General features: G+C 39.7%; 1 protein-coding gene across 1 annotated transcript; it reads left to right on the top strand.

Moving 5' to 3' along the window:
* The first annotated feature begins 32,566 nt into the window (after positions 1–32,566).
* LYPD6 (LY6/PLAUR domain containing 6) lies at positions 32,567–56,954 on the top strand. Its single transcript, XM_047082639.1, has 4 exons — positions 32,567–32,684; positions 40,475–40,573; positions 54,726–54,856; positions 56,787–56,954. Exons 1-4 carry the CDS (start codon positions 32,567–32,569, stop codon positions 56,952–56,954), a joined length of 516 nt encoding a protein of 171 aa, XP_046938595.1.
* Positions 56,955–72,089: the final 15,135 nt, after the last annotated feature.

Raw genomic sequence — 72,089 nt, 5'->3', positions numbered from 1 at the left:
AGAGGATATTGCTTTATGTAGGACCCCCCTGGAAAAAATAAAATAATCCTTGCACATTGGCTCAAGTGTGTGATGAAAAGTGTATAGTCTTGTATTCTGTCGCTGTACCTGCCTCATTCAGGTACAGCCTTGCATAAGTCTTCTCCTACTTCTAAAGTTAGAATGATTCAGTGATGACAGTAGAGCCCTTTTTCATGGTAATTATAATCAGAGTTCTGAATACATTTATGCATCTATAGCTTTTCAGTGTTACACTTAAATGGATGCCATCAGAAGCATTTTGAAGGCTGATTTAGCTTGAAGAATTTCCATTTAAAACCCATTCTTGTGTTTCTAGCGTTTTCAGCAGCAAGGCGAGGGAGTTGGTCTGGTCCTAAATGACTATGGTTAGCGGATGAATTCAAGGCTCTTCACTGTGTGAAGATAGTATTATTTCTTCCTCACAACTCTAGAAGCATAAATTTTCAAAATAAATAGCCTCACACTTGCTCTTTTTAGGATATTAGATGGTACTAAATAACCAGCTTATCAAGAATAAGGCTCACTGAGTTAGCAGGCATGGAGGGTGGAGGGTGCGCTGTGGGCAGGGAAGCCTCACTGGGAAGGGGTCAGAGCCAACTGTGGTCCTGTTTGCCTTGTGTGGGCAGGCTGCAGACCCAGGCGTGCATTAGGGAGCTGTCTTTTTGGCCACAGCATTACTTACACACGAGAGGGTATGATGTACAAATCTGAGCAAGATTAAGGGATCTGGGTTCTACTGTACCGTGTGAGAAGATGAGATTAGCTTTCCCCAGCTACAAAGACTGGATACATTTTAAAAAGTATTTTAACTGCAGGGATTTCTAAGTTCTCCTGGAATCTATTACCATCTATTAGCTCCTGGGGCTTTGAAGCACTGACTGCTGAAGATATGACAGTAATAGGGTGATTTGCTTTCCTTTGTGGTGGGGTTTGAATACCAAGGTGCCAAACAAGACTGGATAGTCTCCTCCAGACCTGATGATGGAGGTAGGGAGGTTTTACACAAAGCCTGCTTACAAATCAGGTGGCTTGACGGTCTAGAATCAAAAGTGCAGTAATCAGCTTACACTGTCACGTTTCTATCAGGATGACAAGAGTACTTAAGACCTGCTGTTTGGAAAGTCAGAAGCAAATGTTTTTGCTTCAACTCTTAATTCACAATGATGTCATTTCTTCTCGCTGTACAGTTGTATTGAGGAAATCAGCCAATGTTCTTTGTTCTGCTGCATGAAAGGTGGTTTTAGGGCCATTAGTGATTCTATGAGCTTCCCTTCACTTGAGTCCCTGAGTTTATACTTTTGCTACAACTAGGCAGAGTTGTCAACAGGGGACCTCTAACCTCCTGGAAATAATGATAGTAGCCATCACTATTCTCTGTGTCAGGCATGTGCTATGGGCTCTCATTGTTTACCTTATTTAAGCTTCACAAAAAAGAATATGAAAATCCTTTGACTTGACATCCATTTAACATATATTTTAAAACTAAATTTATACCATAAATTCCTATTTCATAACTTGAATCTTTTTTTATAATGAAATTTATTTTTTTCCTGATTATATAAAGTAAAAATCATCTGAAACTCATGTCTCAGTGATAACCACAAATAACATTTTGGTGCCCAGCCTTTTATCTCTCTCTTTGTGTATCTTTCTCTACACAGACACGTTGGTGTGTGTACGTGTGTGTGTACAAATAGTTCTTCATAAATTAGATCCTATTAAACATTCTGTATTTATTGGATACCTTTTAAAAATTACGTTGTTTCTGCCTTCCCTTCACACCATGACCCCCCCCCCCATCAATCAGTGTCAAACAACCTAGTTTATATATCTAGATATCTCCATATTTCTCTCCATGTGTTATATACACACTTATATTTATGTTTATGTTTTGGTATGAAGAGGCATCCCCCAAAGCAGTGTTAGTCATGTGATCAGGCTCCATTATCCAGAATTCTAAATAGTGGACAATACATTCCAAAAATAGAGGGATTACTGTTAACATACTCCGAATCTTCTCTTACTGAGCAGTACCTCATAGTCTTTCATTGTTGAGATGGCATATGGCTAACTCATTCTCTCTAGTGACTTGGTAATAAAATGTGGGGTAGGAGCTCCATCTAATTCTTTTTGTTCCCATTTCCGTGACATCCCATTGGGCATGTGCCATTTATCAATGAGGTGTTTTCTCCACAATGGATCACAACGCTTACTTTGTCACGTGGAAGCTCCTAGTCTATGAATATTGCTTCTTAGTCTGTTCTGTTATTCATTCCCATGCCATGTTTTGATGTCAATGGATTTAAGTCTGTCTGGTATGGCCCTTCCTTCTTTATTCTTTTTCAAAAATTTCTTGCCAATTTTTGGACATTTAATCTTGCCTAAACAGATATTATATCCACTTTATTTTTTTTAAGATTTATTTAATTTTTTTAATGTTTATTTTTGAGAAGGATAGAGTGAGTGGGCGGGTGTGCAGAGAGAGGTGGGGACAGAGGATCGGAGGAGGGCTCTGTGCTGGCAGCAGTGAACCCCATGCAGAGCTTGAACTCAGGAACCTTGAGATCGTGACCTGAGCCAAAGTCAGGTGTTCAACTGACTGAACCACCCAGGCGCCCAAAATTTATTTAATTTTAGAGACTGCATGAGTGGGGGAAAGTGGGAGAGAGAGAATATCTTAAACAGGCTCCTGACACGGAGCCTGACTCAGGGCTTAATCTCACAACCCTGGGATCATGACCTGAGCCGACATCAAGAGTTGGACACTCAATTGACTGAGTCACCCAGGCACCCTGATATATCCACTTTAAAAAATTGGGATTCTAATTGACATTGTATTAAATGAATGTATGAATTTTGAATTTATATATTTATCTCTAATCTTTCTTTTCCTTTTTGATGCTATTGTAATGCTATTGTATTTTCATTGCAAATATGGGGAAAAGCTCTAAACCACTAGCCACCTGATCCAAGTCCTCCATTGATTCTAGTAGTTTTCATATTTAAACCAGAGTTGGAATTTCTAGGTATGTAAGCATATCATTAAGAGAAAGGGAAAACTTTCTCTCCTCATCACTCTATTTATATTAACTATTTTCTTTACCTCAGTTCACCGTTGCATTGTAATGATGATAATAGGTATCCCATCTTATTCCTGGCATTGTTTAGAATGATATTTGCAGTTGATTTTCGATAGATATTTTCACGTTCAAGATGTTTCTATTTACATTTTACTTGGGGTTTTATTAAAAATGGCTGTTGAATTTCACCAGGTGGTTTTTAGAAACTATCCATATAACCAACCACTTTTCCTCCATGCATTTGTTTCTGTTACGAATGATGTTAATGGATTTGCTACTGTAGAAACTGCCTTTTTGGCATAAACCCCACTTGATTACTGGCAGTATTCTTTCGTCTACTTTTGGATGTGCTTGCTAATATTTTACTTAGAATTTTTATAAGTGGGATAACAAATAAGCAAATATTTACAAGTGGGATTTCTCTGTAGTTTTCTTTTATTGTACTGCTTTTATCAATTTTGGTTTAAAGGCTAAGCCAGTTTTATAAAATGGATTTAGAGGCTTTCTCTATGTTTCCATAGTCTTGAATAATTTAAATAACATATTTTTATTCTTGGTAAGTTGTATGGAACTCACTGAAAAATCCTCTGTTTTGGCTCTCTTTCTTAATAGTAGGAATTTAACCACTTTTGACATCTGTACTACGATAATTTATCTATTCGATTTTCTACGTGAATTAGTTTTGTTAATTTATAACTTGCAGAAATTCATGCCAAGAACATCAGAATGCATTTGCTTCTTTCTCTTTTACCTGCCTCTAGCCTTGCTCCTTCCCAGCTCCTACATTTCCTTTCATTCTTGACTATTACTGTTACTCGTGCTGTCTCTGTTATTTCGGAAGACTTTCACCTTCACTGTACACTTGCCCAGTTATGATAGCCGTAGTATCTTAGATTCCACAATATATTTGCAAGATATACTTCTCGTCACTGTTTTTTCTCCTTTCCCTTTTCCTCTCTCTCGAGGTCTCTGCTCTGATGCATTTTTGTTGCATTAGGGTCCCTGTCGCTATTTTTTACATATGAAACATGAACTTTATTTAGTTATGAAACTTTGCATTTCTCCAAGGATTTTCTCTCTAGCTAGATAAGCTTGGGAAAGTTTAACTTAGCTGGGCCTTAGTCTCCTTATCTGTAAAATGGTAATACCAGTAATGGCTACCTCATAGGAACATTGTGAAGAGTTAGTGTAAGTATTCTCGTTACCTATTGCTATGTAATGAACTGCCCCCAAACGACAACTTACTATTATCTCTCATGATCCTGGGGGTTGGGCTTGGCTGGGCTATTCTTGTTTGGGGGCTCTCATGTGGTCAGAATCGAATAGCAGCAGGGGCTGGGATCTTCCAAAGGTTCAACTAGGTTTGATGTCCAAGATAACTTTTTCACTCACATGACTGTTTTTCTCATACAACCACTCTTTTCATCAGAGAAACCTGGGTTTCCTACATGGAAATTCCAAGAGGCAGTATTCATAACGTCTTGGCTTAGAACTGGTATGGGTACACTTCTACCAGATTCTATGAGGTGGGAGACTAGACCTCATCTTGGGCTGGCATGAATGGAGAGGGAGGGAAGGAACTAATGGGAGCCACCTTATAGACAAACTATCACGATAAGTGAAATGCTTAGAATTGAACCCGGCACCAAATGAGTGCTATTAAATGTTAACTCAATGATACTATTGTTGTGGTTATTAAATCAACTTCAATATTTCCTATTACTGTGGGAGGTGAACGATGTCTCCAATGGGCACAGAATTCTGGGAATGCAATTCTTTCCTCTCAGTAGCATGCAGATGAAGTCTGATGTTAGTCTAATTACCTTTATAGGTAACTTGTTATTTTTGTCTAGATGCTTCCAATATTTTTCATTAAACTCAGAAATAAGACAGGTGTTACCACTTTTGAACAGGCTTTTGGAGGCGTTAGAAAATATGAGACAAGAAAATAAAGGAGGAAATATTTAAAAAGAAAAAAAATTTCCTCTTTGAGTTGATGATTATATTTAGAAAACCCAGGAGGCTCTATTAAGAAAAAAAATGTATAGTAAGGTGAGTGATTATGAGATAAACACATAAAAACAAACTTTTCTTTATTCTAGCAAGTACTGGGGTTTGCATTGATAAGTGTCTTTTGTAATCATTATTTTTTGTTTTTGTTTTTGTTTTTGAGAGAGACACACACAGAGTGTGAGCAGGGAGGGGCAGAGAGAGGAGACACAGAATCTGAAGCAGGCTCCAGGCTCTGAGCTGTCAGCAGAGCCTGATGCGGGGCTTGAACTCACAAACTGTGAGATCATGACCTGAGCCAAATTTGGACGCTTACCCAACTGAGCCACCCAGGTGCTCCAGTGATGATTCTTAACTTGAAACTGGACCCGCTCTTTCAACCTTCCAACTGCAGCCTTTTTGCAAGATAAGGCCATTTTCCTGTGTTATTTCTTCAATTTTTGCCTTTCCTCCGTCTGCTCCTGTTTTTCTACACGTTCTTGTAATTTGTATAACTATAATATGCCAACTGCCTTTTCTTGGGACAATTTGCCCTTTTATTACAAGGTTCTAATTTTCTTGTTTTAGAAGATTGTCCTCTATTTTATGATAGGGTGGGGATGGCAGAAGGTGGCCGTGTGTGTGGGAGGGGGGCGGGGGGAGTTGTTATTTTCTCTTACAGCTGTCCTGGAAGTACTCCTGTGGGATTTCACAGAGAGGCTGCTTTCTTCTCATTAGAATACTCTCTTGCTACCTGGGGTGGGGTGGGAGGGGGGAGGAATGTGCAGGGAGGTTCTTCTGGGGACCTCAGCGGAGGACAGACAGCTGGAGTTGGCCTGCTGGACAAGCCTCAGGCTCATGAAGTTATAGCTGATCAAAGCATCCCACAGCTTGACCTGAACTTTGAGGGTGAATAAAGCAATGAGTAAGCCATGGAAACTAAGATAAAGGGACCCAGGCACCAGAGAATAATAAGCAGAAGGTAAGTGGTGTTGGTCAAATAGAATAGATGGAGGAGAAAGATGATTTAAAAAAAAAAAAAAAAAGATAGAAAGTAATTCCATTGCAAAATAAAGTTTTCCAGAATTTAAACAAAATGCTTCTTATTTATTTATTTATTTATTTATTTATTTATTTATTTTTTGATGTTTATTTATTTTTGAGAGACAGAACATGAGTGGAGGAGGGGCAGAGAGAGAGAGGGAGGCACAGAATCCGAAGCAGGCTCCAGGCTTTGAGCTGTCAGCACACAGCCCAACGTGGGGCTTGAACTCATGAACCGTGATATCATGTCCTGAACCAAAGTCAGATGCTTAACCGATTGAGCCACCCAGGTGCTCCAACAAAATGCTTTTTAAATGAAACATTCCACGCGGCGCCTGGGTGGCTCAGTCGGTTTAGCGTCCGACTTCAGCTCAGGTCACCATCTCGCGGTCTGTGAGTTCGAGCCCCGCGTCACGCTCTGGGCTGATGGCTCAGAGCCTGGAGCCTGCTTCCGATTCTGTGTCGCCCTCTCTCTCTGCCCCTTCCCCGTTCATGCTCTGTCTCTCTCTGTCTCAAAAATAAATAAACGTTAAAAAAAATTAAAAAAAAAAATTAAAAATAAATGAAACATTCCATAGATGTCAAGAATGCCCAAGAAATTGTCAACAGTGATTGCCTCTGGAAAGGAGGGGTGGGATGGTAAGGGGACCAGGGTTAGAAGATGAGTTCCTTTTCATTGATATTTGGCCCTACATCACATTGCCACATGACATATGAATGTAGTTATGCAGTTGGATGTGGAATGGAGTGGGCTATAAAAAACAAGTAGTGGTGTTAGGGTAGGGTGAAAAATTTCTGTTTCCAAATTATAGGAAAATATGGCATTTAATTTGGAAGGAAAAATGCATCTTTATTTTTATTATCTTCTAATGAAACCACAAAAGGACTTGTAGTACCTGTGACTTTGTCATCAGTACAAATCTAAAACATTTTCAGATAACATTAGAGTTGTTGCAGACATCTTGAAATATCATTTAAGCTCATCATTGCTTGAAATTATAATCATTATTAGCATCACCAGTAGAGCTTGATATTTAATGTTATAATAAAGAAGCATATATATTGCTGTATCACAAGTTTATGTATTTTAATATTTTTATGTTGATATTTAAATATAATTGGTTTGGTTTGTAATCCTATGTATTTCACTTTATGCATTTAAAAATACTGCTCTGGGAAAAGGTTCATTGGTTTCACTAGACTGATAAGGGATCTATGTGCCCAAAAAAGTCAAGAAGTTTTGGGATATAGGGACTGTTGGGGTAAACTGGTCTGGAAGATCAAGTGGAAAAACATTTCAAAATACAAGAGCAAATATATATAAATAAAAGGTCACAATCACTGGGATATTAAGAGACTTAGTGGACAGTCTGACCCTTCCAAAATGCGCAGGCCAGATAACAGGACAAGTCTTCCCCATGAAGCATGGTTGGGAACATTATGTCTGTGTTGTTGCTTTATTTGTATGGCCTTTTAAAGGAAAACACAACATTGGCAAAGTTTTGTTGGAGTAGTTTTTTTGTTTTCAAGTTAAATTTTTAAAAAATGTGTTAAAGTTTATTGATTTTGAGAGAGAGACACAGAGACAGAGACAGAGTGCAAGCAGGGAAGGGGCAGAGAGCAAGGGAGACACAGAATCCAAAGCAGGCTCCAGGCCCTGAGCTGTCAGCCCAACACAGGGCTCAAACTCATAAGCTGTGAGATCATTGACCTGAGTCAAAAGTCGGATGCCCAACCGACTGAACCACCCAGGTGCCCCTGTTTTCAAGTTAAATTTTACCGGTCCACAATCCCCCCCACCCTCGCTCCATCCCCGCCTAGGCTCAGAATCACTGATGCAGGTCAAATCCTTTAATGCACAGGTGGAGAAGCTGGTGTGATTGTCCATTGGGAAAAGCTACTTCGGGCAAAGCCAGGACTGGAGCATCCCTGCCCCAGACCTCCATGCCATTCCCCGCCCATCTTGGCTGAAGAGGGGGCTGGGAGGGCTGGTGGGAAAGTCCCAGGACAACCACCTGATGCTTTTAGACCTGAAAGAACTTGTGGTGATCTGTACCTGCCCCAGGCAGTGGTAGCACGTCCTCTGCCTGAGCACTTGTTGCTGTTTACTCCACACTCAGGCGGTACCTGTCCCTTAATATTTTTCCTGGAATAACAAAGAAACAGCCTTTTTAACTCTTGCATGGTGTCCTGCTGATTGTAGGTCTCGGTAGCCCTTTAAGTAGCAAAAGGAGAGCAACATCAGTGCTTGAGACTACTGATTGTGTCATTGTGTGTGAGGAAACAACAAAAGGTGGTGTGTGTGTGTGTGTGTGTGTGTGTGTGTGTGTGTGTGTAAGAGAGAGAGAGAGAGAGAGAGAGAGAGAGAGAGGAGGGAGGGAGGAAGAGAAAGTTCGTAGTTCTTTGTCTGGAGGATGAGAGAAGAAAAAATCTTGTCTAAACAAATTTTATTTAAGCCCTGGGATTATGTATTCATGGGATTTTTTTTTTTTCCAGAGGAAACTGTAAATGTTACTGGCCATTGTAATCTTGCTTTACTAGCTCTTGATTAGAGATCATATTTAAACTTTCCAGTAACACACTTGTTAATAGTGTTTGCTGCTTAATTATAACAATACTTTTTAAAAGTGCCAGGACATCCTTAAGTTCATGTTTTGATAAAAGTGGAGGATTCAAGAAGATTGCTTTTGGATGTTAGCGTTTGCTCTAAGATTTGGGGCCTTCCCCAGGATATGCAAACAAACAAATGCAAAGATAGTCTCACCTGCATGTATGAGATGGGTTTCTGTTGGCGTATATCTGGCTGCATCCACACTCCGGGGGCTCCACCTGACAGGGACTTCCTTTTCTCATTAATAAGAAGACTGGAAGTTGGCAGTCCAGGGCAGATGTGACAGCTCTGAGAGACCAGTTTTATTCCATCTTTCTACTCGTACTCCCCAAAATGATAGTCACACTCTTGGGCTTCTCATCTCTGTTGCAAGCCCCAAGAAGGGTGAAGGGCAAAGAAGGAAAAGCAAAAGCCAAAGGTGAGCCATCAGCTTTCTTAGAAGCACCACTGTGGTTTTCATTTACATCTCATTAGCCAGGAATGTGTCCCATGACCACCAGTGCTGGTGGGAATTCTGGGAAGTGTATTTTGAGTCAGGCTGGATGCCACTCTGAACAAAATAGAATTTCTATTTGTAACAAAGAAGGAGTGATCGGATTTGGGGTATGTAACCTTCAGCCTAGCACAATATCCTTCACCATACCCCTCTGTCTGCATTGCAGCTGTTCCCTGTTCATCTGTCTCTGGCTGTGTCTTCTCCCCCAGGAAGTCCCCTGGAACCCCCAGGAGGGGTTAAGTGACCATTCTCTGTGCGTTGTTTAGCTATACAGTTAACATCACACCTAGCCTATTCCTGTCATCTGGAACGATCAGTTTTATGACAGATCTTGTAATTACTGTCAAGAGTGGGGTTTGTGTCCAACTTTTAATCCCGGTTCCTAAAACAGTACTTGGTACACAGTAGATGCTTATTAAAAACAGAACTGTTGAAGGCCAGGTAAGCTTACTGAAATTCAGGGATCTCAGAGCACTTTTAGTTTTTTTCAAATTCTTTTTCATTTTTCTCTGTTTTGAGCTACAATGTATACATTTATAAGTGCCTCTGTTAGATATATTTTTAGATGTTTTTAATCTTGTAAAACATACTGGTTGTTGGTGCCAGCGTACATGTGAATGTGTGTGTGTGTGTGTGTGTGTGTGTGTGTGTGTGTGTGATCTTTATCTGAGTGCAGCTGTTAAATGGGCCAGTTATTTCCTATGGCACCAAGTGTTTTGAGAACCATGAAGCAAAGAGGGACTGGAGACAGTGGCCTTAGACCTAGAATTCCAGTGCTGTAATAAAAGTGCAGTTTACACACCCCACCCCAACCCACCCCACCCCCACCGCTGCCCATGTTGGAAGACAAATGAGGTTGTTTATCTGAAAGTGTTTTGAACTCTTACCTCTCCAGGAGAAAGGTCCTATGTTAATTCCTGGTACAGTTAATCCTCTATTTCCCATGGCAATAGGCAAAAAATAAAAATTTTTTAAAAAGAGTGCAGATTGTCTAAAGGTCATTGATTCTGGATTTTGGAATTGAACGATAATATATTTTGGATGTTGGCAGGAGACCAGCCTCCTGTGTGGGTAAAATGAGGCCATTGTTAATGTGAGTCATGAATCTGCATTATCAGTTCCTGTCTAAGCCTATCAGGGACAGGTGGTGTGGAATGAATTTGTATTAAGAAAGGGCCAAGGCATAGGCAATGCTTTTGTATCTGTGGCTGTCTCAAGTTCCATCTTTGTTTTCTGATTAGATCATAAGAAACTGGGTTACATTTGGATCTTTTCCTAAAACGCTTATGTGAAGAGTATCTCCAGATCCTAGGCAGAACTACTGGTGAAGTCATTAAGGGTTAATGAATGAAGGCTTGGTCAAAAATTCCCATGTCCCTAAGTATGGTCCTGGACTAGCAACATCAGCATCACCTAGGAAACCTGTTAGAAATGAAAGTCTCAGGCCCCACCCCACACCTACTCAATCAGAAACCCTGCCGGTAAAGCCCAGAAATCTGTTTCAACAAGTCCTCTTGGTGATTCTGATGCAGGGTCAAATTTGGGAGCCTAAGGACATAAAGTCAAGATATTTTCAAGGTGTCTTGGATCATGTCTCTTAGAATTCAGCACCAAGTAAAAAAATCTTTGACAAACAGGCATGAAATCTTTTTCCAGACAATAAGAATGACATCAACCATCATGTTTCCTTTTTTGCCTTTTTCTTTAGGAAATTTGGAGCCATGCTGACTGCTCAATCATAGTCAATACATTTTCCTGGGCTTTTTATCTCCCCTTCCTTTCCATGAATTTTATTTGCTTCTTTTATTTAATAGCCTTACTATGAGTCTTTTATTATAGGCCTTCTCAAATCCATTTTTCTAGTAAGTAGGTTGGCAGTGTGGGTGGGATATAATTTGAAATAAATTGACTCACTCACATAGTGATTGACAGAAGTATTTGACTAAGAAATGTACTAGAGAGTGAGGGAAGCTAGCATGGAATTAAACAGATCTTGCAGAAAACACCATGCATGCCCTTGAATATTTGTACGTGGTGAGAAAATGCAAACAGTGTAGAAACATACAAAATGAAAGTAAAAACTTCCCTCACTCCTCTAGTGAAGGCCCTCTCCCCAAACATAATTATTAATAACTTTTAGGTGTCTTTTTAGAAGATAAAGATAATGCATAGAGCCTATATGTGTGTGTGTGTGTGTGTGTGTGTGTATTATTTATTCACTTCCATTTTAGAAAGCACCATAGTGTACAATCTCATCTGTGTCTTCCTTTTCTTCATAATATATCTTGTAGATCTTCTTTCTTTTTAGAAGTGATACAATATTCTTTTGTATGGTATTACTTTAACTTATAAACCTCACCCTTATTATTAAATATTTGGGTTATCTTGAACATTTTCCCCTATATGATTTTGGCACATTTTTGACATATATCTGCTAGGTAAATTATTGGAAGTGGAAATTTTTGATTAAAGAGTACACACATTAAAAAAATTAGTTTCTGGGGTGCCTGGGTGGCCCAGTCGGTTAAGCGTCCGACTTCAGCTCAGGTCACGATCTCGCGGTCCGTGAGTTCGAGCCCCGCGTCGGGCTCTGGGCTGATGGCTCAGAGCCTGGAGCCTGCTTCCGATTCTGTGTCTCCCTCTCTCTCTGCCCCTCCCCTGTTCATGCTCTGTCTCTCTCTGTCTCAAGGATGAATAAACGTTAAAAAAAAAATTTAAAAAAAAATTAGTTTCCAAAAAAAAAAGATAAACTAATTTACTTCTCAGATGAGATTGTCTCTTTTCCCACATATTTATTAACATAGGGTATTATCAGATGGAAGTATTTTTGCCAATATTAGGTGAGGAAATTATATTGTTCTGAATCATTGTTTCAATTCACTTGTCTTTAAATCTGGTAAGATTAAACCTTTTAACAAGATTTATTAGCTAATTTTTTATTTCTTTTTTTGTGAACTGCTGTTGAGGGATGTTTATCCATGTTTTTATTGATCTAATCCCAAAGTTTCTATATCTGGAAATCTTTAAAATCACTACAGTTGTTTTTGCTTTTGTTGTTTTAATACAAAGTTTCTAATTCTACCTTAGACTTCCTGAGTCTGTTTCTTTACTAGTCTGTTTTTTCAGGTAATGTTGATGAACAGTCACAATGGGACTGTAGTCCGTGAACAGTATAAACATAGTGCAGTATCCAGGACAGATTGCTTAGACAAGCCATGTCTGTCCTCTTTACCTAGTAAACAGGAAATAAATATTCAATATGCATTGTGGGCACTATGTTAATTGGGAGCCAAAATACTGTCAACTGCTTCCATTTTTTAAGCTAAAAAAAAAATATATATATATATATAAAGGCATTTCATGTTAGGATCCAAACTGTCTTATGTGGTGGGAATGAAAATGGAAGATAGATAATAAATACTTGATTAAGTTTGCTTCTTCCATAATCGTGAACTCTTCATGCTCCCCATACTGCCACTTGAGCCTGGAAACCCCAGGACTGAATTTTAAGACCCAGCACAGTAACAATACTTTGCTCGGTTCTGGTACTTTTAATTTCCGCTGTATTTCTATTGTTTTTGACAATGTCACACTCATCTCAGAAAACCTCTTCTATGGCTTGCATTTTCCCTTCTCCATGACTGTATAAAAGGTTAACATACCTCTAAGCATCATCCAACTGTTGGCCTTATCCTCACACAAGGCAAATTGAGGATATGTAGGACTCTCCAGCAGGGTCCTCCAGGTATCCCCTGGTGATGAGTAATCCTGAACCCAACATTCTTGCCTGCAGCCTTACCTTGCTCGGGGGAGACCAGGGTCAGAGAAAGAGGGGGTCAAGTTTGTAAGTTACCGGATACATTTCTTCCCCTCTCATTTATCATATTATACAGGGGAATAGATGTAGAGAACAAACATGCCCAAATTGTATCAAGTGTAAAGAAAGATGAAATTTGATTTAAAAAAAAAAGGAATTGAGAAGAAAAAAGAATTTCATCTTTCTACTGTGTTATAGACTTACCAAACCAGTGTCTGTGGCCCAAATTCTTTCAGTTGTTCATGTCCCACTTACTTTATTCTCCTTGTCCACCTCATTTCTGAGATTTGCACTTTCCATTTGTTCTTGAAATCAGCTAACAGTTAATCTATTCCCTGGCATGAGCATTTCCCCTAGGAGTTTACCATTTGATTGGCTTTTTAATCCAATTGTTAAAATTCTCCCAATACTCACAGACACAGAATAGCTTCACCTTGTAAATTTTGAAGGGTTGGCCAGGATTATTAAGAAAGTGAAGTACATAGATCTGCTTTGAGGAACTAGGCCTGTACCAGGCAACTGATTTGCAATGTGACTGGGGACGTGTGAGGAAGAAGGAAAGAAATATTTGGAACAATTGCCAGGCTCACTCTGATTCTGGGCTCCATCCACACACCACACCTTACTGCACGAGAACACATGTCAGACTAGTTGAGTGCAGGTGTGCCTAAGTTAGGGACAGGGCCAAGGGGTAGCCGGTTGTATCTTCACAATGTATAGATGGGTCTTCAGGAATCCTGGAATCTATAGCCAAAAGTCTCTCTAGAACTAGCCGCTGTTGTATTCGTGTATTTTTACAAATTTACCTCACTAGAAACAGGGCTTAATAAACAATGGAACCTTGATAGGATAGATATTCAATTAATAAAATTTCTTCCCCCAAAGTAATTTATGTTTTATGCCACTATTCAGAAAAAGAAACTTCAGAGTGTAAGAGTGAGGAACAGTTTTGAAGTGATTCTATGAAAGCATTTACAACTAAATATGTACTAATATTTTTTTAAATGCTCACTATTTGTATTTTGTAAGTCCTCATTTAGTTTCTACAATTTTATAATGAAAAGATTTCTCACCCATTAAAATCTTTCAAATAGCCAGGTTACTGTTTAAGGTGTTTCTTGAATATATACATCTATAGATATAGATATAGATATAGATAGTTTCATTTTTGTTTGTTTAAAAGATATTAATGTTTCTTGAGAACTCAAGTTGTTTGCTTTAGTAGAGAATAAATGTATTTTTAAAATCTTCTCAAACAATATAATATTGTACCTTCTACTTTTCTGTTTCTTCTACTTAATTACAATTTTTTTGGTTATAAGGGCTCAATTATTCAAATCTGAACCTCCAGACATAGCACAGGGTTTGACCCATGTTAGGTCTTCAGTAAATATTTGTTGAACAAGACAATGAATTAGTTGCCTCTTTGGTGAGGTTAATACAGCCCTCAGTAGCATGGGGTTATGAAATACTTCATGAACAAAATGCTAAAATGTAATGGTTAAGTTTCTTAAAAGAGAGTAGTGCAGACTCTCGGAGACATCACCATGTGCTGAGCCTCCAGTGCTCAGATCTGCAGGGTGCATTCCGTATGTGTTATGGGCGAGGTCGTTGGTGCATTTTAGAATGGTGGACAAAAGCTGGCAGGTGTGGGCCATAGCAGTCAGTGGGTATTCTTTGTGTGACCTCCTGTTGGGTTTCGTTTTAATTTTGAATCAGTTTGTAACCTTTAAAGTGCAGAAATCTCACAATAAAAATCTGGTTTTCTGAGGTTTTTTTGAAAACTCAACAGATCTTGCCTCGCTATCCTTCATGGCAACATTCAGCTGGAGCTGAGTAGTGGCTGTTCTCCACAGACGGACACATTCTGGACTCTATCACTGTTGAGTGGGAGAGACACTTTGTTTCCCTGCCCTTATGTTGAGTGGGAGAGACACTTTGTAGGATGCATACTGGATAGGATAAACACATGGAACCTTACAACTTGGTATAGGATATGGAGCAATCTGCACTCTGTAATCAGGCAGATTCTCCTTGAACTGGTCATGCAAAAACAGAATAATGAAAACAGAGCCAAGCCAGAGTCTGGTGCACAATTATACTGGCTGCCAAACCTCAGACCCCAGAGAGAAGGCAAAGGGGAAAGGGCACTCTAGACAGAGGGAGTAGTATAGCTTTTCCTAGGCTTGGATGCAGAAAGTAGTATGCTCATTAGTGTGGTGTCTGTGGAGTGCAAGTGGGAGCAAGTAGGGGGTGAGCCTAGAGAGGTGGTAGAAGCAGGTCATGAAGGCTGTGAAGCAGATGCTGAGACAGGATTAGATGTATAGGAGACTTATTACACACCTCTGAGGGAAATGGGGATGGACTAGGGAGACTGGGAGAGTTGTCAGATGCTGTACAGGATGACCCTTGGAAGGGAGGGAGGGATCATAGCCTATAGTGCAATTCTAAGAAAGTTTGGTGAGGAAGATGGGGTACCCTCAAGCCAAAGTCATCTATCAGAGCAGTCTCCTGTATTCCCAGAAAATGAGCCTGCTTTGGTAGGTAGTATCCCTGCCTTCCTCAGTCATTGGCTGGGAGCAGCCTTTTGGAAGTGTGGCCTCAGTGTGAATGTGGTGATGGATTTTGGAGCACAGCTAGGACTGTAGGTTGATCGTGCCCCCCAAAGTCAAAAATCATGAGGCTTATTTTCATGGCTGCTACAGTCTGCCCTTTGTGCCACACGGACCTCCTTCTCTCTCCTTCACAAGTTCAAGGAGGAGCATCCCTGTGGTTCCTGTGGGCTGCTCTTCATGGGAGGGAACTCAGAAGATGAAGGTGGGTTGGACAATTGTGCCCCATCCTTGGCTGCATTTGATCTGTGGGCTGCAGTTGTACTTACCCTCTCCTTCCTACAATATCCATTCTGAGTTTCTCACATCCTTGGTCATCACCCTGATAGGTCTTGATGGTCCACCTAATTGTATGACCCAAATCTTCATTCCTAGGAGTCTGGAACCTTGGTAATCATGCATTTTCAGGCTGGGATTGCCACATGTGTCTTTTCACAACTACACAGGGGTAGTGGAGCACCAGGAGGCACCCCTGAGGATCACCTAGGTTTCATATGGATTCTTCCCTGCCTTTCTTGTGAAAAGGTAGCCCTGCCTCTTCCTCCTATGTAGGACCAATTATCCCTGCCATAATGGCATTTGGTTGGTCTTTGGACACAGTCTCAGGTAGCCTGGTGGGACATGAAACTTGTAGTTCGATTGGACCTTGCCATGTCCTTTGGTAATATTGTACCCCTTTGGAGATGAGGACCTCCAATATCACAGAGCTCAGAGTTGCATGGATCACTGGGGGTGATGGTAAGGGAGGCCACTCATGCTTCCACCTGTTAGTTTTTGGACTCATGTATTCTTCCTACTCAGGACACAGCATCGTACAGAAGACCGTGACCTGATGCATGTGCTGCATCCTGAAGGCTGGCACCCCATCCTTTCAGAGTATTGCCTCCAAGCTGGTCCTTCAGCTGTACCTTCAGAAGGCTATTCCAGCTAATTCTTGGTGGTGCAGTATATGATATAACAGTGGACCCCATGTTCTTGGGCTCAATGCTGCATCTCCTTTCTGTGAAGTGGGTCCTGGTCCTATGCTGTGTTATGCAGCATTCCATGCCTGTGCCTCAGGCATTTCCTTTTTTTTTTTTTTATTTATTTATTTTGAGAAAGAGAGAGAGTGCATGCATGTCAGTGGAAGAGGAGCAGAGAGAGAGAGAGAGAGAGAGAGAGAGAGAGAGAGAATCCCAAGCAGGCTCCACAGTCAGCACAGAGCCGGATGTAGGGCTCAAACTCATGAACCGTGAGACCGTGACCTGAGCCAAAATCAAGTCAGATGCTTAACCAACTGAGCCACCCAGGCACCCCACCAGGTGGGGTGGCACCACAGCCACCAGGCATTTCTTAAGCCCTCAGGTGATGATGCTGGCTGAGGTTCTGATAGGTATGACAGCCTTTATGAATGATTAAGTCTAATAGATCCCAGCTTATAATGGGAAGTTCTGAATGCATGATCCCTTGTTATCACGTGAGCAAGCATTCTGTCTTTAGCAGGGCTCAGCAATATGCCAGGGGCTGTTTTTCAAAAGGGGTATACTTCTCTGCTGCCAATGGCATGGCCTTAATCCAGAATCCTGAGGGCCTATCTACTCATTCTCCCACTCCTTGTATGTGCTGATAAAAAATTTCAACTATATCCTGCAAGCAGTGAGAACTATTCACAGTTTCTAAATGTAGAGCTATGTGATCAGATCTCTGTTTTTATAAACTGTAAGACAGAAATATTGGAAAGAAAAGAAACCAGAGTCAGGCAGACTAGTTTAAAAGCTATGGCCATAGTCCAAACAAAAATTAAGGACCTGAACTGAAGTTCCAGCCATAGACATGATGAAGAAGGTAGGACTGGTTTGTAAAGTATTTAGAAAGTAGGATCAAAAAACACAGGAGTTATTACACATCAAAAAAAAAAAAAATGCCCAGAACAATTTTGGGGTTTTGGGATCTGGTGAGTAACCAAAAAATTTTCATGCGTTGGATTTTTTTGTTTCCTTTTGGAGTAGAGAGTCCCCAAGCACTACACCACTAAAAGAAACTTGAATTGTGCTGAGCAAACAATGTTAATGAGCTACATTCAATCAGCTTGATCACGAACTGAACCTCAGTATTAATTTTTGTTGAATCCCTTTCTTCTTCCAAAACTACTGAGCTGTAATAAACCAGAAATATATTGAGCCAGAACATCAAATATTGTTTTCATCTGTTTTGTTTATTTTATAACCCAGAATGTAGAATAATACCCAATACATATTTGACACAGTGAATATTTATTAAATGAATGAATTCTCCCAAATAACCGGCGATTAATTTGGAGTTTATGATGCTTTTTTTGCCATATTTAGAGCATGCATTATTAATATTGCTTCTCGGCCTTTTGGCTAAGATCAAGTGTAGAGCATGCATTATTAGTGGAAAATGTTGAACTTGGAGTGTAAATTAGGATTGGAAAAGATACCTGTTCACAGGTCTCAGGATAAGAAGAGATGGGTTTTATTGTCATGGGAAACTCAGTCATTGCTTCATTTTACCTGGACTTGATATTTTTGGCTTAATCAATCCTGCAGGAGGAAAGGACCAAAAGAGATTCTTGTCTTTCCCTCTTGATTGCAAGCATAGGAAAACAAAGGATCTTGGAAAATACTTACCTCATAGTTTTATGACACAATTCCAGGGAAGAGAAACCCTCCAGCATTCTTCCTGGTCTACCCAGTGGAAGACAGGGTCCTTTCACTTTCTTTTTTCTCCTGTGTCTGAGTTTATTCTAAGAAAATAATGGGGGAATAGATCATGTGCTATAGTCGCAAGGATGCTACTCACAGCGTTATTTAGAATACAGAAATTTAGAACCCTCCGGAATGAATAATAATGGAGGATTGAAAGAGAGAGCCCATTACAAGTACCTACATTTTCATCTCTACGATATATTCATGTTTTTGTTTTTGTTTTTGTTCTGTAACCCCTATGAGAAAGACCTGGCAGGATCTAATGCAACTGCATAAATTATATGGTTTTGATATCAGATCTATGTTACTCTAACTTTACAGAGTGAAACCAGGATGAATGTTTTACTGCCTTCCCTGTTTATTCCCACTGATGTTACTTCTGTTCTTTTCTTTTGCTTTATTCTCAGCCTAACTTCCTTCTATGAATAACATCAGAACAAGTGACTTGGAAAGTCAGTGAGGATGAGAATTTGCCACCTCTAAAGGGCCAGGTAGGGGGGTGTCACTTAATGATCGAGGCTTGGCGTCACGATCATAGTCACGCATAATGGAAATGGCAGTGTGGGGTCCTGATGAATTGAAGGCATCCCAGTGTGTCAGTGCAGCCAAGGAGACTGAGCCACAGGGAGTTCGGTGCTTAAGTTCACATGGCTCTTTGTAGCAGAGCAAGAGTTCAAACTCAAGTCTGCGGTCTGCAAAAGCCATTCTCTTCCCAACACTCCATGCTGCCTCTGAAAATGTTGGCCTATTTGTTTCTTTTCTCAAAAACTCCTCTGTCTCTCCGGCTACCTTGGGAGTAATGGTTGTAAGCATATGTGTGTCTCAGGAGAGGCCTCCCGACATTTTCTCTTTTGTTGTCATAAAATTAAGTGTGCTGGGTCGGAAAGGTAGAGTGAACTTCACCTTGGAGTCTTTCAAGGGCAACATGGGACAGTCATTTCATCAAGAGGATGAAAACCACTTTTGGGAACTTATTACCAAAGTGGCCAAGAGAAGTCTGTCACATTGGAAGCTGTGGTCATTTTATAGGTCACAACCTGCTCGCTCCCTTTCCTCAGTACTTTAAGGATAGATAGGATAAAGAGGATTCCTAGAGGAATACATAACGCTGATTACTTTGGACTGCTTACTGGTTCCTTAAGTGAGTGCTAAGGGGAACTTTCCAGTCCCGTGTGCTGGTGCCCTGGATGGACAGAATACCTTTCGGAGCTGTTTCCTTCCACCGTCATTTGCAAAAGTGTGATAAAGCTTCCCAAACATTGCTGCAAATTAGAATCACCTGGAGAGATTTTTCAACCTCATACTGACGTCACACCCCACACCAGTGAAATTGTAATGCATGAGAGCCAGCATCAGCAGTTTGCTAGGATCAGCAAATTTGGAAACCTTGGTCCTCTTGTGACAACACCCTTCCCTCTTACTTACCCTCTCTCTTCTCATCTTTCCCCTGCACTTCCTCTCTCCAGGTTTTCATCTTAACTCTTACTCCAGTAGGGGGGCCAGTTCCTCTCCCTCTGGGATTACCAGCAAAGCCCTCTTTCTGCCCCACCCAGAACAAAAACCAAAGGACACCCAGACAATATGGTCTTTGGTGGGTGGCCCCTCCCCTCCAGCATCCCCATCTTGGTGTCCTTCTTGTGCTAAGTGACGGCCCCGAACTCTTTTCTGGGTCTGCCTCATCCTCCATCACCCTGTCACCAGATGCTGTATACCTCCTAGGTCTGGGCTTCCCCAAGTGGTGTCTGTGCACTTCTGGGCACCTGCCAGTTCTGTAGATTTAAAAATGTGTGTTGGGGCGCCTGGGTGGCGCAGTCGGTTGAGCGTCCGACTTCAGCCAGGTCACGATCTCGCGGTCCGTGAGTTCGAGCCCCGCGTCAGGCTCTGGGCTGATGGCTCAGAGCCTGGAGCCTGTTTCCGATTCTGTGTCTCCCTCTCTCTCTGCCCCTCGCCCGTTCATGCTCTGTCTCTCTCTGTCCCAAAAATAAATAAACGTTGAAAAAAAAATTTTAAAAAAAATTAAAAATGTGTGTCTTCATTTCTTGGTGCCCTAGTTTTCTCATTTGTAAAATGGGGTAATAATAGTGCCTACTTCACAGTGTTGTGGGGATTAAAGAAAGCACGTAAAGGGTGCCTTGCACATGTTGGGTTCAGCCCTATACTAAGTGCTCAATCAATGCTAGTCATTACTGTTATTTTCCATTTTCTTTCATTAGTGTTTAATTTGAATGTAATTATATTTATATTTGGTAATTTTGTGTAGCTTTAAAGCTGCTACATGGGCTTTAAGCAAAGGAGCTTAATCCTAGTTTCCTATCTGTGTGTATGTAAGTAGCATTTATAATTATTATAATTAGGATTAATTAGTTGACAGTAGGGGTAGATGAAATTCTGTTTGTGAGACTCTTCTCTTTATTATTTTAAATTTTTTTCTTTAATGCTTATTTTTGAGACAGAGAGAGAGAGAGAGACAGAGAGCAAGTGGGGGAGGCAGAGAGAGACAGAGACACAGAATCTGAAGCAGGCTCCAGGCTCTGAGCTGTCAGCACAGAGCCTAACAAGGGGCTTGAACTCACCAACCGTGAGATCATGACCTGAGCCGAAGTCGGATGCTTAACGTACTGAGCCACCCAGGTGCCCCTGACTTTTTTTTCTTTAAAGGAGATTTTATTTCACTAGTGTGTTTAATTTTAATGTAATTTTATTTATATTTGGTAATTTTGTTTAGCTTTTAAAGTACCGTGTGGGCTTTTAAACAAAGGAGCTTAATCCTAGTTTCCTGTGTGTGTGTAAGTAGCATATAATTATTATAATTAGGATTAATTAGTTGACAGTAAGGGTAGATGAAATTCTGTCTGTGAGACTTTTTCCTCTTTGAAGGAGAAAGCATTTCTGAAATTTGAGAAGTCCTGCCATAGACCTTCCCCGATCTGCCTCACTTAATTCACCTGCCCTGTGTTTTTATCCTCACCTGAGGATGTTGATCTTAGTTGGGATCAGCTAGAAAAATCTGGCAAGCTACCTGGGCTTTTGATTTCTCCTAATAGAACACGGCATTCCACAGAAGCCTTTTTGAAGACCTTTCATACCTCCTTCCCAGATGGGGGTGCAGAAGTTTCTGAGCCAGCATCTTGACCCACCCAAATGAGTAACCCAATGCTTTGTTAGGACACTTAGAGCTGATTTTGCGAATTGCATTAGCTAGCAGTCATGTACTATGTATGGTTCAAAGTGCTTTCTGTGTATTATCTCTGTTAGTCCTGATAAGGGCCCTCTGACCTAGGTGGTATGATTGCCCCTATTTGCAGATGAATAAACTGAGGCACAAGGGTTGAGAAGCCTGTCCAAAGTTACACAGCTGTCAGTTGCAGAGTCAGAATTATAGCCTGGACTGGCTCCAGACCCGGTGCTCCACAGTCTTTCCAGGCATTTATCTGTTCTCACAGTAATCCGAGGAGGTAGGTAAAAGGCCCTGGGGTTGCCTGGCTCCAGAGCTCCTATGTAATTCCCTTTCCACTCCATCGACTGGGGCCTGATCAGCACTGCCGGGACTGCTGGGTGTGATCTTGTTGCTCCCTTTAGACTGGCCTCCTTTCCAGTCCAGTGATGAGATGAAGTGGCTTCTCTGACCCTTCTTAAAATAGCTAAGAAACACATGTTATCTAAAGCTTGGGGTTTTCTCTCCGCCTTAATTCTTCCTTTGCCTTAGGGGCGCCCTACATTCTTTCTCCATTCAGTGGTCCTGGGAGATTTGCTCGCGGGCAGTGCTGGAGGGGCCCCAGAGGAATGGAGTTATCTCATTGGTTGATTGTTTTCTCCAGCTATAATTCCACTTCCCAGTTCTGAGGCCAGCCTTGGTTAATGTGCTGTCTTTCCTACTTTTTTTTTTTTTTCCTTTCCATGAGAGTAGAATGACAGCATTTCTTTTCTGTTTATTAACCTAACCCTTTTCAGAGAAAAAGCAAGAATATTATGACTAATAAACATTGTTTTTGCATTACTATGGTCAGGGGTGGCTGATCCAGGTTTTGAGGGAGGAGCTCCCCTTAAGGAAAAGAAAACATGAATTAACAATCCTAAAATTAGAAATAGGGCCTTGGCAGGGGCCCCTACAATCAGGGACCCTGAAGCTTACCCTTCACTACATGGTAAGTCCACCCCTGGCTATCATTCTTTGGAATTTTAATATCTTTTGTTTTCTCTAATACTTATTTCCAGTGTCCTGTTACTACTATAGTTATTCAATAATTCATATGAACTTAGATGTTAACTGGATCTTTATAAAATATAATGGGTCATCCCCATCAAGTTCCACTTCTCCCTTTTCTTCCTTCTTCCAGATAAGCTGCCCTGGTTGTTAGGAAGGACTCTGAACCTCCTGTTGGGTCTTATTGGTAATGCCTGGTGACCTCCCTGAGGTTTGTGTAGGGCAGGTGCAGTCACTGTGTTACCTGGCTCCTCTACCTGGTGTCTTACAAATGTGTGGCCTTAGTAAGGACAAGAGGTCAATATCACACCATGATCACTCTTGACTCAGTGACTCAAAGATGTATCATCTCTCCCTTGCATACAAGGCAGGTCAACATTTCCTCCCATGTACTTAGCAACCGTGTGGGGAATTTTAAGAGTTACATCAATGATTTTACTAATAGGGTTAAATCATTTGAGTATTAAGCTGGAACTATTAATGACAGCATGTATAATAGATAATGCTGTTTATCCCTGGCTCATAGAGGATGATGAATGAATGAATGAGCAAGTAAAATCAAAACCAAGGAGGACAACTGGAGACAAGTAGGAAAATGCAGTAATGTGAGGGGAGAGGAATCTCACATGGTTCTTTCAGTATCAGCATTCAGGGAGTGGAGTCAGTTTAGGTACCTACACTTCCTCATCCATAAGAAGCTACTTAATATTTTTTTCTAAGAAGGGAGTTAATTTAGATGCAAAAATAAAAAAGTTCCTATTATCAAGGACAATCTTCTTTTATTAATAACTCCTACATCTTTTTCTGCCTGGATGGATACTACTATGTAAAAATCTTATTATATTCTGTTTTGCTACAATAATAGACTTCTTTAATAACCATTATTTATGGAGGCTTGTAAATGAAGATGGTGCATTACAAAGGAAGAATTCCTATCCCGATGATACAGAGGCAGGAGGTCATCTGATACATTCCTTTGCCTTCAAACCCATGGTGAGCAAATAGTCAGATTATAGTTTAGACTGTGAGTTTTCACAGACCCCAATACCCTTTCACAAAAATGAAACCCTGATGGTCTTTGCACTATCAGGACACATGTTGTGTAGCTCAAGGTATTGGTTGATCAGAAATTTGGAGGATGAGTGCATGGATAGATTTGTTTTTAAAAGCATATTCTTTATTGAATGAGAAAAATTGGTTAAGATTTATTACTTAGCTACTGAGGAAACCAGTGATTTGAAAAAAATACAGCCATAGAGGTTTTTGTTTTACGTAAGTCGCTGTTTTGATGTTGGCTATTTGATTTTTTTTTTTCATTTTTCCCACAGGAAGAGTACAGGCTCACCCTCCTACCCTGTAAGAAATTTTGGAAAGGTTTGCCACATCTATGAAATTAGCAATTACAGTTTTCTTGATCTTGAGTTATAAATGGCTAAATGGTAACAATTTTCAAGGACTTTGGACAAAAACTTGGTTAGGATTCTTGGAACCCTGGGCAAAACCCTATTGCGTGCAAAATATTTAATGTGGATTCATTCTTTTTTGTCCTGGGTGAGAATCAAGATTATGTTAAGTGGTTGTTAATAAGTTGAAAGTGGGAATTAATAAGTTCAAACATTTTTAACTTCCACGTTTTTTGGAAGGTCTCTGGAATTAGAATTCCTAGAACAAGTAAAATGAAAATATGACATTCTTAAACATACAGAAGCATTTAATAAAAGACACGAAGCAAAACATTTCTCCAAACCACCACTCCCTTCTAGGTAAATAAAAAATGGCAGGCCAGCACTGAAATGTACCTAGTTTTCCGTTCCTGCCTGGAGAGTTCTTTGACTCCATCCCCTTGTGGCTGTTTGTATTTCAAAATGCCTTCTCGTCAGTTCTCTAGAAACTTCAAATTGATAGAAGAAGCAAACAAGCAAACAGCCAACAAGCAGAAGAGAGTGAATATAATATCTTTAGGAAATGTGAATATACTGCTAAGCATACTAGGCCAGACATCATTTATCCTTCAGGAATTGAAGGGTTTTGATGCAATTGACCTTTAAATCAGACTGGGGAAAGGTCCAAAGGCAGCTTTTCCCTATAACTCTAGCCTTGCCAAGGGGTTCCAGGAAAAGAAATACACATTTTTTTAAAGCATTGATTTTTATGCAGATAGGTCCTCAATTCATATTGGGAATAGATAATCATCTGTCTCCCTATAGGAAAGGAAACATCAGTGTCTATGAAGCCTGAAAGAGATAATCTCTGACTAGTTCTCTATTATTGACGTTTTTAAAACCAACTCTAACCTTTTAGCTTATAAGCCTTAAAGAAGTATTAATCTAAGGGGCGCCTGGGTGGCGCAGTCGGTTAAGCGTCCGACTTCAGCCAGGTCACGATCTCGCGGTCTGTGAGTTCGAGCCCCGCGTCAGGCTCTGGGCTGATGGCTCAGAGCCTGGAGCCTGTTTCCGATTCTGTGTCTCCCTCTCTCTCTGCCCCTCCCCCGTTCATGCTCTGTCTCTCTCTGTCCCAAAAATAAATAAACGTTGAAAAAAAAAAAGTATTAATGTAAAAAAGCATATATGTTACAAAGAAAAATTTAAGCTGGGGGCTGGCCTCTTTTATAAGAATTGGTCTTGAATTGGTTGGTCTGATCTCCTGGCTGCAGGGGGCAGAAAGCGACTTCAAACTAGCTTGGGCAAAAATGTTTTTTATTGGATGGAGATTGAGTCTTCTAAGGGAAGAGTTAACAATTAGCCCAAAAGGCAATGGTTACACATAGCTAAGCTCTTACCTCCATTATCAGTAGCTCTCTCAGGCAGCAAGCTGCCTTCTCTTCTTCCTCCTCCCTGTGGAGAGGAATATGGCATACACGTGTTCCTGAGTTTCACTTCTTGAGGACTTCTGTACCAGAGAGGGCTGATTGTCTTTATCCAGTTTTGGCTTGAAAAATACCCAGGAAGAACTCTGATTGGTCTGGCTTGGATCAAATGTACGACCCTGGTCCAAACAACAGCACCCTGTAGGATGGACCATGTAAGAACACGGTGCACCCCAAATAGCACCACATGATGGGTATCAGTAGGAGAGCCATCTCGTAACCAGGGGAGAACCTAGGGCAGAAGTGATTCTAAATGCCCACTAGAACTATTGTTTCGCCTTTTGTTTTGATTTGCAAAGTTGTACTGGCATGGTATTCTATTTTTAGAGAAGGAAATCGTGTCAACAGGTAACTTCCCCACCATTTGCTGAAATACTCATTTGGCCATCATTAACTTCATTTCGCACTTCTAGGTTAATGCAAGTACTTAGAAGTTAGTATTGTTAATTGTATGGACATCTGTGTAGTTTTGCTAGCCCAGCAAATCTTCTTCAGGTGACAATACCTAGATTTTCCTTCCTTCGGAAAACCAATACCTCCCCTATTCTCAAACTACGTGATTTATATGAAGTTGACACTATGCATCTGTCCAAGTGACATGCTAATAGCCCAGCTCTGGCCAGTTGGAATGCCGTATTCCCCTGGCCAGTTGTAGTCCAAGGATGGATTGCCCTTTTTTTTTTTTAGGTGTTTTTTTTTTTTTTCTTGTTGTTGTTGTTGTTGTTGTTGTTTTCTGGAACAGTTGAAAAACAGTCTGGGAATGCTTCTGAAGCTGGAAGATCTGAATGAGAATAAAAGCAAATGAGGGAACAAAGTAGAGTTGAGGGCTGGAAATTCCTGATAAGAGGGTTAAAAGTCCAGCCATGTTCAAGCAGGAGTATTAGATCAGACCATAAAATTCTTCCCTTTCTCCCCCTTTTGATTATAGCCTGTTTGATTTCGATTTCTGTACCTTGCAACCAATGTGGAAAATAGGATTATTTTCATGAGTACGAGAATTCCTAGTTAGTTCTCCTACACCAGTTCCTCATATTCTAGATATCTATTGTTACAGAACAAATCACCACAAAATGTAATAGCATAAAGTAGTTATCATCATTTCATTTCTCTCTCATGGTTTGTGTGGGTCAGGAATGTGGGAAGAGCTTGGCCCAGGCTGTTCTCACTTGGAGTCTCCATGCAGTTTTGATCAGACTGTGGTGGGAGCTGGAATGGAGTAAGGCGGTGGGGCAGGAGCAGCTGGGGGCTGGCAGGGCAGCACTGCCTCTTCATGAAGTCTCCATAGCTCTGTGCGGACTACTTGAATGTCCTCACAGCATGGCACTCAGAGTGCTCGGATTGCTTATGTGGTTGAGCATTCCAGAACATTGGGTGTAAGTTTAATTACCTTCTGTGACCTAGCTTGAAAAGCCAGAGAGTGTTATTTCCACCATACTCTGCTCAATTGGTCTATAGGGCTGTCTCAGAATAAAAGGGAGAAGATGTAGATGTTGTCTCTCAATGGAGACATGTCAATGAACCCATGTTTGAAAACCACCACCATGTTATAAGCAATTCCCAAATGGTGAGAAGGTACCATAGTCAGAATGATATATTTAAGTAGTCTTAGTTTTGTAAGACATGCATTGAATTTATACTTTGGGAGCTGAATTAACTTACTCAGATCATTAAGACACCGCCAAACCTGGATTATTGAAAATTAAGTCAAGATTTCTCATGATCTTCCAGGCTTCAAAATTTCATTTTGCTCCCATATTAGGCATTTCATATTACAATAGGAACGGCATTGAAAAATACTTAGACTTGTATTACTTCTCTACTTCACAATACTTATATATTGGTTTAATATTGAGGTGTTGTTTGGTAATTGGCACCTTAGTCAGTGTAGCTTCCAAAAGTGCTTAATTATCTTAGTGATGAGTTTAAGGAATTGGGGGTATCTTGTTTTATGGTCTCTATATAAAATAGCAATTAGGATGTGGATTTGTAAAACGTGATCTGGGTTATGGGTCTATCTCTTTGCCTCCCTGACTAGTCTTAGAAATCCTCCTTTATACTAAGTATTACCATGCAGTGAAAATCAGAATGCAACTCTTTTCAACTTTCTCCCAAATGGAGGAAGTCGAATAGATCTCGAACTAATTTTTTTTTCTGTTTCAGAGTGTAGCAAGTAATCCATTGGAATAAAACCAGCAGTTGAGTAACTCATGCAAAGGTAATTTAGAGCACAAATTAAATCTGTCAGAGTGGTATTAGATTTGCAAAAGCTCATAAATAACAAATGAAAGGTCACAGAGCTGTGAAAATGAGAGTGTACTTCTTCATAAAGAGAACTGGAGTCAGGGATGGGGTCCTCAGTGCGTATTCAAATAGCAGCACATAAAATGGAAGTGCAACATCTTTTCTAAATGTCTAGGACAGTCCAAAGGCACTGTGGACTCCAGAGAAAAGCGTCAAAGTCCTAGGAAAGACCCTTTGTATTGTCTGAGCATGTCCAGCATCGTATTTGAGAGGCTTAGGGAATAAAGCTTCATTGACTACTGAGAATTTGTACAGAAAAAATACAGCCCCCTCAGCAGAGCCCATATTTCAGGAATGGTTAGACTAATTGTGAATGCATGTAACTCATCTTTCATTTTTCAGTTCCTAGAATATAATAATAGAGTGAGTAGTGCTTCATGATTTACTGCAGGAATGTAAGCAGTTGATGGTGATATTAATAAACAGTTCTGCCCATTCTCTTTTCTTTAAGGGAAAGAGAGGTGGAAAATATAGCCCTGGCTACTACAAAGTAGACAAGTTCTTTTACTGTGCATTGTGTGCAGATTTTTTTAGTGCTATGTTGGGCTTGACTTGTATATGGGAACGAAATCTATATTTATAAAAAGCAATGTATGGGCTTCATAAAAATTAAAACTTTTGTATGTCAAAGGACACCATCAAGAAAGTGAAAAGTCAAGAGGAAGGGAGAAAACATTTGCAAATGATCTATCTGAGAAGTGTCCAGAGTCTAGAAAATAGAAAGAACTCTTATAACCCAACAATAAAAAGACAATAACCCCCTTAAAGAATGAGCAAAGGATCTGAGTTGACATTATTCCCAAAAAGATATACAAATGGCCAATAAGCACGTGAAAATATGTTCAACATCATTAGTCACTTGGGAAATGCAACGAGACACCACTTTACACTCACTAGGCTATAATAAAAACTATTTTTTAATGAAAATAAGGGTTAGTGAGGATGTGGAAACGTTGGAACACTGGTCTTTTACTGATGGAAATGTAAAATGGTGCAGTCACAGTGGAAAACTGCAGAAAACAGGGGAAAACAGTTCCTCAAAAAGTTAAACACAGAGTTACCATAAAACCCAGCAATCCCACTCTTAGGTATGTACCCAAGAAAACTTAAAAATATGTCCACACAAAAGTGTGAACGTGAATGTTAATAGCAGCACTATTCACAGTAGTCAAAAAATGGAAGACACTCAAATGTCTGTCAATGGGACAAATGGATAAACAAATGTGTTATATTCATGTACTGAAATATTATTCAGCCACAAAAAGGAATGATATACCCATTCATGCTACCACATGGATTTATCTAGAAAATATCATACTAACTGAGAGAAACCAGACACAAAAGACTATATGTTGTATGGTTCTGTTTACAGAAAATGTTCCCAATAGGCAAATCTATAGAGATGGAAAGTAGATTAGTGGTTGCAGGGGTGGGGAGAGGAGGGAATTGGGAGTGGCCACTAATGGGTACAAGAGTTTTGAAGGAAATGTTCCAGACTGAGTGATGGTTGTACAAAATTATGAATATACAAAAAAAAACCTCTACTGAAGTAATACATGCTTATCAGAAATTTTTGAGCATACAAATTAAGCAAAAAGAAAACCATTAAAATTATTAGAAATTCTAAACCATTTTGGTGTTTTTTCTAATGATACATAAGCCTAGAAAATACATACTTCCTCTTTTTTTTCTAAAGAAGGAACAATTTCATGAGTAAAGTGTGTTGGGATAATCAAGTTTCAACTATTTTAAGAATTTGGAAACTCTAAACACATGTGTGAGCACACAAAATGGAGACATGCGCTTCAAAGGGATATAAGAGACCTATGCTCTCTCAATATCTTTTATACAAGTAAAATCTAACTAAAGCGAAAATGTAAAGGTCATGGAGGTGGGACATAGACCTTGGAGGGTGGCTTGGAGGAGATATGGAGAGAGTGTAGATGGGCATCACCCATCTGTTTGCTTCGTTGATGAAGGATGGCAGGAGGTCACCTGGGTCTGCATGAGCCTAGGCAATATTATAATGTTGGTGGCAAGACGTGCCCTCCCCTGTCTCGCACCTGCTTTGTCCCTCCCTGCCTGGCTGGCCATGGGGCAGATGCTGGGGAGAAAGAGACGTGTGGATTGTGATTTGTCATACATAGTAGTTCTGGAAATTGTTATATTTTTCTGATTTAAGGAAAGTGAGCTGTGTGTTGAACCCAAATAAATGGCACCATATTTACTTTCAGTTAGAACACAACATTTGCATCATAGTTACCTTTACTTAGAAAACTACCTTGACTTTAAAACTACATTTTGAACAAAACAGTAGTAGTAAAAATATTGGGAAATATTATACAGTATTTACCATGTGATGGACACTATTCTTAGTGCTTTATGCTATGTTACCTAATTCTCGTAATAAACTTTTGAGGTAGGTAGCATTATGATCCTCATTTTGCAGATGAAGAAACTGAGGCACAGAGCGGTTAAGTAACTGACTTAAGGTTGCACAGAAAGAAAGCATTGGAGCAAGGTTTCAAATCCAGGGGTCTAGCTCTTTACCTCTTTGCTCAGATGTAGCACACATATGCTGTGGAATGAGGGTTTGTGGCTGGTAGCCATGCTATGGAGGTAAGGTAAATTTCAGATGGCATTAAATAATGCTTAGTGTGAGTACCGTGCAGAGGGAGACCTTTAAACCAGTAACCGGAGGAATACTGTGATTGAGAAATGCTTTAATAAATGCACTGTATGGTACATATGAAGTATTGGTGTGGACAGTGAGGTTCACATTAAAAAGAACTTAGGTTGGCAGCTCGTTGATACTTAATGTTAGGTTATATCAAAATCAAACCCGATAGCTTTCCTCCCCATCCCTCTCAAATTGGGCCCTGCTGCAGACTGTGAGGAGCTGAGGCGTGATGATGCAGGGTAGATTTGCTCCTCAGGTGCAACCATACCTGGCCACAGTGGATGTAAAATGCAGCACTACTGCGTTCATTTAAGATGAGATCATGTTGGTCTCTGTCATTCGGCGGAGGAGAAATATCATGAATATTTGTTTTCTTACCATATTTTTCAAACAAGTGCCTAACACGGTGCTTGGCAGCCACACTCATTAAGGGAGCAAGCAGCTTATTCTCCTCTTGAATGCACATTCGCCTGGGGAACCAAATGTAAACGGAAGATGGGGAATGAGCATGAAATTGGCAAGGCTGGCATCATCAAGCTGCCACAGGGTGATAAGATTTCTACTCTTATTTCCTAATAGTTTGTCGATTTTTTAAAGAACAATGAATGCATCGATCCATCTGGAGTTCATATGAGTGCATTGTGTATTGTTTGGTTTTGGTTAATCTTCACAATTTTTAATTAAGTTATCATAATACTATTCATTTTGTATTTTCCTGTTCTGTAATTAAAAAAAAACCCACTTATGTCAGTTGTTGTGTCTATTCGAGTGTTCTATTTTCTGTATATATTTTTATATTTTCTATCCTGTTTTGATTAGTATTCATTAATATCTGATTAGTTCATATTGATTTTCTGTATTGATTTTGTTTTGTAATATATTTACTCTTGATCTATTTATTTTGACAAAATAATTTTAGGATTTTGTTATGCCTTTTTAAAAATCTCACTGAATCTTTGTGTTAAAATTTGTAAACAAAATGTCCAAATGGTGTTGGTTTTTTTTCTCCACCAGTTTAAAATAAGGTGAATATCTAACATCACCCCTTTTGTGGGCAATAGAATGATGGTATTTGCAAAAGAGTGGAGCCTGAAGAACAGACTCTATAGGAAAGCAATAAGATGGCAAGAAAATAGCACGTATAAATTAAGATATATATCTACATTCCTAGTAAGTTGGACAGTTGAACCCTAGTAAAAAAATTGACTGCTCTCAATTTTAATTGAAAAGGACAGAACCAGAATAAAGGATAAAATGATGATTGCTTAGTGCTACTGGGATCCTTTGACCTCATTTTATTAGTTTAAGTTTATACACCTTGAATCAGTCTTTGGAAGAACAGAGTATCGCCTAGAGTTTGCAAATGTGGAGTCAGTGGCCAGACTGTCTCCGTTTGAATCAACTCCTCTGCTTATTTGCTGGACTTCAGTTTACTGAAAATGGGTAACCCTCATAGGGTTGTTGGGGGAATTAAGTGATATATTTGCAAGGGCTTCAACAGCAGCCGGCCAATATTATTAGTTAAGGAGATTTTGAGCTGTAAAGGCACTTTGTGTTTTGGGAGAGGCCAACTTACCTACATTTCTTCGCGCCCCCCCCCCCCCACCGCGAATATGAAAGCCTACCTTGTGTAGGTTTGCTTGAGCACCATGACACAGGACGTCTGCACTCTCATACCTGGCTGTCACCACTATCAAGGAAATGCTTCTGAACTTTTGTACTTGACTTATTTATTGTTGCATTCTGGCAGACATCCCCTAGCCTTCTGGCAAAATCCTCCTGGATTTCATTAAAATTCAATCTCTCTTGATACCATCTCTGCTGGATATTAGGGGGGGATGGATACCAGTGGAGCATTAGCTACCTGATTCGGGATAGATTGGGGCTGGAATGTTCTAAGTGCTCTAAAGTTACTGTTTCTAAAGTTTCTCTCCGTGTCTATCCACTTTCTTGTGCCTTTGGCTCCCTGTCTCCCTCCAGCCCATCCTACCAACACAGGAGCTCTGCCAGGTCTCTCCTGGTTTCCTCGAGTGGGACACTGAGATGAGTCTTATTTTATATTTCAGGTGCGAGTTCTCTCCCATTGTCCCAAGTCCTGGCTCCCAGGCCCCCTGTATGAGTGACGCCTCAGTCTGCCATGGAACCTGGCCCTGCCCTGGCCTGGCTCCTGCTCCTGAGCCTGCTGGCGGATTGTCTGAAAGCCGCTCAGTCGCGAGACTTCACAGTGAAAGACATTGTCTACCTCCACCCTTCAAGTAAGACTCTGTTCTCTTCACTGCAGAAATGTCACTTTGCTTTGAATAAGATGTGAGTTGAAAATGGACAGGAGGAGGCAGCCTTCCATGCAGGGGAACCTTGGATGATTTAATTGGGGGGTGCAGGTGCTACTGAAGATGTTGTATGTTTTACCCTCACCTTTTTGTAGGGTGTCTGTTTTATTATTTTAAGGCAAATTGTTAAGGCTTGTTTCCTCTGTTCCCAGTACAATCGCTCTGATTCTGAACACCCTTCCCTTTAACTTGTGCCAGCTCTCAATCAGTTATCAAAGTGAACTGGCATGTCCCAGGAGGAAGGTATTTGTAAAAGATCAGTCCTTTATAGGCAAGATAATAGCTGGTCTTCCTGTCTGTGCATCTGATTCTCAGTTTCAGCATAATTGCCTCCCACAACTTCCTATTCCCTATCCCTTTTGGTTTCCTGTGTTTAAGAATCATCTAGGGAGTGAGTGCATAATAATGTAGATGCCCAGATCCCTTCCCTGGGGTGTCTGACTGCACATATCTGGACGATACCCATGAATTTTTGCTTTTAGCAAGAATTTCAGATGCTTCTGTTACATATCCTAAGGATCACACTTTGGGAAACACAGAAGATTTACTTGCTGTTTGGGTCTCCATCTCTGTATTTATCTTATCTTTTATTTCTGTTTGAATCCTCTTCTGCATTGCCCCTGTGGTGGTGAGAGCCGGGTATAATGGGTATATATGGACCTTTAGCATTCGCCCTGAGGTGTATTATTCTTTTGAAATGTTCTGTTCAGCAAACATTTTTTGAGTGTCTGCTGTGTGTCAAGCGTAGTGATAGGCATGGAAAATATAAAGGTAAATAAAACATAGTTCTTGCTTTTGAGGCTCTTATAGTCCACTAAGTGGAGACAGCAACATGGATTCCTTCAGCGCTACACGGTTAGAATGATTAATGTGTATGTGTTCTGGTTTAGATGAGAGGTGTTCCAAGGAATGCACAGGGGCTTGGATCTTGGGTCAGCGGCCAGCTCAACTGCTTTGTAGCCTTCTGGCTTGAAATAAATTCCCTAACTTTGTGAAGATTAAATAAAGGAATGCATACAAAGCACTTAGATGTGTGTGAGCCAACATAAATGCTCAATAAATGTTAGGGGAATCTTATTGTTAATTTCCACATTTCTAGAGTGGTTGAAATAATATACACCCTGTTGCATTATTTTGTGGACTAGAGATAATATCCATAAAATAGTAGGCACATATATAATAGGCAACTGGATGTTTGTTGCTTATGATGTTGTAATTGGCTTAGATGGTAAACTGAGGTTCCTGAAAATGCATCCCTCTAATTTTTTAACTCCAAGTACACTTTGACACGCAGCAAATAGTTTCTTCAGTCTTACTGCTATTGTGTACTCTCACCAGTAAAAGGCTGGTGCCTGCTGGTTAATTGTGTGGGAAGATTCTCTGGCTGCTTGTTTTTGGAGGGCTGTTTATTTTAGTAACCATGAAAAGAAGGTGCTTTGATACTTGCTGTGTTTTTTGGGATTGCCTTTTGTTCTTTTCTCTAAAGAGCCATGCTTTTTTATTAGACTTGGTGAACAAAAATCTGAATTTCAATCTCGGTTTTGATTGCTAAATCCTTCAGCTTCTGTGGGGCTTTTCATCCGCTTCAGTGACTGACTTAGTGGTCACCTCACTGAAAGACAGGCCTCTTCTGAGGCTGTGATTGTACACAGAGTGGGAAGGGAAATCAAGGGGATTGGATGTAAGTGAGCAAGAATAAAACAAACACACACACCACTTCTGTGCCAGTCTTAGGGGGGATCAGTGCCTGGGTTGAGTAGGCCCCTATCCGAAAAGTCCATTTTGGAATGAAATCTCTGAAGCATGGGCTCTGCCAGGCCAGGGGAGCAATCACTCCTGCTCTCTAGAAGTTGGTGGGAAAGTTTGTGTGGCCTATGTTAATTAAGTAGGCCATGGCCTGATTAAAAAGAATTCACCATATAGAAAAACTTGGTGGGGTTTTCTGATATGATTTTGAGATATGGACGATAGAGGATGTCATTTCGAAGCTAGATTAGACATAGATGATTCACCAGCAGTTCTGGGCAGAGGTTTTTTTTAGAGCCTCTGTGACTGGTCATGGGGAGTAAAAATTCTTACTGTCAGTGATTCCTACTGCACATTTCCCCCACACTATTTCAGAAGTTTTTGATGTTTGTTTGCTTGTTTTTGCACTTTGATTTTTTAAAAGGTCATGGTCCTCTGCCCCTGAGCAGCACCCACTAGACCAGGTTTAGATGGAGTGATCTCTCTACAAAGAAGCAGGTTTCTGTAGAACATAGACCATAAAAAATACATGAGGGAGGTGTGGGATTATTCTGATTTTGAATTATTGATATAATCACCTCACTTTGTAGATGGAGGCACAAACAGCTTTTCTGGGGTCAGCGAGAGATTCAGTTTCCATTAGTGTTAGCTACTGCTCAGAACCTACCCAAGGAGAAATCAATGATGCCAGAGATGTTGAGAAGGCACACAAGTTTTCCACACCAGGCAAACAAACTCGTTTGCCATGGGCTCTGAGTAGCCCTAAGAGATCGTAAGGGGGCTGAGATTGAAACCCTGGTTGGGAAAGTTCAGCATCCCATGACTAATCTCCCTTGCTCCCTGGTCCCCTAATATTTGAAGATTCTAACATTTAAAAGAAATCAACTTTATGGCTTTCAAATTTGAGGCACTGTCCTCGATAACATTCTTTTCTATAATTTGTTTTTCTTTTCTTTTTCATGTGAAAAATGATGAATTTCTTACCACCCTATAATTAAAATACCAAAGACTAATAAAACATTCAAAACAGGAGTTAGTATTCAGAGAAATGGAGTGACTTATTTGGTTTCTAGATGTCACACGAGATCACAGAATTTAACATCCTACGTGGTTTCAACCGGTTCTTGGCCTCCATTTCTTTACTTATACTAGAAACCTTTCCTGAGAAATCCAGGTTTCCTCTGGTTGCATATTCTGAGTCTTTCCTTAGTCACGTTGAACAAAGGCTATATCCCTAGAGCGGGCTTGTTTATGCCCACATAGTGAGCCAATGACGTTTTTGCATAATTCCAGACTATGCAAATTTTAGGGAGTAAGGGCACTTTCTGGAAAGGTACCAGGAAATGCATTGCCATCAGAAATACATTCATAGTATTCAAGTTATACTGACAATATTTTGTTGCTAGATAGACTGAGAAAGAAGATCAATTTATTAGATTTCTAGAAATTTTACGTTTGCATCCAGTTTCCAAAAACAATGGAAATTAACTTGGCAAGAATAAAACAAGTTTGGATGCATTACCTATCAGCATACATTTTAAAACAAGATTCCCTTCTCACCACAGTTCTGGAAACTGAAGGCCTTTGTCCAGGCAGAAGTTCCAAGAGATGGAAACAAAGATGAAATCTCTTCCATCGCCTTACGAATGAATTATAGTCGGTTGAACTATGGCTGACCATGAGACTTAATGGACAGATTACATTACAGGAAGTAACTGGGCACTTTGGCGTTTCTTTTTTTCTTTACAATCACCTACTCTTGAGGGACCAAGGACTTATGCCCTGAAATACAGAACACTAAGCTTATTAACTCTGTGATCAAGAGCCAAATTAGATTCATTCACAGCTGGGGCCACAACGGTTTGAAACTCTACTTGCTCTGTAATGCTTTGAAGTAACAAAGAAGAAAATAACACATCTCTTAGGAACCTCCTTCCTTCCTTTTAAAAAAAGAACTTCTTTATCAGATGCAGTATCAATTAGCAAGTTACTGGAGACAGTTGCTCATCTGTAGACCTTAGTTTTGGTTAAATATTTCCAGAGGGAGGAACTTAACCATTTATGTGGTATTGTGCTATAACTGGCCGCTTAAAGCTGAGTCTGTTTGTGGAGACAGGTCATTGAAAAGGGTTTGATTATTCACTGATCAGTAGTACCTCCCAAGGTGCAAATACAAGTTCCTATAAGCAGTACGAGGCTGTCATGGTTGACAATCACACAGATACGAAGTTGTAGATTTAAAAGTAAAACTCACCGAAAATAAGATCATTTGATTAATTGTAAATGATATGTGCTGATAAACGCATTCAGATTCAAATGATTTGAACAAAGCTTCACTTTGCTACCATAGGGCTGTAGCCCATATTCCTATTTAAGTTTTTCTATACTTTGGGTTAATTTCAGAACCCAGGCCTATCTGTGTAAGAAATGACAGTATTTAATTTAATATGTCACTCGTCTTGCAAAAGATCATTTTGAAGAATCTATTAAATAATCCAAATTTGGGAACACTACAACCAATTAGTGCCAGGTTCTCAATAAGTTTATTCTTGTAGTGGCTGGATCATCAATCTTCATTCAGAGTTCTTAATTTATCTCTTTGATGGGAAAGTTTCCAGGAATCACTAGTCCAACATTCCAGTGAAAAGTTTTACTGGCTGCAGTGACAGACAGATAAAATTGGATGCTCTTGTGAATTAATCATGCAAGCTGAAGTGGTACGGCTAGCTTGCAGTCAGAAACCTTGGTGAATATGATGATAAGTTTTTGAGAAGTACTTTTCTTTGACAAATCATTTACATCTTTTTTTTTCAAAACTCTTACTTGGAGAATTCTTCAAATTTTACCAGCTGCCTTAAAGTTCCTTTAAACTTATTTATGTATTACATATTTTTTAAATTATTATTTTCTTAATATTTACTTTTGAAAGATAGCATGTGCAAGTGGGGGAGGGGCAGAGAGAGAGAGGGACAGAGGATCTGACGTGGGCTCTGTGCTGATGGCAGAGAGCCCAATGCAGGGCTGGAACTCAGGAATCATGAGATCATGACCTGAGCCAAAGCTCCACCGACTGAGCCACCCAGCTGTCCCAATATATGACACACTTTTAAATTGATAGTGAAACTATTTTTTTAATGTATCCGATAGGACAGTGTCCTAAAATATTTCGTATGGGTTTTCTCATAACAATATTTGTAAAAATAAGCTAATTTAAGGGTCCATAAGAATATTTAATGTCTTTGGAATTCAGGAAGCTATTTGTGTTTAATTCTTCAGGTGTGCATATCTAAGTAGAATCTTTCAATACAAATGTAACCCACCTATCTTGATGGTGGGATGTGGAGACCTAAAAATTATTTGTGTGCGGTTTTACAAAATAGTTTACTTCTGTTTTACTATAACTGTATGTTAGGGAGAACGTGTTTCCCCACAGTGACATTTCCTCATTGGGAATGAAGCAGTTGGATGGCAACGTCTTGGCCGCTCTCTGTCCCTCACAGTCTAAGGCAGTCCATGCAGTCACTTTCATTATGCTTATGAACTTGACTCACCAACTACTTGCAGGAACATAGTTGGCCCCTAAAAATGTCCAGTTATTTGTCTTTTTTAGACAGTTCGAGTTTTGATCATGTTAGGTTATTGACTGTTGTCAGAGTCAACTCTGTGAGATACTGCAAGCCAGTACAAGGATGCCAGCTCTTCTATGCAAGGTGAAAAGCAAAGTTAAATCTGGCCCATAATTTTGGCCTTAAGCTGCTGCCTCCTCCTTCATTTATTTTTGATAACATACTTAATTGGTTCCATGTGGGCAAAGCAATTTACCCTGAGATGATTATTTCCACCAGTGGGATGTGCAGGCTCAGCCATCTGCGAGGGAGAACAGTTGGCTCCTGCAGATGAAGTGTTTGAGTGTTTGTAGTTTTCAAAGAGGCCAGGTAATTTTACAAATTAAAAAAAAATACGAAAGTTCTGCTTACGAGAGGCAAAACTCTAAGTTGAGTAAGTAAAAGCATATCAGTGCAAGTAAGAGCGCATCAGCGAAAAGGACAGCGACAACCTGGCATTCCTGGCATCCTCTATGGATGCTCATCCTTAAATGCCCACCAGGCCCTGCATGCGCCGGGCACTCTCTAGAGCATGACCCACCAGACCCCCCTGTGCCTGAGCATAAATGAAGGCAAGGATACAAGTACCTTTAGAGTACTTGTACTCTTCAGAAGGCAGGAAGGGCCAATTAAGGGGTGGAGAGGGGGAGGGCTAGGAGGGCCTCCTGGAATTACCCATCCCTCAGACACAAGCTAAAAGCCTGTAATGCCTCCATATCCACATGTGCCCTCAGCATGCTGCCCCGTGGACATTGGATATGGGCCCAAGACAGCCCTTAGGAGGGTCACCTCTGCACAGCATAGATTTTGGTAATGAAGACTCTTCTTAGCTGATACTTACCGTCCCCAGGAATTCTTAACCATATCAAGTCAACCAGATAAAGACATCAGATTGAATCAGAGAAATTGCCACTCTTATAGGTCAAAAATGGTCAAACATAAGGAAATTTTTAATGATTCAACCTAATATTTATATTTACATATCGACATAGCTATATAAGTGGACACATAAAAATGAATCACTGGAAATCTAGTGTGCCTATTTTTTTTTCCATGTTTATTTTTGAGAGAGAGTGCAAGCGGGGGAAGAGCAGAGAGAGAGAGACGCACAACACAGAATCTGAAGCAGACTCCTCACTGCCAGGGCAGAGCCTGATGTGGGTCTCAAACTCATGCATAAACTGTGAGACCATGACCTGAGCCAAAGTTGGATGTTTAACCAATTACGCCACCCAGGTGCCCCTAGAGTGCCTATTTTTAATTGAAATTTTTATTGAGACAATTGTATATTCATAAGCAACTATAAGAAATAATATAGGGAGATCCCATGTTTACTTTACCCACTTTCCCCCAACGGTAACATTTTGAAAACTATAGAATAATATCTCAACCAGGTTACTAACATTGATATAGTCAATCCACCTGTCTTATTCAAACTTCCCCAATTTTCCTTGTGTTCATTTGTATGTGTGTGTATTTAGTTCTACACAGTTTCTCACATGTGTAAGTTTGTGTATCCATCACCAAGTCAAGACATTAAATAGTTTTAATAGCGCAAGAATCCCTTCTATAAGCCTCCCCTCCCCCACCTTCCTCTCACCCTGCCCCCCAACCGCTCCCATCCCTAACCCCTGGCAACCACTAATATTGCCTCCATTTCTAAAATGTTGTCATTTTAAAAACGTTAAATAAATGGAATCATACAGAATATAACCTTTGGATTGCTTTTGTTTTCACTTCGCATAATTCCCTGGAATTTCATTCAAGTTGTTGAATGTATTAATAGTTTACTTTTTTTTATAAAATTTTTTTTTTCAACGTTTATTTATTTTTGGGACAGAGAGAGACAGAGCATGAACGGGCGAGGGGCAGAGAGAGAGGGAGACACAGAATCGGAAGCAGGCTCCAGGCTCTGAGCCATCAGCCCAGAGCCTGACGCGGGGCTCGAACTCACGGACCGCGAGATCGTGACCTGGCTGAAGTCGGACGCTTAACCGACTGCGCCACCCAGGCGCCCCAATAGTTTACTTTTATTGCTAGTATTCATTCCATAGTATTGAGGTACCACAGTGTGTTTAACCATTCATTCATTGAAGGACATCTGGATTGTTTCCAGTTGTGGGCTATTACAAATAAAGTTGCTGTGAGCATTTGCATATAGGCTTTTGTGTGACTTTTAGTTTTCATTTCTCAGAGATAAATGCCCCAGAGTGTAACTGCTGGGTCATATAGTAGTTACATGTTTAGTTTTGTAAGAAACTGCCAGGTTTTAGAATCCTCATTTTTTAAAAAGTGAAAATGTCTACCTTCAGGATTCTGTGCTCAGTCTAAAAAATTAATTTTTTCTCTTGATCCTTTTTCTAGCCACGCCATATCCTGGTGGATTTAAGTGTTTCACCTGTGAAAAGGCAGCAGACAATTATGAGTGCAACCGATGGGCTCCAGACATCTACTGTCCTCGAGGTAAACTCTCAGTATACAGATTGGGGTGCTCATGAGTGAACAGCCTTGTTGACTTTGATGCATAGGTAGAGAGAGGCATGCTTGAAATCTCAGCCACTTCTCTTGTCTAAGGCTATTAGTAGATCTCTTATCATCAAAGGTTCTCAGAGACATCAGCTAATCATAGGATTGCCCCCTTCCTCATGAAGCAGCATTGGAGTGCCAGTAGAGGTAAGTGCTGGCTTTGGCTGCCCTCTTCCCCAGCCAAAGAGAGGACAAGAGGAGAACAACCAGCCTTTTGGCCACTCTTTGAAGCATTAGTCATTACACAGTAACTTCCTTTATGTAAAGTTTGAATTGATGTTCATATAAAGATCCCATTTATTGCATATTTTGCCAGAGGCTTCTATTCTGAGACTGCATGAAAGCTAGAATTCTAAATGCCATCATTGCACACACACACACACACACACACACACACACACACAACCCTGAGCTATTTAAGCCATTAAGTTCTTTTTGAAGGAAGAGATAGATGCCCAATTGAAGCATGACATTTTGACCCAAAGGCCCATTTCAAAATGAAGTAGATGCTTCACATCCATATTTGTATCTCTTTTATCCTTTTGAATAAAAAGATGGTTATATTTAGCTATGGAGTCACTGTTAATTGGCTATTTTAATTTTGGAGGAGAGTCGGTTCATTTGATGGAGAGATGGTGAGGACAGAACATTTTATTGACAAATGTTTGAGTGAGTAGATGGGCTTCGCTGATGACTTAATCCAGTTGTTAAAATGACTGAACACACCAATCCTGAATCTATTATATTTTTACATAATGCAGGAGTCTCATACCCTAGTGGAAGGCATCCTGTCTTCCCTGGAGGACTGGACATTGGGAGAACATGGAAAGTGCAATTAAAAGACAAGTGTCAGCTGCCTAAGCCAGTAGTATTTTGCCCATGAACTTCCATCTAGGCTGCCCAGTAGAAACACTTATGGATCTCTTCAAAATCACTGGCCCTCCCTAGACCAGTGGTCCTCAGTCTCCAGCATGATCAGCATTCCCTGGATGGCTTATTAAAACACAGATTTATGCCTCTCCCCTTGCCCCATTCCTGATTCAGTAAGTCTGTGATGGGGTCTGAGAATTTGCATTTCTAAGGAGTTCCCAGGTGATACAGATGCTGCTGGTGTGGAGACCACATGGTAAGAAATGCAGCTCTAGGGAACTTGAACCTGCATCTCTGAGATGAGGGCCCCGCGCTGGTGTAGTTCAGTATCACAGGTGATTCTAATGAAGGGTCAGGGACAAGAACCACTGGGAGCGCCTCCCCCCACTAATAGAGAGTGAAAGGTACTGTTGTCATTTCTAGCTTCCTCTTGTTTACTTTTAGGTTGAGATGTTAATGGGGCCCCAAAAGACCACAGGGAAGAGAAAAACATGGAGATGCTAAAGATTGGCTGATTCACAAGCTAGATATCCAGCCATCCCGGTAATCAAAGATAAGTCCTGTCTGCATTGCCTTCTGCAGTCCTGTGCTTATTTTGGAATAAGCCAGTGTTTTTCTAACGTTTCCCCAGCAGAGTGAACATTTGGGTAGGTTGCTGATGGATTTGGTTTAACCACCACTTCTCAAACTTGATGGTACATTGAAATGGGGGAGGAGGGACGGGATTTTAAAACACTGATGCCCGGTCCGTCGTCAGGGATTTATATTTAAATAGCACAGGGTATGGCTGAGCATAAGGATTTTTGAACTCTCCCTGGAGAGTTCTAATATGCAGCAAAATTTGAGAACCACTGTAAACAGTGACTCTGGACAAACACAGGGTGATTTGCTTGGGTAGCCAATCAACTTTGGGATGGTTCCAGCAGGGACAGAGCTGGCAGATTAGCTTTTGAAACCATTGCCACAAGTCAGACATATTCAGAGGAAATGTGGCAGTGCTTTCCTCGGTATTGCCTAGCAAAGAGGATGCAGAGGACAAGGAGGGATCGTGAACTGGTGCTCTCAGGCTTTGGGCCAGATTTCATAGAGGCCCAGTCCAAGTCTGATGGTGTGCAAGTATATCCCTGTCACAAATGAAAAACAGGTGACCGGTAGCACTCTGCTTGAATTCCTCTCAGGAAAAGAGAAAGATCCCTTCGGATGCTTTCTTCAAAGGTCAAAATCTATGCTTCCAAAGTACAGATATCTGAAAGTATCACAGCGTTCACACAATTTCCCCCTTTCCCCTTTTTTCCTCCCACTTTTATCTTTTTGTCCTTACATTTATAAGGATAAATGGAAAGTGTTGCCCTGAGGCTTCATGACACAGAACCACCACGCCAGGCTTTTGGGGGGCATCATGCAGTGAAAGATAGGAATCTGGTTTCTTCGTTCAGGGAGCTCCCCAGTTAGGGGAGATAAGATATCTGAAGGTATCAAATGTCAAAAATATCAGGACAAAAGCAAGTACCAAATGCAGTCTGGCATTCAGTGCTGTGGGAGCTTATGGGGACAATTACTCTGTGGGGACTGAGGTGGCCAGTGGCAGCATTGTGGGCTGAGAAGAGGCAACAGCCCTACGAGTAGGCAGCAGAAGTAGGATGTTGAAGAAGACGTGTCTTCTGAGAAGTCACACAACTCAAAGGTACGGAGATGGGATTCCCAGGTGTGCTCCATGGACAGGGAGAGACCCGAACTGGGTACAGCAACTAATTTGTGTCGGAGAATAGTAGGAGCAAAGTGGTGGAGTTTGTTTATTTTTGTGAGGCCTTGAACATCAGGTAAGGAATGGGGACTAAAGCTGTAACCTGAGAAGAGACGAAGCCACGGTCAATTTTCTTCTTCCTCTGGGTTTTCTCCAGATTTTTCTAATGATGAAAATGGCATCATTATTATTAGATTAAAATATGAATTGTGTCTAACTACTGAAAACTACTGACTGACCCTAGATTTATTTTTTTCTGTTTGTTATTAGTTTGGAGCAGCTATAGGACTACCAACAGGCTTTGTAAGCAAGGCTCAGTAGCTGCTATGGAAAAACATCCTAGCTTTCTGCGATATTCCTGGGTTTTTGTTTATTTTTATGACACATTTAGCTAGGTTTCAAGTATCACATGATGTGAAAATAACTTGTTGAAAGCAAAAAAACCAACAACAACAACACAATTTTATGTAGGTATTTAATCTTATCTCCATGGAATAAGCCCACATTCCAAATTGCTCAAGGGCTCGCCTAGATCTTAAGAATTTTCTAAAACTGAACTCAATCAAATGGATGTAAATAGAGACTGTTGTATTTTAGCAGCTGAGGTAAGCTTGCTTCCAGATTCTACAGACTTGTTGCGAATCATCATTTGGTAAAATAAGCATCCAGAAAGCTTCATCCTAACTAGAATCACTCTGTAGGAAAATGGTGGCATCAGCCACCTTCCTCTAGCTAACTCAGGTTCCCTGTCACTCTAACTTTTCAAGTGTGTGTTAGGCAAATATTTTCTTGTCCATCACTTTGTTATTGCTTCCAGCACTTAACAGAATCCTGACACCATACTCTTGCCTTAGAACATGAGCATTTAAGAGCCCTCCATAACTGACTCTCATTGTTTCACTTGGTTGGCTTCTGTTTAGGCTTTGGTCTCTGAGCACTTCCTGTGCAATAACTCTAGTCAGAAAGGATCTTGAAATTATATTATATGAGGGACCAGTTAAAGGAACTGGTGAAAGCAAAGAAGAGTTAATAACATGCCCTGAGTTCACAGATTTTGCCTATGTGCAAGATTAAGAGCTCCTTGAGAATGGGTCTGTCTCAGTGTTTATTAAGAGTCTCTGGAATTAAATGTCAAGTCAAAAACATTATAATTTTCAAAAAAGCTCATTCTGTAGAGGATGCCTAAGCAGCCAAGGCTTTTATGTTTCTTCTTGATTATGAAGTACAGATGCCTCTCTTTGAGGCAAAATCTTCCCTTGAAATTACTACTGATGCAACATCAGACCAAGAGAAATCTCAAGATAGAGGGACACATATCCTTTGGGTTCTGGCTTCTGTGCTGCTCACAGCTTTTCTGTAGAAGTCAAGAAAAAGCTGGACATGACCCTGGAGGACTCTTCATATGTCTGTCTGTTATCTAGTGTAAGTAGGAAATACATAAATGTGGTCCCCAGCATAACTGAAGACAAGCTCCATGGTTACATGTTTCCAGGAAAGACTTCTTTATTGTTGATTCTTTCAGATGGAGCCCAGGCTGAGACAGTTCTTGTGTTTTACTTTACCTGAGGGTGGATTTTTTTTCTCTTTTAGGCAATCTTAGGATATAGTCCTTCAGGGTTTCTACCATTCGATAGGGGTCTGTACTCTAGCTCTAAACCCCAGGAGGACCCCAGGCCTTGCATCTTCTTATAGTTTATCTGTTAACCTCTCCCAGCCCCGCCTCCATCCTGGGTAGAGAACTCAGAGCCTAGTGCTGGCTTTTGGAATTTCCTTCACTTTCAGGAGAGTTCATTTGTATATCTATAGAAAGTATTGGCTATATATTATCCAGTACTCTTGGCTGCTATGTAATGAAATGGTGTTCAGGTGATCTATTTTGTCATATTGCTAAATGGAAGCCTTAGACTTCCTCCTTTTTCTTTTAAGTAAAAATTTTTAACTTAAAGTTTAACATACATACCAGAAAGTGAATAGGTCATAGGTGCTGAGCTCATTGAATTTTCACAAACTGCACAGGCTGTGTGTCTGTCACCCGTGTTAAGCTACAGAACCTCAGAAGGCCACTAGGGTTCCCCACTCATTACACCCTACCTCTCAGAGGTAACACAGTTGTGCTACTATCACTGAGCTATGTATCCATGGAATCACAGAATGTATCCCTTTCTTTTTCTCATTTTCTACGTGAAATTCATCTATGTTTTTGTGAGCCGCATAGTTATTCTCTCAGATGTGTAGTAGATCGTTATACGAATATGCTAAAATTCATCCTTCCACTCTCAATGGACATTTGGATTGTTTCAAGGTTTTGAGTGTTGTGGGCGCACTTGTCCATGTATTTCGGTACACGTATGTTTGCATTTCCGCTAGGTCTATCCCAGTGGGTTGCTGGGCATGCAGCAGGCGTGCTTTGGCCTTACCGGATACTGCCTAGTGGTTTTCCAGAATGATTGTACCAGTTTATACTATCCGTAGCAGTGCGTGAGAGTGCCAGTTGCTGCACAGGCTTGCCAACACTTAGTGTTAACAGAGACCATGGAAGCTGGAAGTTAATGGAATGACATTTTTAAAGCGCTGCAAGTAAAGAACTGTTACCCTAGAATTCTGTACCGAGACAGCCAGCCTCACTTCTCCATATATCCCATCTCTCCCAGCTGCCTGCTGGCTCTGAATTCCTGTTTGTGCCTCCCAATTCCCTTGAGAGTGACAGAGGCTCTGCTCAGCTTCTTTGCCCTTAGCAGGGCTTTCTGCTTGGCTTCTCAGCCTTCATGTGTGCAACTTTTGAGTCAGCAGGTGCCTTGAGGGGAGAACAAGAATAGAATGTCCTGCTCAACTCAGTGTGCTGTTCGTCTCGCTGATACCTTGCTCTTCAAATCCTATCTGCCTTGGTAGCTCACCTATGCTTTCACAGAGATTTTTGTTGCTTTAATTTTATCTGGCTGTTTTAATTTTATTCTGTTGTTTCTCAGTAAGAAGATACAAGCTAGTTCATTTCAGCTGGCATTGTGATGCCCAGATTTACTCTTTACTCTTTTATTAGAACTTTTCCAGGGGTGCCGGGATGGCTCAGTCAGTTAGGCCTCTGACTTTGGCACAGGTCATGATCTCATGGTTCATAAGTTTGAGCCCCGTGTCAGGCTCTGTGCTGACAGCTCAGAGCCTGGAGCCTGCTTTGGATTCTGTGTTTTCCTTTCTCTCTGCCCCTCGCCCACTCATTTTCTTTCTCCCTCTCTTTCTCTCTCTCAAAAATAAATAGACATTTAAAAGAACTTTAAAAAAAAGAACTTTTCCAGTAATTTCTAACCCCAAAGTTATATCAGCCTAAACAAGATGGCTTCCTTTTGACACCCTGAAATCATCTAACCTACTGCAATTCAGTGTTTTTGCCCAAGTATTTTCTATTAACATAATTGCCTCAGATAGGAAGCATCTATTTGATGTTTTTGTCTTATCACTTTTATTTTAACTACTGTCCTCTATAAGATCCTGTTTACCCTCACTGCTTTTGTATACCTCCCCAACCACCTTTTTGGTCTTTGCCTGGTTATAAGCACATAGCTTGATGAATTTCAAAGATTTGCTTTAAAAGAGAGATTCCTCAAGTTAATATGTGACCTTTCCTTAGCAGGTATGGAACATTTTTTTTTTTTGAAAAAACAAGACCAAAACAAAAACCAAGATATCATCATTGAAGCAGCACTCTGATTAAGAAATGGATTATTTTCAGTAGCCCAGAGGCTTCTTACATGACTGCTTTCAGCTATTGTCTCTACCACCAAGGATCCTCTTATAGGCTCAGTAGTGTCCCCCCCGACCTCAAAGTTCACATGTGAAACCTAATCCCCAGTATTCCTGAATATGATTGTAGTTAAAGATAGGGTCCTTAAAGTAGTAATTCAGGTTCAGTGATGAAGAGGAGATTAGGACACAGACTCGCACAGAGGAAAGACCGTGAAAAGATACAGGGAGAAGTGGCCCATCTGTGAGCCAAGGAAAGAAGCCTCAGAAGAAATAAACCTTATTGACACCTTAACTTGGACTTTCAGCCTCCAGAACTGTGAAAAAATAGATTTCTTCTGTGTAGGTCACCTAGTCTAAGGTACTTTGTTATGCAGTTTATGTACAATCTAGAATTACCCTGAATCTAAAACCAGTCTAAGATAGTACCAAAAAACAACAAAACAAAAACAAACAAAAGCCACACAAAACCCCCTGAAATCTAATATTCCTTATGAATATAATCACAAACACCCTTAATATAATATTAACAAATAAAATTTAGCAATATATAAAAATAAGCCTGACCAAATAGAGCTTATTTCAGGAATGCAGGTCTGCTTCAATATTTGAAAATTACCCAGTGTAATCCACAATATTAACAGGCTGAAGATGAAAAATCATATGTCAATATCAACTGAAGCAGAAAAAGCATTTGGCAAAATTCAATACCATTCATGATCAACAACTTTCAGAAAAACAGTATGAGAGAAACTTCCTCAATTTGATAAAGAATATTTATTTTAAAAAACCTGTAGCAAGCATACTTAATAGTGAAAGACAAAATACTTCCCTGTTAAGATCAAAAACTAGACAAGGATATCACTTTCATCATTCTTATCCAATGTCCTACTGAAAGTTCTACCCAGTGCAATAAGGCAAGAAAAGGAAATGAAAGGCATACAGATTGGAAAGGAAGAAATAAAACTGTCCCATGTCACAGATGACACGATTTTCTAAGTAGAAAATCTCAACACTTCTACACAAAACTCTTAGCACTATTAAGTTCAGCAAGGTCACAAAATACTAAGATTAAGACACAAAATTCAATTGTACTCATATATACTATCGATTAACACATGATCATTGAATTTAAAAATATAATACCACTTATAATGGTTCAAAAAATATTAAATACTTCAAGGTAAATGTAACAAAACACATATAGGACTTGTATGCTGAAACTATAAATGCTAATGAAAGAATTCCAAGGAAATTTAAGTAAATGGAGAGGCCACGTTCATGAATTGAAAGACTCTACATGGTAAAGATGTCAAATCTGTCCAAATTTATGTGCAGATTTTACACAATTCCTATCAAATTCTAGCAAAATTGTTTGTAGTTCTGGACAAGATTATTATACAATTTATATGGAAAGGTAAGAAACAAGAATAGCTGAAACAGTTCTGAAAATGGAATTTAAGTGGGAGGAACCAATCAATCCTCTTTCCAGAATCATCATATGGCTACAGTAATCAGGATTGTGGTATTGTCAGAAGGATAGAGACATAGATCAATGGAACAGAATAGAGATTTCAGAAAGAGACTCTCAAAATATGCTCAACTTTTTGACAAGGATACAAAATTCAGTTCACTAGAGGAAAGAGCCTTTGCAACAAACATGCTTGCGGGAGCATTTGGACATCCAGGGGCAAAAAATGAACCTCAACCCAAGTGTTACACTTCTTACAAAAGTTAACTCAAATTTAATCATAGACTTAAATGTCAAATATAAAACTATATGACCTTTAGGGAAAAAGCACAGGAGGAAATCTTCGAGATCTAAGGCTAGGCAAAAAGTTCTTAGACTTGATATAAAAAGCATGATCCATAAAAGGAAAACTTGGTAAATTGGATTTCATCAAAATTAAAAACTTTTGCTCTACATAAGACTCTGTTAATAGGAGGAAAATACCGATAACAAACTGACATAAAATATTTGCTAATCAAATATCTGACAAAGGACTAGTATCTAAAATGTATAAAGAATTCTGAAAACACAACAGTAAAAAAGGAAACAAAATAAGCAAGAAAAGGACAAAAACCATGAACAGATATTTCACCAAGGAAAATAAACAGATGGCAAATAAACACATGTTCAACATCATTTAGCCATTCAGAAAATCCAAATTAAAAACATGAGCTAACACTATATATCTATCAGAATGTCTAAAATAAAAAAAAAATAGCAACACTATCAAATGCCAGTAAGAATTAGGAGAAACTAGATCATACATATATTGTGGGTGGGAGTATAAAATAGTACAGCCACTCTCGAAAACATTATGGCAGTTTCTTAAACAATTAAACAGAGACCTATCGTATAACCTAGTAATGCCACTTCTGAGCATTTACCCCAGAGAAATGAGAACCTATGTTCACATTAAAACATTTATACAAGTGTTGATAACAGTTTCATTCATAATATCCGTATATCCGTAACCTAGATACCCTTTCAATGGGTAAATGGTTAAACCAACCTTGGTACATCCACAGCATGGAATACTACTCAGGATTAAAAATTAACAAACTGTTGATACAATAATCCTGATAACTCTCAAGTGAATAAGGCTGAGTGAAAATGCCTAATCCCCAAAGTTTGCGTACTTTATGAGTCCATTTATATAACATCCCTAAAATGACAAATTTATAGAAATGGAGCACAGATTAGTGGTTACCAAGGATTAAGGAGGGGTGGGAAGAGGAGGGACAAGGATGTGAGAATAAAAAGTGGACATGAGTGGTCCTTGTGGAGGTAGAAATGTTCTGTATCTTGACTGCATCCATTATCAATATCCTGATTGTGATACTATAGTTTTGCAATGTGTTGCCATTTGGGGAAAACTGGGTGAAGGGTACATGAGATTCTTCCGTATTATTTCTTACAAACTCATGTGAATCTGTAACTATCTCAAAATAAATTTAAAAAATCAACCAGTAAAAAACAAAAAGATACATCAGTTGTGCTAATGTTGAGAAACACTGATCTAGAAGGAAAGCCAGATATAACAAATGAGGAAGCTAAGAAGGCCTGTGAACCCAGTTGGGAGGAAAATCAAGGAAGGGTTCACAGAATTCATCACATTTATATTGAACCTTGAAGAAAAGGTTTCCAGGAGCAGAAGATAGGGGGAAATTTTTTTTGTTGTGAAGAATGGTCAAAGGATATAACATGGTGTCTCAAGGTATCCAGTAGGCAATGAGGAGATAGTCTGGGGCCTAGATTAAGTGTAATGTTGAATAAGAATAAGTGCTGAGTTTCAAATGCCAAGCTCTGAGTTATAAATGTAATCAATACTTCTAGCAAGGAAGCAAAGCTACTCCTATATCCTCTTTATTTTATTTTATTTTTTTAAGAGAGAGAGAGAGATTGAGTGCTTGCGAGCAGGGGAGGGATAGGGAGAGAGGGAGACAGAGAATCTGAAGCGGGCTCTGTGCTGACAGCAGAGAGCCCAATGCTGGAATCAAACTCACAAATGGAACGTGAGATCATGACCTGAGCCAAAGTCTGACGCTCAACTGAATGAGCCACCCAGGAGCCCCTCCTACTATATTACTGGCACACAGCTTCAGGAGAAGAGAGAGAGTAACAGACCACCTACTGACCACTCCAGTAGGCCAAATAAACCTAGCAGTATTGAGCCAGGGCTGCTTGACAGCTAGGGTTCACTCAGGCTCTCATAGACAGTGAGTAGCGTGGTCCGACCTTGGTTTCAGCAATACATCGGATGGCTATCTGACACCTGCATTAGAAAGGAGAGGTCAGAGACAAAGAAGACAGGAAATGATGAGGTCCTGCACTGTGAAAATGGAAAATGGAACAGAAAGATTAGGGTAATGAACACATTTCAGGGAACTTAAAGACACCTGGCTTGGGAAGAGAAGTCTGAGCTAATTCTGAATTTCCTAGTCCGAGTTGGAGGTGCCACATCTCAGGACTCAGGATGTCCCTTCCTAAGATAAAAACACTGGAAAGATAAACAAATGGGGAGGGAGGAATATGAGTTATTTGAGATATGTGAGGTCTGAGGTGCTGCTTGCAATGTCCAGGAGATAGCCAGAGATTGGTTCTATAGTTTGGGAGAGAGAATCAGACTGAAGACAACGTTGGAGGTTGGATGAGGTCACTTCAGTGAGAAGAGAATAGGCTCAAGAACAGATCATGGGAGAATATCAACATTCAGGTTAGAGAAAGGGTTGGAAGAGAAGAGACCAGAGATGCAGAAAAAAATCTAGAAGACAAAACTCTGAAGCCCAGGGGAATCACGCGGAGGACATTATACATAGTAGAGCCCAAGAGCTGCAATGAAATCCTTTGGGGTCAGACATGGGAGAAGGGGATCCAGTGGGACACTTAGGCAAAGTCATTGCAGAGGAGGACGTGGAAATAGCTGGATGTGAAGGACTGAGGGCGCGGTAAGGAACCAGGCTGGAAGTATGCCACCAGATGCCACTGGACTTTCAGTTTTTCAGCATAATTTGTAATATTATGATTACAGTTATTTTCCTGCCACTAATTTTCTTGCACATGGTGAATTGTTCTCTGGCATCACTTTAATCGTTATATATGTTTGCAAAGAAACCAAAACTAGTAGAGCCACAGGGAATAACTGAGTGGCGGGAAAGCCTTTTACCAGAGAATTGGTCATTTTTAATTCAAATCATTTAATATATATGTTGTTGAAACTCAGTTTCTATTATTGGAAACTGAATATTTGTGGGTAAATGGAAATTTGCATTTAGCTTTGAACGTTGTTTTGATTTCAGAACTAGGTTAAGGAATTTGTGTGTGTATGTGTATTTCATGAAAATTATAAATTTTGTGTTTTCCAATAGTTGATTAAGCTCTCTTAATGAGTTCTGCTTTCAATTGCATGCCTGTGAGTCTTCCAGAAAAATACTTTTGTTTCACAACCTCTGGGAATACCATGCTGTTGCAGAATATGAGATTTTAGAGGCCGAAACTAACCTGGTAGAAATTCAAATCCATCTTTTATCTTTTAGATAAAAGCCTTTGAAATCCTTTTAGTGTGAAGTTATCAGCAGGCTTGAGTCTCATATAACCTCATTACTAACCCAAGGATTATTCGGGATGCATGGAGAGCAATGCTCAGTGGCTGAAACTCCTTTTTTTTATCAATTCTACAGCCCAGTGATAAGCCACATGTGGTCCACCTCGTTCTGCTTGGGAAATGCTGCCTGCTTGCCTTGGAGATCACAATACACATTCAAGGCTCTCCTAAGTTGTGCTCTAAAGAAACCTGTTCAACTTTATTTGAATATTTTCAAAACTTATTTAACTACAGAACCTTATTTTACATTAACATTTCATAACTCACCCAGGGGTTTTGTAAGATAAGAAGTGGGATGGGTACTTCTAAGAGACTGACACTTCGGATCTGAGGTTGCTGCTGCTGGAAATAATGGGATGTTCTCAAAATATCTTTGTTTTGAGGGTCAGATTTAGTGAGTGCAAGACAATTTTTTATCCAGCCTCATCACTGATCATTTTTGTTCCTCCCCCCTCCCCCCCAGGATTTTAAGAATGAGCTTATTAAGTACTGGACTTTGGCATATCTTCCTCATTAGTTGTTATCTGTGCAGTGGAATAAATTTGCAATTAATAAATTAAAAGAGAGTTTGTTATGGGCATAAAAGTAAGAACAAAAAGTAGTTATATCAAGTTCACCAATTGTTACTCAAAGCTTACTGAAGATAAGAGAATTTAATACTTGGGGGACAAACCTGATTTCCAAAGCTGAAACCATATAATGATTTACTTATTCCATAAATGTATGATCTTATCTGCTCCAATTTACATTTGGAGCAGTTAAACCTCTGGCATCTGCTCCTGGTTCTGTATGAAGAGGAGACAGGAGATAAGAACATTCCTGTCTTTATTGCTTTTTTGAGCATCTCAAGGTGGGATGCAGTGGGAAAGGGGTACCTGTCATGGCCATAAGTGTCCAAGTCTGCTATCAAAGAAGTAAACCAGTCTTCTTTGGGAAATGTGGTAAATCCCTCAGGCCACTGGCCTCCATTTGTTAAAACCTGTCACAGGCTTAAAATCTTTTTTTAAAAATCAGAGGAGAGCTGCCACCTGCTTCCCATCAGAAAAACAATCACTCCAATTCTAAAATATTTTAGGGCTTTGGGAGAATCATTTCCAGGTGCAAAATTGTCAACTTTTCCTGTGAGTTCATAGGGTGGCTGTACTTACTCGACTCCCAAAGAGCTCTCCAGGACCCTGAGCTAGCTAGGACTGCCTTGACCTGATTCCCACCAATAAAATTCTGGTCAGGGTACAGTGTGGGAACAGCATTTTGGGGAGGGCATTGACCAGACTCAGCCCAAGTACACCCACCAGTAGTGTAACCATTAAGAAAATCTCTGTCCATAGTGAGACTCAATCAGAGGTCACTCAGGTTCCTGTCAGGTGGGGAGGGGGGTGTTAGGAAGATTATTAAAACCCCTGGATTTTTATGACTCTCAAGATGTGTCAGTGTGGTCTGTATTAGCTCATTCTCAGGGCCTAAAATTCTCAAGCTTTCTTCTTTGGACATTAGTACTTTGGTTAAAAGCTGCCAAAATTGTGACAGAATCTGGTGGGGGGAATTTTTATTGCCTAATAAATAATATCATAGAAGGTCATAATTCCATATTAGCCACTAAATATCCAAAATGTATAAAGCATGCAAAGTGGAATCCAAGATATGGATGAAAAACAGCTCAGTGACATTTCTTAAGAATTATTCATTCTCTTTTTCATTCTGAAAGTGGAGCAGGAACATTCTCCTAAATCCCAGGCTTAGAAAGCTGAACACTGCCTAGAGGCCTTAAAGAATTACTTTGACAAAGCCATTTTTCTTTAGTCTTTAAATTTGAAAGAGAAAAATTCTCCATGGTAGTTTGGAAGAAATCTTAAGTTTTTGGATTCCTAAGACCTGGAGGGATGTCTAGAAACTTACATCATGGTCGGTCTTCATCTGCCATTTTAGAAGACACTGAAATCATACTAGGGAGAAATGATGCCCTTCCATTTCGGAACACCTTCATTATTGAGTTAGTTTTCTTCTGTAATAAATTCCAAGATCTAGCTATGCTCATTGTCAAGAAGTTCTTTCTTTTGGATAAAGTCATTTTCTGAAGATAAAATGAATTGGCTTTTAATTATTCAGCCCTTACTTGGGAATAGCTGTTTCCAAAGCACGCACACACACACGCACACACACATGTGCCTCTGCTATAGTCTTTTAACTCTTTGAAGATCATTGTTACCTGCCTAACTTTTTGTTTTTAAACCCTGTGTTCTTTGAACTTTTTCATCCCTTTATCTTCCCCCAAATTTCTGATTCTCATATCCTAATCGTCCCTCCAGACCTCTCCTTCCCTAAAAATAAAAAGCAATACAGTGGCAAAATTTGTTGAAAGGCAAAGAGTCATACCACTATATCTTGGTTTATGGGGATGACGACGGGCCAAGAGACCAATATTCTTCAGAAGGCTCTCTTCCTACCATGGCGAAGCGCATCTCTCCAAGGACGTCTTTGGGATTGGACGTAAACTCAACACAGTGTACATCTCATGTGCTGTTAAATCTCTTCAGGACTTGTAATGTTGACTCTTCTGTTGTTTCGCTTCCAGGCAGGTCAGGTTAACATTTCCCATCTCAATTGAAACATATTTTTTCTCTGTTGACAGAGACCAGATACTGCTACACTCAGCATACAATGGAAGTCACAGGAAACAGCATCTCTGTCACCAAACGCTGCGTTCCACTGGAAGAGTGCTTGTCCACTGGCTGCAGAGATTCTGAGCATGAAGGCCACAAGGTGTGGGCAACAAAGCAAGTGACCGGTACAGCATAGTTAGTCTTCCTCCACCATAGATGCGCGCCCATGCTCATGAGCCAATTCCCACTCCCTGGTGTAACCTGGCTTTTGAGTACTTTTATACCATTATGAGAAGATTCTCCTTTCCTGTTTGCTCTAAAAGAATAAAAATTTACAGCAGAGCATAGGAAAACAGGTTTAATTATGTAAACACAACACCAAGAAGATATTGAAAGTTGTAATCCCTTCCTTTCCTCAGAAGAAAGTAGTAAAGCCACTGGAAGGAAGAGGAATGAGGGATCAGTTACATCCTCACGATAAAGCATTGCAGATGTAGCAACAATTCATTCAGCTGAGGATGGCCACGGCAGTTGAGCATCAATAATTATCTGTGAAGTGAGGCTCATGTCTTTATTGGAATGCTGATTTGGGGACGGTATCCATTGGCTCCTGAATAATTTGATTAGGTGATCAGAGAACCATCTCCTTGTGGGTTGGCTCCCTCTTAAACTCTATCTGGTGCCTATATGGAAGCACTCAGTATAAAGTGAACTTCAAGTGCAGCCCTGAAGGAGAATATAAAGAACCAGAGAAATGCAGCCTGACTTGTGGTTGGAGTGGAGAATGCCCCCGACTCTCCTGCTGATGGTTCAGAGCTGGCTCCACATACAATCTTGTATATCAGGCAGGCCTTGGCCTTTATTTGGAGTTAGCTCACTTCTCCCCATCAGGCTGCCTTCCTGGTGTCAGAAGCAACTTCTGCTCTCAGTACCCTGGAGCGGCACGTTTAGTAGGGGCTTCAAGAAGACACCTAATTTTCAAGCAACTTGTGAAGTACAGTAAGAATTAAATTTTAAAATATAGTATACCAACTTGATCCTGGTTTGAAATATAAAAGCTATGTTCAAGGGTTTTACCTACCTCTCAGGTAGGTAAGCTAGGCTCTCAGGCCTTATTGTGCTGCTTTACCATGGATCAAGTTAAAGATCAGAGAAGTAACATCATGTGCAAAGGTCACACAGCTGGTAATTCTGTCTGACAGAATTCAAACTCACTTCTGACCTTCAGTTTCTCTCCTCAACATTATAATGTCTCCCTAGCCCATGTCAACTGTGACAAGACTCAAATCCCTGCAAGATAATGACTGAATAGGATATTTGCCATCAGAAAATTTTTCAAATATTATGGTGCATATGGGCCACTTGAGGATCTTGTTAAAATGCAGATTCTGATTCACTAAATTTGGGGCGAGGTTTGAGATTCTGCATTTCTAATGGGCTCCAGGTGATGTGGAAGCTGCTAATCTGTACTTTGTGTAGCCGTGGCCCCAAGTAATTTCTGTCAACAATCCTTTAGATTTCTTTCTTTCTTATGGTCCATGAATAAAGTTGGATAAAGCAGGAGTAATTGCATTAATGCAAACCCTTCAAACTTTAACTCACCCACAAGAATGGTGATAATTATATGGACAGTTCTAATGAAAGCAAATAGTTCAGTTTAAGTTGGGTTGTTTCCACTTCATGTACACTGTGAAAATTTGGCAAGTGAAAGTTTACCCTCTGAACAGCTTCCCCAAGTAGTCAGAAAGGGTTTCTTTGAGATAGGAGGGTATTAGAATCCCCATTACCCAGATGGAAAAGCTGAGACCTAGGAAGGTTATAAAACCATGTAATAAGCATGTGATGGGATGTCAAAAGCAGAACTCATGTTCCTGGAAGCTGAGTCCAGGGTTTTTTTTTTTTTTGGCCACATTGCTTCCAGATGAAATCTCATCCCACTTCCTTAAATGCAGGGTCGGTGCCTCTTTTGTAGAACAGGTCACTTTCATTTCAGTCTTACTGTGAGGGAGACAGTTCCTTCCAAATTCCCTGCCTCCTTCCAAGATCTGCTAGCTTCTCATCACCCTTCTGTTTCTCTTCCTTTCTTTCAGGTCTGCACTTCCTGTTGTGAAGGAAATATCTGTAACTTGCCACTCCCCCGAAATGAAACCGATGCCACATTTGCCACAACATCACCCATAAATCAGACAAATGGGCACCCACACTGCATGTCAGTGATCGTGTCCTGCTTGTGGGTGTGGTTGGGACTCACATTATAGCAGCTCAAAGACGCCATGTATAGTAGCAAGCCATGGGGATCTCCATGGTCCATAGTCATGCATGAGTCGTTGGCTTGACAATAGTTACACATGGGAAACCACAACACTCACAGATGTCTTCACAGCCAAGCATCGCCATTTACCATGAGGAACAAGCGTTGTGTCAGTGTAGTCATTTCAAGTCCAAGACCTCATCAAAGCCAGCCTGCCCCCAAAATAGACCCTGAGTCGTATACCACGAACCTTTCTTTTCACTCCAGGAAATAGTTCTGCATTTATTGATGTCTGAGTCTCTTTATTTGGAATACATGCATGAGCCACAAGAAGTCCTGGGACGCTTGAGATGTTAGATGATATGTTATGTGGACATGCATAGATGTGTGTGCTTCAGGAAAAAGGTAAAGACCACTGGTTTGGATATGACTTTATTTATAGCTTTAGAATTTTAAAACTTTGATTCCAAAAGGAACAGACTGTTTCCTTGGAGACTCTGACTGAGTCCCTAAAAAAGTAGTATGCAGTTGTCCAATTTAATTTTCCCAACATTTTTCTCCCAGTGGTGGGAATCCTATTCCCTCTGCTCTCTGTGGGAAATAAAAGGCAATCATAAATTTGTTGTAAAGGGGGAGGGCTAGTTGGAGAAAGATTTTTCCCAACTTAATGGAACTATTATCCATAAAGTACCTTGCATAGCCTTGCATTAAAATTGGTGAGATTGACCTTGATTTGGCACCTCATTGTGCTCCATGAGATCCTGGGTTCTACTTGGGCCAAAGGGTATCCAAAGAGTCCCAAAGCAGGATGGAGTTTTCTCCAGTCATGGGTCTATTCAGGCATAGATAATCTAAGGAGAGAGAGGATATCAGAATGAAAGGAAAGAGACATGTGCAGGTTGACCCGAGTTCACCGTGAGGGCCCAGTCAGTAGCTTAGTCAGATTGTCCTTCTGCACTTCATACTGCCAGAGAGCCCTCGGGGTTCTTCCTTTTTCAAATCCTCAGTGACTTTAGGGAGAAGGCTCTACACTACATTATCTCAAGACTGATAGGGAAGGAAGACATAATATCCTAGAATGAGAAGGAGGTAAGCCAGTTGGGTGATGGTGAGACTAGTAAGGAGACCCAGGGGGAGTTTTTCTTTTAGGTGATTGCTTTTGAAGTAGATGGTAAAATTTTTGCCATCCTTCCTGTATTTTTTGGCCTGAGTTACAACTTTTTCTTCTTCCTTGTAAATCATTTATACAATATTTATTTTTGTATGGGGTAACTAGAAACTAAAATATATTGTAAAATATTCTTTATTCTAAACAAAATGACTGAATTAGAATACTTATTTTTCAACAGTGGTAGAGCCTGTAATATATGTTTGTTGAAGGTTATCTATAATACTTGCACCAGTGTTGAAAAATATTAACTTATGTTTGAGCAAGAGTAATGTGTTGGCCTCAAGGGTTTCACTCATTGTTTCCTCAGTGGTGTTGTCCCAGAAATGTTCAGGTGGTGACGATCACTGGTATGAGTTTCTCTGCAGGGTTATGGGGCATATTTTCATGAGATTTGATGGAGCCATTGCTGATAAACAGGAGAGCATTGTCAGGGTCCATCTGCCCTGCACTGGAAAATGTCTGTGGCTCATAAAATGAGGCCCCCTCAGGGATTACCAAATATGAACTGAGAGCGGTAACTCTGATACAAAATAATCTAAATTGCATCAAATGGCCTTAAATCAGAGTTTGGTAGGCTTATCAATACTTTGCTTATAACTGGGGTGAAAGAAGTAGAGGGAGAGAAAGCAAGATATTTACTAAGCACCTCTTATGTGGCAGGCACTATGCTAAGCACTTTATATATGTATGTATGTATGTATTAAGTCCTGTAAAACCTGCAAGCACCCTGAAAGGAATATTACTAGTATTTTCACTTTACAAATGAAGGTACTAAGGCTCTAAGAAGCTCAATAACATGAAGCCTTTTCCTCCCTATTTAAGTTATATAGGTTGAGGTGGGATTGAAGAGTGCAGGGACAATGGAATTACCACCCCTAGGAAAACTTCCAGACCTGACCATGGGAATTTGACCCTCTGATCATGTGGAGTTTGTCTAGTCCTGCCTCTGCAGGATGCCATTTGTGTGGGTCCCCTAGATGGTGTTTTTTGTTTAAGGGGTGGAGGTACAGCTTCCTAGTTCATTCCTCTTGCTAAAAGAGGTAACAGGTCAATTGCTATAATTGCTAGAAATGCTTTAAGACAGTGAAAACTTGATGTTGTACATATCTACAAGTACCATTTTTTGTGCATGGCCACTCTCCACTGATACCTGCCAAGTACTGCATGCAATTTGAGTGAGAGACAGGATCCAAATGCTGGTTCTTAATCATAAAGCGACCACTCCAGAGCTTCCCTGTCTGGTGTGCAGGGACCAAGTCCACAGTGATGTGAACTCATCTGCCACCCGGGGGATCACTGCAAACTCTACACAGATTTGACTGCATGCACCTTGAGTGCCTGTCAGAATGGCTGACGTTTCATTCTCTTGAAAGAAAGTGGTTGGCTCACCTTCCCCAGCCTCAAGAAGCCAAGGAAGGGCCATTCGTGTGGAAGGCCCAGGACTGGTCATCCATCTGACTTTTATACCACATTAAACTTTCCCTCAAATCCCACCATTGGTGACGGCTTGAAGTGCAAACAGCCATGATGTGTACATTAACCTATGTGCCACTTATTTATTTTCAGACTCCCCATAGCATTCATGTCAATAGAGATTAATGCCTAAATTTTGTAAATATTGTACATTTTGTAAATCAATGAATAAAGGTTTTAAGTGTATCTCATCAGGCTCCTCCCTGTAAATGTACATGCCAATCAATAATTAAGGCATTCAGGTTATGTATAAGGTGTAGGGCTTAGGATCACAGGGAACTTCCTTCCAAGAGCACATTTTCTCATTGTACAGACAAGACATACACGCATGAAAAGATACAAGACAATTCATTCATGCCAAATGATTCATGTAGACAGTAAGTGCTGCAGAAAATCAAAGAGGGAAAGATTACCAGACTTTTTAATCAGGTCTACAGTTTCCCTAGAGCGTTTTCTTTGTTAAATCAGGAAAAATAAAAGTGTGTGTGTGTGTGTGTGTGTGTGTGTGTGTGTGTGTGTATCTAAATACTACCCCATTAACTCTTAATTTTTAAATCTCATTTTGTTCTGTTAGTGATGATCCAATAGAAAGTGTTTTTCCTTGATGGTTTCTTCTGCAACAAGAAACAAACATTTGAATAGTATAAATGTTTATCTATACAGTGAATTTATTTTATTTTTCCTAGTAAAAGTATAGATACTGAAAGTGGTCTTAGAAATCTTCAGCTTGTTTGTGGTCTCTGGTTGTTCTATTCTATTTATTTATTTATTTACTTATTTATCTATTTATATTTTTTAATTGAGGCATGTTGACATATATCATTTTATTAGTTTCATGTGTGAAACATAATGATTTGACATTTGTATACATTGTGCAATGGCCACCATAATTCTAGTCAATATCTATTACCTTACATAGTTCTAAATGTTTTTTCTTCTGATAAGAACCTTTAAGATTTACTCTCTTAGTATCTTTCAAATATGCAGTACAGTATTATTAACTATAGTCACTATGCTGTACAATCCCATGACTTTGTTTTTTGTAACTAGAAGCTTGACCTTTAGACCACCTTCACCCATTTCTTCCCTGCTCCTCCACCTTTGGCAACCACCAATCTATTCTCTGTATCTATGAGCTTGCTTTTTTTTTATTTGTTTTATTTTTTTTAATTTGTTTTTCAGATTCCACATATAAGTGAAATCATCTAGTATTTGTCTTTCTCTGACTTATTTCACTTAGCATAATACCCTCAAGTTCCTTTCATGTTGTCACACATAGCAACATTTTTTATGGGTGTCCTTATTTTTCAGTGGGTGAATAATACCACATTTTATATATATATATATATATATATATATATATATATATATATACACACACATACACACACACACACATACACACACACACATATATATATCTTCTTTATTCAGTTATGCATTAATGGACACTGAAGTTGTTTCCATATTTTAGCTATTATAAATAAAGCTTCAATTATCATGGCAGGGGGCACATAGATCTTTTGGAATTAGTGTTTTTATTTTCTTTGGGTAAATACCCAGCAGTGGAATTGCTGTATCATGTAGTTGTATTTTTAATTTTTTTGAGGAACCTCCATACCGTTTTCCATGATGGCTGCACCAGTTTATATTCCCACCAACAGTGCACAAGTGTTTGCTTTTCTCTACATCCTCACCAACATGTGTTATTTCTTGTCTTTTTTATAATAGCCATTCTGAGAGTTGCCAAATTGGTATCTCATTGTAGTTTTGACTTGCATTTCCCTGATGATTAGTGATGTTGAGCATCTTTTCATGTGTCTGTTGGTCATCTGTATATTTTTTATGTAAACATATCTATTCAGGTCCTGTGCCCAATTTTTAATCAGATTGTTTTTTTGGCGTCAAGTTGTATACGTTATTTATATGTTTTGGATATTAGCATCCATTATTGGAAATACCATTTGCAAATAGCTTCTCCCATTCCGTAGGCTGCCTTTTCGTATGTTGATGGCTTTGTTCACTGTGCAGATGCTTCTTAGCTCGAAGTAGTCCCTACTGTTTATTTTTGCTTTTGTTGCCCTTGCCTGAAGAGATGGTTCCAAAAATTTATTGTTCAGACTGATGCCCAAGAGTTTATTGCCTATGTTCCCTTTTAGTTTTATGGTTGGGGCCTTACATTTAGTTATTTAATCCATTTTGAGTTTATTTTTGTGTAGGGAGTGAGACTGTGGTCTAGCTCTATTCTTCGGCATATAGCTGTCCAGTTTTCCTAGCACCATTAATTGAAGAGACTGTCTATTCTCCATAATATATTCTTGCCTCCTTTCTTATAGATTAATTGACCATATAAGCATGCATTTATTTCTGGGCTCTCTGTTCTGTTCCATTGATTTATGTGTGTATTTTTATGCCAAAACTACACCATTTTGATTACTATAGCTTTGAAATCAGGGGCATGATGTCTCCAACTTTGTTCTTCTTTCTCAAAATTGCTTTTACTATTGAAGGTCTTTTGTAGTTCCATACAAATTTTAGGATTGTTTGTTTTATTTCTATGAAAAAGGTCATTGGAGTTTTGATAGAGATTGCATTGACTCTGTAGATTGCTTTGGGTAGTATAGACATTTCAACATTGTTAATTTTTCCAATTCATGAGCACAGAATATCTTTCCTTTTCTGTATGTCTTTAATTTCTTTTATTAATGTTTTGTAGTTTTCTTTTTTCTTTTTTTTTATGTCTTATAGTTTTATGTGTAGGTCTTTCACCTCCTTGATTAAGTTTATTCCTAGGTATTTTATTCTTTTTGATGCAATTGTAAGTGGGATTGTTTTCTTAATTTCTCTTTCTGATAGTTCATTATTAGTGTATAGAAATGTAATGGGGCGGGGGGGGGGTGGGGCGGCGCCTGGGTGGCTTAGTCGGTTGGGCGTCTAACTTCAGCTCAGGTCATGATCCCATGGTTTGTGAATTGAGACCCCACATCAGGCTCTGTGCTGACAGAGCCTGCTTTGGATTATGTGTCTCCCTCTCTCTCTGCCCCTCTCCATTCATGCTGTGTATCTCTCTCCTTCAGATATAAATAAACATTAAAAAAAGAAAGAAAGAAATGTAATAGGGATGCCTGGGTGGCTCAGTTGGTTAAGCATCTAACTCTTGATTTCAACTCAGGTCATAACCTCACGGTTTGTGGGTTCAAGCCCCGTGTTGGGCTCTGTGCTGACAGTGTGGAGCCTGTTTGGGATTTCCTCTCCCCCGCTGTCTCTTCTTCTCCCCGCTTATGCTCTTTCTCAAAATAGATAAATAAAATTTTTTTAAAATTAAGAAAAATAAATGTAACAGATTTTTGTATATTGATTTTGTATCTTGCAGCTTCATTGAAAATTGTTTTATTAGTTCTAATAGTTTTTTGGTGAAGTCTTCAGGGTTTTCTATATAGTATCATGTCATCTGCAAATAGTGACAGTTTTACTTCTTCCTAACCAATTTGGGTGGCTTTTATTTCTTTATCTTGCCTAATTGCTCTAGCCTGGACTCCCAGTACTGTGTTGAATAAAAATGGGGAGAGTGTACACCCTTGTCTTGTTCCTGATCTTAGAGGCTCAGGTTTCAGCTCTTCAACAGTCAGTATAATTTTAGCTATGAGCTTGTCATATACAGCCTTCATTATATCAAATTACATTCCTTCTCTACACACTTAGTTGAGAGTTTTTATCAAAGAGAGATGTTGAATTTTGTCAAAAGCTTTTTCTGTATCTGTTGAGATGATTGTATGATTTTTGTTGTTTATTTTGTTAATGTGGGGCCTCATATTGGTTGGTTTGTGGATGTTGAGCCATCCTTGCATCCCCGGAATAAATCCCACTTGATTCTGGTATGTGATCCTTTTAATGTATTGTTGAGTTTGGTTTGCTAATATTTTGTTGAGGACTTTTGCATCTTTGTTCATCAAAGAAATTAGCCTATAATTTTATCTTCTTGTGGTGTCCTGGTCTGGATCTGATATCAGGGTAAGGCTGGCCTCATAAAATGAATTTGGAAGCATTTCTTCTGTTTTTTATAAGAGTTTGAGAAGGATTGGTATCAGTTCCTCTTTGAATATTTGATAGAATTCACCAGTGAAATCATCTGGTCCTAAACTTTTGTTTGTTGGTAGGTTTCTGATTTCTTATTTAATCTCCTTACTATTAATCATTCTGTTCAGATTTTCTCTACATTTATGATATAGTCTCACTAGGTTATATGTTTCTAGTAATTTATCTATTTCTTCTAGATTGTCAAATTTGTTGGTGTATAATTATTCATAGTAGTCTCTTATGGCCCTTTGTATTTCTGTGATATTAGCTATAATTTCTCCTCTTCATTTCTGATTTCATTTATTCGAATCCTCTCTTTTTTCCTTGGTGAGTCTAGCTAAAGTTTTGTTAGTTTTGTTTATCTTTTCAAAGAACAGCTTTTGAGTTCCATTAATTTGTTCTATTGTCTTATTAGTCTCAATTTCATTTATTTCTCACTGATCTTTGTTATTTCCTTCCTTTTACTGACTTTGACTTTTTGTTTGTTTTGTTTTGTTTTTGTTTCTTCTTTTTCTAGTTCCTTGAGGTACAAGATTAGGGTTTTTTTTGTTTGTTTGTTTTTTCTTGTTTCTTGAGGTAGGCTTTTATTTCTGTGAGTATCCCTCTTCAAAATAATTTTCTACATCCCATAAATTTTGGCTATATTTCCATTTTAATTTGACTTAAGGTATTTCTGATTTCTCTTGTGATTCCATCTTTGGCACATTGGTTGCCCAGTAGCATGTGGTTATTTATCTCTACATTTTTGTGGCCTTTCAAGGTTTCTTCTTGTAATTGATTTCTAGCACTATAGTTGGAAAAAAATACTCAATATGATTTCAGTCTTCTTCACTTATTAAGACTTTCTTTGTGACCCAACATATGATATATCCTGGAGAATGTTCCATGTGCACTTGAGAAGAATGTGTTTTCTATTGCTTTTGGATGGAATGTTCTGGATATATCTGTTAAGTCCATCTTGTCTAATGTGTTGTTTAAGGCCAATGTTTTCTTGTTGATTTTCTGTCTGAGTAACTATCCATTGATGTAAGTTGAGTATATTAAAGCCCCCCTACTATTACTATATTGCTGTATAATTGTTTCTTTAGATATATTAATATTTGCTTTATGTATATATAGGTACTTCTATGTTGAGTGCATAATTATTTACAAATGTCATATCCTCTTGTTAGATTGACCCCTTCATCATTATGACATGCCCTTCTTTGTCTCTTATTACAGTCTTTATTTTAAAGCCTATTTTGCCCGATATAAATACTGCTGCCCCAGCTTTCTTCTGGTTTCCATTTACATGGAATGTCTTTTTCATCCCTTCCCTTTCAGTTAGTGTGTGTTCTTACATATGAAGTAAGTCTCATAGGCAGTATATACATGGGTGTTATTTTTTTGTTCATTCTGTTGGATTTTTTGTATCATTCAGCCATTCTGTCTTTTGACTTCAGAATTTAGTTTTACATTTAAATTAATTAAATGCCATTTTGTTTATTGCTTTCTGGATCTTTTGTAATTCCTCTCTGCAGTTTCTTCTTCTTTTGCTCTCGTCCATTGTGTTTTGGTGATTTTATTTAGTGGTAACTTAGATTCCTTTTTCTTTATATTTTGTGTATCTACTGTAGGATTTTGCTTTGTGGTTACCATGAGGCCTACACATATCTATAACACTGCATTTTAAGTTGGTAACAACTTAAAGTTTGATCACATTCTGAAGTTCTACATTTTTATTCCCTGCCGCCACACCACATTTTATGTTTTTGATGTCACATTTTACATTGTCTTCTTATGCATTCCTTAACTAATTATTGTAGTTAGAGTTACTTTTACTTCTTTGATCTTTTAACTTTCATACTAACTGTATAAATGATTAATCCACAATCTTTACAATATATTTATCTTTACAGTGAGAGTTAGTCTTTCATATGTTTTCTTGTTACTAATTTGTGTTCTTTCCTTTCAGCTTAAAGAAGCCCTTTTAACATTTCTTGTAAGGTCAGGTTAGTGATAATGAATCCCTCTAGTTTTTTTGCTTATATAGAAAACTCTTTTATCTCTCCTTCAATTTGGATTGATATCTTTGCAAGGTATAGTATTTTGGGTTGGAAGTTTGTGTTTTTGTCAGGATTTTGAATATATCTTGTCACTACCTTCTGGCCTGCAAAGTTTCTGCTGAAAAATATGCTGATAGTCTTATGGATGTTCCTTGCATGTAATAAGTTGTTTTCCTCTTGCTGCTTTTAAAATTCTTTCCTTGTTTTTGACATTTTAACTATAACGTCTCTTTGGGTTAATCTCATTTAAAAGTTCTGAGTTTCCTGGATCTGGATGTGTTTTCTTCCCCAGGTTCGGGAATTTTACAGACATTATTTCTTTGAATAATTTTCTGCCCCTTTTTCTCTCTTCTCCTTCTGGGACCTTGCAATGCAAATGTTGGTCAGCTTGGTGTTGTTTCACAGTCCCTTAAACTATCTTGACTTTTTTTCTTTTTTCTTTTCCTCTTTTTCTGTTCTCCTCTACTTTGATTGGGTGAATTCTACTGCCTTGTTTTCTAGTTCACTGATCCTTTCTTCTGATTCATCCAGTCTGTTGTTCAACCTCTCTAGTGTATTTTCTAGTTCAATTATTGTATTCTTTGGCTCTGTGACTTCTGTTTGTACTTTTTTTTAGTACTTTATTATATTTTCTATCTCTTTGTTGAAGTTCTCATTGTGTTCATCAGTGAGCATCATTATGACCATTACTTTGAACTCTTTGTGAGATAAATTACTTTTCTCTCTTTCGTTAAGCTTTTTTCCCCTAAGGCTTTATCTTGTTCCTTTGTCTGGACATATTTCTCTGTTTCTTCAGTTTGCTTGACTTTGTGTTGGTTTCTATGCATTAGATGAAACAAACACTTCTCCCAGTCTTGAAGTAGTGGCCTTGTGTAGGAGATGAACCTTGTTAAACTCTGCCCTAGCTCTTGGTTGTCTCTCAAGCTTCTGATTATCCAAGTAACCTATTATATTTTTAATAGCTCCCACTTTTTGAGGGTGAACCAAGACCTGTAAGTGTCCTAAAGGGAAAGATCTCAGTTAGCACCTAGCTTCAGGATAACTGGAAGCCAGACCCTAGGGGAGCAGCTTTTATAGTATGATAATATATACATTTCGGTAGGACTACAAGCATGAGCCCTACTGTCCACCAGGACAGGTAATCTGGAGGTGTCCCCTTAGGTGACAATCACAAAAATCAGGGGGCCAGAGAAGTGCATACATTTATTTCTGGGAGATACCAGTGAGCAGGAGTAAGGTAGAGGAAGAACACAGAGAGGGCAGCCCCTGATCTACATTCCTTGCAAGCACCTCTGTACCCTCTAGATGTGTGCATTCCCGATGCCTGCCACTTAGGCCAAAGACGAGGACAAACAAAGAAGTCTCCAAAGAAACCTGGGGGGTGTGCCTCAATTTGCTGTCAGTGCATTTCTCTGAGGATGTTAGCCTGCCAAGAACTGTCTCTCTGATTGTTGCAGTCCCATGAGACTCAGGAACACAAGCTACCCTGGCCACCAGAGCAAGGTGGTCAAGGGGCATTCCCTGGGTAGCAGACCACAAAAACTAGGGCACCATACATAAATTTTGGTTCTTTTTAAATACCCCATATTTTGACATTTTCAGGGAAATACATGTTTTCCTTAAAGTTAGAGGTTTTCTGTTAGGTTCTGGATCAGTGACAGGGTTGGTGCTTTTTACAGTGTCACGTATACATGAAAATAAGTCATATCACTAACCTCTGTTCACCAGCACTGCAGGTAGACTGTACTTTTAGAAAATCTGATTTTGAAAACATAGACTTACATGGTAACCCAATTTGGAGTTTAAAAAGGATTCTTCTCTTTAAAAAGGAATTTTATATTTCTTTCCTAACACATTTATAATATTTTATTTACAAAAAAACCATTATGGCATACCAGGTATGCAAAGCCAGTTGTATCTTGACTACATTATGGTAACTTTGAGCTAAAATACCTAAACCACTTTTACAAATGTCTTTTTAAATTTTTTTCACATTTATTTATTTTTGAGAGAGAGAGTGTGTGTGTGTCTGAGCAGGGGAGGGGCAGAGAGAGAGGGAGACACAGAATCCAAGCAGGCTGTAGGCTTTGAGCTGTCAGCACAGAGGTCGACGCAAGGCTCAAAGTCACAAACTGCGATTTCATGACCTGAGCCAAAGTCAGACACTTAACCGACTGAACCACCCAGGCACCCCTACAAATGTTTCTAATAAATTACCTTTAACTTATCTACTAGGAGTAAAATATATGAAAATTCTTTGAGCATGTACTAATAATCACATTGTAATTGGGAGATCGTGACCTCAGACATTCAGCCATTTTTCTAAGCTTGCATAACAACTTGGGAACAGTCCTAAGACATGAGTTTGAAACATCATGGCTTTAACCTAAACTGTTTTCCACTGGAATCTACTAGAAAACAGGCCTCTGATATTTTTAATATAAAAATTTCTAACCTAATTTGGTGTTAAAAATCCAATGCAGATTTCCAAAATGTCTTTCAAATTAAGCCTTTATTTTCAGTAGTTACTGTCATTAGCTAATTTTAAATTCATGGTTTTTCCCATTAGCAAAGTAATATTGTCTTGCCATTCCTTTGGCAAATTTCAACTCCACTGTAGTTGCTGAAATTGGATAGGGGGGTGGGGTAGCATCTCTATGTAGCTGTATTTCAAGCTGACCAGAGACCTAAAATCCAGAAGCTGAAAATGGTTTCTGAGGGAGACTCTTTGCAGCTCTCCGAATTCCAAAATCTCCTGATTCTTGTATATGATTTTATTTTCAAAGCATTTTCATATGCATTGCTTCAGTTGATCAACATGATCCCATTTGCAGCTTTCATAGCTAAAGCTTTGAAGTGGTTAAAGGAGGTCCCACTGATAGTTTATATTACAAAGACTTTGATTCCTGATCCAGGATTCTGTTCCACCCCCACCAGGGTGACATGCATAATGGCTCCACCTTTTTCTGCCGCTTTTACTAAAAAGCCATTTCTCAGACTTAGAGGTGAATGAGGACTTAGAAAACTTCTAGTCTGCCTCCTTATTTTATACAGGAGGAAAAGGAACCCCAGAGAACCCAGACCATTTGTCTCTGAGAAAGCTACATTGCTTATGTTAAGAAAAGGTAAAAACCATCAAAACGTCCCTATTTTGATGCTCAAGGTAATCAAGACATTGGAAATGGATAGCAGGTTAGCAGTTTCCTCTTCCTTCACACTCACTGTGGGTTAGTAATATCACAAGGACCATCAATATAGGAAAGGACACAGAATAAATGTGGAGAGAGCAGACTTTCACCAAGGAAGCAAGCTAGCCTTCTGGAAACACAATTGTTCATTCTAACTTGAAAAGAAAAACGTTCGATGGAAATAATAATTTTCAGAATCATGACCTAAAAAGAACAGAATGATTTGTCTAAATTAGAGAATATCAGTTATTCAGAAATGATTTTCTAAGGGTTTATGGCATGTCCATTCTCAGAAGCCAACCTCAAAAGCCATGTTCAGGCCTGGAATTCAGGCTTTCACTGAAGTCTTTCTGTGACAGGGATCATTTTGTGAAAGTCAGGAACGTATGTATGAAAAGCAATTCTGTTGAGGTTAGGCAAAATGAACAACATACCATCAGAATATAGCCATGATGCAAAAGTAAGACATACCCTCCATAAATCCATTAATCTTTGAGATGAATTCACACTGACTCACTGTCTAATCCCTATTCTCTCTACAATGAAGCCCTACTGTTTGGATTATGGGATGTCTGCCCATTCTTCAGTACACCTGCCTTCCCCTGGTGTTCACTGGGTGATGGCTACTGGTCCAGCTTCCCAGTTGCCCAGCAGCTTGGCTTCATCTCCACCCCAGCCACTCCCAGCAATTAAGCAGGATGGAGTGAGCAACTAGAGGCCCACATCACACAGTGATGTGTGAAGATGAATCATTGAGGACGTGCTTGTGGTTTGTGGTGTCTGGGGTGAAGAGGTGAGTAGACCTCCATAGTCTGAGAGAACGTATTTGGGCTCACTCGTGACTCACTCAGTCTGGCTTGGTCCTGGCACATGTCAGAACTGGGCTTATCCCTACCTTTAAAGTCTTTCTAAATGCTCAAAGGTTTGGGCCCATCCCTGACTTTAATATCACATTTAATTAATTAATTACCCTGTGTGTGTTTTGCCACTGACCTAAATACCGAGAGACACACCCTCCTTCGTGTGAGACAGCCCAAGACCAATGTGAGTATGCAATCAGACCTCCCAGGAACTATCTCTTCAAAGCCAAATAATCTAAAGAACCGAAAACTATTTGGAGTATTGCAAGTCTGGGATAAAAGCATAGCTGATGGGTTTAGGGTGGAACATATTGAGAACAGTCAGTGTGAGTATCTTGTCAAATTAGCAGGCCCATGGCCACCTTCATTTTATAGGAAGGAGACAGTAAGGGCCTTGCTGTGTACCCACCTCAGGAGCTCCAAGCAATGCAAGAAGCCTACTAAGAATCTTATTAAGGTCACTGTTCAGTGGTCCTATCCACTGCCTTAAATTCTCAGAAGATACGGAACTCACCCTTTGGTACACAGAGATGAATATTTGACTTAGCCTGGGAAATGTGTCTTTTGAGCATGACCATGGATGCTTTCACTTACATATTTTCAGCCTGGTAGCTGGGGCACTTTATTCCTGGTACTTACACAAAGGGGATGATAAAGCTGAAGGAACAGAGCAAAATTCGGAAGGCCTAGGAGTGTAGGTTGCATGAAAGACTATAGAGCACTATAGATAACACGATGCTTCCAATGTAGGGAGCAGTGGAAAAAGCATCAGTAAGAGAGCAGCTGAGCGTGTACCACCCACACCACTGGATGGCAAAGGAGAACAGTGACAAAGGTCTCTGCAGGAAGGGCAGGGACAGATGAATGGCTAGAGTTCCGGTAAATGAACTAGGCAAGAATATAAGACCAAAATTACTGAGTGCAAATTGCACAAAAAAGAAAGAATAAGAGGCTTTTCAAACTCAAACATATGCGAGGATTAAATCTCTCAGACCTCATGGAAGCAGGAATGCCTGGTGGTACTTGAACAAGAGGGCAGAGTTCAAGGAAGCTGATCTTGTTCTAATTCTGTGCCCTCATTCTGAGACCTGAGATCTGATATCCTGAGACTAAACCCCAGTGTGCTCATGGCTTCCAGAGCCCCATAGCAGTAGGTCTCCACACCAACTACATATTAAAACCACCTGGGAGCTTTCTAAAAAGAATAATGACTAGGCTCCATGTCCAGCTATTCTAATCTAGTTGGTCTAAGTGCTTTAAAACAGCAGACAGTTAGTAAAGCCCCTCTGCCCAAGGTGACTCTAATGGGCAGCCATTAGGTAACAAACATGAAATGCTGAACATGTATCAGGAATGATCAATAATACTCACAGAAGCAGGCTTAGTCAAGACCAATCTAGAAAAATAAATCATGGACCAGTCCATTGGCACCTAACCTTTCAGTTATAGTCATCTACAGCTGATTACCAACTCCTCCCAAGACTGACTTCATAGCTTTCCTGAAATTCAATGTTCATAGCCCTTTGACGCCTTATAAGGTAGTTCTTTTCATTAGCCAAACACTTGCTCTGTTTTCATGGTTTGGATTAAATTCATTTTCCCTGGGGAATCTTCTCTCAACCTCTAAAATAAAGTGGAGCCCTCTTGTTAGTAACTGCTATAGAAGTCTAAACTTCTCCTTTAGGATACTTTACTCATGTATAATTATTTAATTAGTTATTATTGTGACTCCTCACTGTGCTGGAAGCTCCATGAAGATGGGTAATATCTCCTTTTTTGTCTCTGCTCTACACCGAGTATCTGGTACACAGAGGACACAGAATAGACACTTACTAACTTACCAGACCAAACTGATATAACATGACCTTGCCTATGTAATATTCCCTGTGGATGTAGTCCCTCCAAGAATACCAATCTTGGCCAGATTACACATTAGAGTTGGAGGGCTATCTTCCACTAGCTGATCCTGTCCAGTGATATCTTGCCCAGAAAGAAGTAATTAATTTAAACTGGGCTATTGAGTGATAGATCTAAACAGTAGGCTGGGCATGGGGGGAATTAGAAATGTTTCTTTCCCTCTAGTGTAAACATCTCAACCAAGAGATCCTTGCCTTACCAGGACCATCCTGTAAAGTCCATCTTAGTCCTCGGCTTTCACCAACAGCATGCTTTATCAGTGCCTTGAACTTGAAAATCGCAGGCACTCTGGCCCAGAGGACTTTATAAAGTACTTCAACCCTTAGCTTCACTGTCTTCAAAACCTGCAAGCCTTCAAACTCTCCCCTCATTTTCCACAGATGGCACCCCTCCTATTTACATGAATAGAGA

This window comes from Lynx rufus, unplaced genomic scaffold (genome assembly GCF_022079265.1).
Source record: "Lynx rufus isolate CCGP_SWC_20201006 ecotype Redwood Valley unplaced genomic scaffold, mLynRuf1.p SCAF_2, whole genome shotgun sequence".
In the NCBI taxonomy this organism is placed as follows: domain Eukaryota; kingdom Metazoa; phylum Chordata; class Mammalia; order Carnivora; family Felidae; genus Lynx; species Lynx rufus.
The sequence above is the reverse complement of the archived record's forward strand: the minus strand, read 5'-3'. Positions and strand labels throughout refer to the sequence as shown.

Excerpts from the sequence above, each read along its gene's own strand:
- LYPD6 (XM_047082639.1), top strand. The coding sequence starts at position 32,567 with ATGGAACCTGGCCCTGCCCTGGCCTGGCTCCTGCTCCTGAGCCTGCTG. Across the intron at positions 40,574-54,725 it reads AGACATCTACTGTCCTCGAG|AGACCAGATACTGCTACACT; the intron begins GTAAACTCTCAG and ends CTCTGTTGACAG. Across the intron at positions 54,857-56,786 it reads CTGAGCATGAAGGCCACAAG|GTCTGCACTTCCTGTTGTGA; the intron begins GTGTGGGCAACA and ends CCTTTCTTTCAG.